Raw genomic sequence first — 72,089 nt, 5'->3', positions numbered from 1 at the left:
ATGTTTCGTTACTATAGATGCCTAGAAGATGAGAAAGTCCCACTAGCAACCCTTTAATTCTCATACTATGAGTTGAGTTGGAGGATTCAACTTGGAATAAGTCATCAATGAAACTACAAGAGAGAAATTACCACATAGGATAAGTTGAAATAAGTCATGCGAAAACGCTTTATTCCTTCTCATTACTATAGGGAGGTCAAAACCAAACTTCAACAACTTGTTCAGGGTAGTAGATTAGTTGATGAGTACTTCAAGGAGATGGAGATGGTCATGCAATAAGAAAATGTGGAAGAGGGTGATGAGACCACTATGGTACATTTTATTGATGGCTTGAACAAACCTATAGCTAACACTTTGCGATTACAGACTTACATAGATCTAGAGGAGGCGGTTCACAAAGCCATTGAGATTGAACAACAATTGAAGGAACAAGGCTCTTGTTCATTCTCTACTTTACAATATTACAAATGTAACAGTTCTAATTTTGACTTTAAGAATTCGAAACGACCTTTTAATGCTAACAAGTTCTCTTCAAGTGGTGATGCTAAGAAATTAGATTAGAAGAGTAGGGCTTCTATGAAAATGCAAATACCTTCTAAACAGCCCAGTTTAGATGGTTCAAACATGAAAAAAAAATCATGAGATAGAATGTTTCAAATGTAAAGACGTGGGCACTATAGTAGAGATTACTACCCTAACATAAGACTTCTCATTATCAAAGAAAATGGTGAATATACTTCTGATTCAGACAATCTAGATATGACGGAATTTATGGAGAATATGATCCAATCCAGTGATATGAAAGAGCCGGTCGTAGAACCACCAAATTAGGAAGAGGATTTTGTTGAATCCCATTGCCTAGTAGTATGTCGCACCCTCAATATCCAAATAAGGAATGATCTTGACAGTCAAAAGACTAATATATTCCATTCTCAGTGTTTCATTAAAGGTAAACTGTGTTCACTTATTATGGATAGTGGGAGTTGTGTTAATGTTGTTAGTAGTTATCTTATGGAGCTTTGAAATTACCTTGCTCAAAACACCCTAAGCCATACCACATTCAATGGCATAATGAATGTTCTGAAGTACAAGCTGTAAAAAAGTCCTTGATTACATTTAAACTTGGCAATTATGAGGATAAGGTATGGTGCAATGTCATCCCCATGCATGTCGCACATTTACTTCTTAGAAGGTAGTGGCAATTTGATTGTGATGTAATACACCGTGAAAAATAAAATTGATATTCCCTTATCTTTAAAGGGAAGAAATTTACTCTAGCCCTTTTGAATCCCAACAACATGTATAAAGATCAAATGAAGATGATGAAATTCTATGAGAGGGTTAAGGGGAAAGGACAAACAAAAAAGACTGAGAGGAAAGAGACTATTAGTGCTAAAAGTCAAAATTCAAATGGCCAAATGGTGAGTGAATCCTCTAGTGGTAAAAACAAAGTGCAATGTATATTTGCAAGAGTAAAAGATATGCAGAGAGCCCTATTAAAAAAGCAACCTTATATCATTGTGAGGTTTAGGCAAAATTATTTATCTTTAACTGACCTTAAGAAATCTTTGCCTAGTGTGTTTAAATCTCTTTTGCAGGATTATGCGAGTGTTTTCAATGAGGCCCTTAAAGGTTTACCAACTTTACGAGGAATTGAGCACCAAATTGATTTAGTACCCAGAGCATCCATTCCAAACCGCCCAACTTACCGAAGCAATCTTGAGGAGACAAAAAAGATGCAAAGGCAAATAGAGGAACTATTAGACAAGGGGTACATTAGAGAAAGTTTTAAGTCCTTGTGTCATCTTTGTCCTATTGGTGCTTAAGAAAGATGGTTCATTCCGAATGTGTGTTGATTTTCGCCCAATCAACAAAATAACAATAAAGTATAGGCACCCAATCCCTAGACTTAATGACATGCTTGATGAGTTACATGGTTCAACGATTTTCACTAAAATTGACTTAAAAATGGTTATCATCAAATTCGTATGAGGGAAGGGGAAGAATGGAAAATGGCCTTTAAAACTAAGTTTGGATTGTATGAATGGCTTCTTATGCCTTTCAGTCTAACTAATGCACCTAGTACTTTCATAAGATTAATGAATCATGTTTTAAGGCCTTGTTTGGGTAAATTTGTGGTAGTATATTTTTATGATATGCTAATTTACTCAAATTCTTTAGATGCTCATGTTTTCCATGTTAAATCTGTTTTGGACATTCTAAGAACTAAAAAATTATTTGCCAACCTTGTTAAATGCACTTTTTTGTGATAAACTAGTTTTTTTAAGGTTTATAATAAGTGCTCAAGGTATTCATGTCGATGACGATAAAGTAAAGGCAATAAATGAGTGGCCTACTCCTAAATCGATTGCTGTCTTTCCATGGTTTAGCAAGTTTTTATAGACGTTTTGTAAAGGATTTCTCCACTATTGCAACCCCATGAACTGAGGTTATAAAAAAAAGTAGTAGGATTCAAGTGGGATGAGGCTCAAGATAAGGCTTTTCAAGACTTAAAATAAGTTATATTCTGTTCTAGTTATTATATTACCTGATTTTTATAATACTTTTAAACTTGAATGTGATGCTTCAGGTATTGGAATTGGTGGCATTTTGATGCAATATAAAAGATCAATAGCATATTTCAGTGAAAAATTAAATGGGGCCCAAAATGATAAAGAGTTATTGGCATTGGTGCAAGCTCTCCAAGTGTGGAAACATTACTTGCTGCCCAATAAGTTCATTATACATATGGATCATGAGTCCCTTAAATGGCTAAAGGGACAAGGTAAGTTGAGCAAAACACATACCCGATGGGTAGAATTTATAAAAACATTCCCATATGTAATTACATACAAAACAGGTAAAGAAAATGTAGTTGCTGACACCTTATCTCGTAAATATTCTTTAATAACTACATTAAATACTAAAGTCTTATGATTTGAGCATATAAAATATTTGTACACAAATGATGCTGATTTTTCACATATCTTTGCTAATTGTGGGAATAGTGCCTTTGAAAAATTTCATCTTATAGATGGGTTTCTTTTTCACCTAAACAGGTTATGTGTACCACATTGCTCCATGAGAGAGTTACTAATTCATGAGGCACACAGTGGAGGCTTAATGTGAGACTTTGGTGTTGCCAAAACACTATATATTCTACAATAACACTTTTATTGACCGAACATGAAGAAGGACGTTGAAAAGGTATGTTCTAAGTGCATTGCTTGTAAATAAGAAAAATCTAAGGTAATGCCTCATGGACTCTATACTCCTTTGTCAATTCCTTCTTCACCATGGATAGATTTATCCATGGATTTCATTATTGGTTTGCCATGAACTAAAAAGGGTCGAGATAGTATATTTTTTTTGTTGTTGATAGGTTTTCAAAAATGGCACATTTTATTCCCTGTCACAAAACAGATGATGCTACACATGTGGCAGACTTATTCTTTAAAGAGGTGGTGCGACTACATGGAATACCTTGTACAATTGTCTCTAACAGAGACGTAAAGTTCCTGAGCCACTTCTGGAAGGTATTATGGGATAAGTTTCATACTCAATTTTTATATTCCACTACATGTCACCACCAAAACGATGGCCAAATTGAGGTAGTAAATCAAGTTTTAGGTGCTTTACTACGAGCTGTTGTAGGTAAGAACCTTAAAAATTTGGAAGAATGTTTACCATTTTTTAAATTTCCATACAACTGATCCATTCACTATACAACTGGCTATTCACCATTTGAACTTGTTTATGGTTATAACCCACTAATTGTACTTGATCTTGTGCCATTACCTATAGAAAGTATTTCTAGTTTAGATGGCAAGAATAAAATTGAGTTGGTGAAATCAATGCACGAAAAGGCAAAACAATGAATTGCAAAAACAAATAACACAAATGCCAACAAAGCTAACAAGGAGTGCAAACAAGTGATCCTTAAACCCGGTGATTGGGTTTGGGTCCATATGTGCAAAGAGCGATTTCAAAGTAAAATGAGGACTAAATTAGAGACCCTAAGGGCGATGGGCCTTTCAAAGTACTCAAATGGATCAATGACAACGCCTATCAAATAAATCTACTTGGTGAGTACAATATAAGTTCTACTTTTAATAATGTTGATTTATTTCCCCTTGATGTTTTAGATTTGAGGATGAACCTTTGTGCGGAAGAGGGGAATGATGCAAGTCTCAAGGCCCAAAATTAGGCTCATGAATGTGATGGGCACAAATTTCCTCAAGGCCCAATAACTAGGTTAAAGGCCAAGCAAATCCAAGCAAGATTGAATGGGACTATCCAAGACTTCGTTACCAAGGCCCTAGATACGCACACAGTTGAAAAGAAAATTAAGATTCATTTTCTTGTTTTCAAGAAAATCAAGAAACCAAATCTTGGTCCAATTTTTTTGTTTCGAACAATTTCAAGAATCAAGATTTCAAATCTTGGAAATCTTGGTCCAAGAAATTGAATCTTGTAGCCAAGACACATTGGATTTCATGTACGAGCTTAAACGAGCCAATTTCAAGAGCAAATGAATCACAAGACCAAGTTCTTGAAAAAATGGCCCATTAAGATGTCTACAAGCCCATCTTAAAGTTTGGAAAGAAATTTAATTGAATATCAGGCCAAATTATCAAAGTCACCCGAATTGTAAAATATTTAAACTATAGGTCCAATTTTATTTTTATAGGTTGATCATCATGTAAGAATTTAGCCCAAGTAGCCCATTTAATTAATTTGGCTGAATTCCCATTAAAAGTCCGCACAGAATTATTTTGTTTTTTAATTATTTGATGAGTGGTCATGTTAGTTATTCCATTATGGTTAGGAAAACTTATTTTGGGGGCTTATAAGTAACATGGACGTTCACCCTTATACACGCACAATTGATTTATGTTTTTTTTAGTTAATAATAATTCTCTTTGAGTTTTTCTTCAAGAATTGCTCTTGAGTTTCTTTTAGAAGTTGTTTTAACAATCATTCAGGTTGTGGGAATCATCTTCAAGTTTTTTCTTGCCAAGATCTTTTTCTTGGTGGGGGAATTAGAGCCATTGAAAGGAGTTGTGGATTTTTAATGTTTCTAAGGCTTCTTAGGACGTCATCTTTTATTTTCTATCCTTAATTTACCGTTCCTCTTTTATTTAAGCTAGTTCTTACTGTTCTGGCTTGTTGATTTTATTGATTTTTTTCTAGATTAAAGTTACTTCAAGAAAGACGTTCTCCTATGTTGTTCCATCAAGAAACAAATCAAAATTAGGAGTTTTAATCTTTTCTTGTTGTTTCAAACATTCTTGCACAAAACATTTTGATTTTTTCTTTAAAATCACTTTTAACAAATCTGTTTGTATTTTGTTTTTCCAAATCCAATTGGGGCATTTTCTTAAGGTCTAAGGATGATTTCTTTCCATCCAATAAACCCTAATACGTTCTCTTTTAGACTCTTTACCAACCAGTTCTGATGCGATCATGACTAAGGCTGCTGCCGAACCAATTTAGTTACCAATGGAGTCGATCACTCGTGTTTGAGCCATGAGATTCAAGGAAGCTATCTCAAGCCTCATTGATCGAATTTAGGGAGAAGCTATTGTGGGCTCATCGATCAATCTTGGACAAGCTCTTCATGCGTTCCATCCAGCTTGCTCCAAACTGAGCTTTAATTTTTAGCTTACTATTTTGCTATTTTCAGTTGCTGAAATAAGGACATTAAGTTGTTTTAGTTATGTTAGTTTTTATAGCTTGAGTCTTTAATTGTGTCATAAATTAAGCATCATTAATTTGAGTTTAAAGATGCAATAATCTAAACATCTTTAATATGTCTTAAGTCTATTAATTATGTCCTACTTAGTATAGCATTAATATATGTTTTTAATTTAGTCTTAGTTCAGACATCATAATTTTGTTTAATGTTTATACATATTAAATTGTGTTTTAATCATGTCTTATTATTGAATTTAAGCCGACTTTAAATGTGTCTTGTAGGTTGTTCACATTGGTTGGTCAGCAAGCATGTTCAATGGACGGCATTTATGGAGAAGACATGCATTTGGATTTGCATTCATGAAGGAGCTGCTGATTACTTTTCTCCAAGAACCTTTTCATGGAGAACAATGGTTTCAAGTGTTTTCACACTTGATTATTTAGCTAGTAGCTAAGTTCACACGAAGGTGGCCATCCAAATCTACATGTTCACATTAGGAGGTTGTTCATGCACCACAACCAGCATTAAAATGTTAGATGCATATTCGGCTTCTCAAGATGGAATCAAACCATGTTCACACCAACTTGACCAATCATATTCAGCTCAACTTTAAGTCCACATGGTTTGACTGATTAGGAATTGTAAATGGCTGGCGTTACCCATACCTGAGAGTTTCCAAAAGACTTATTGGATAATTCAACAGTCATTTTAGCTCAATTAAGCTGATTGCAACATGTCCATTCAACTGGACCTTGTACAGCCTATAAATATTAGGCTTAAAACATGTAGAGGAGACTTTTTGAACCTTTTATGAATTTTATCATATTTGCACAACAGCAAAATAGACTTTTAGCGGCGTTTGTACAAAAAACACCACAACAGTTGTACATTAGTAGCACTTAAAGAAAAACGCCACTAAAGGTTAGAGCTATAGTGGCGCTTGTAAAACAAACGCCGCAAAAGATCACTATTAGCAGCGCTTATGTAAAAAACGCCGCAAAAGATCAAGCATTAGCGGCGTTCCTGAAAAATGCCGCTATAGGTCGACCATTAGTGGCGCATTATGAAAGATGCAGCAAATAAAATAAGCACAATGGAATCGTTTTATCTTGAGCTTTAATGGCATTAGCGGCGCTTTTGGAAAAACGTCGCTATAGATCAAGCATTAGCGGCGCTTTTTGAAAAGCGCCGCAAAAAAGTTTCAGCATGACCCCAACCTTTTTCGTTGAGCATTACTGTCATTAGAGTTTATGGGTTATGGTTTAGGGTTTATAGTTTATAGTTTAGGGCTTGGAGTTTATGGTTTATGATTTATAGTTTGAGATTTATAGTTTGGGGTTTGTGGTTTAAGGTTTGGGATTTGAGATTTGAGATTTGGGGTTAGGGGTTTAAGGGTAAATATGGTGAACTACTTAACTTGTGTAACTTGGATTTTTTTATAATATCAATATAAATAAGATAAATATAAATTATTATTATAAATATATATATATGAAAATGTGTTAAATCCCAAAAGCATACATGAACAATGGTTTAATGTGCAATGGGTTAAATCCCAAAAGCATAAATTATGAACACAATATTTATTTGAACCTTAAATATTTTAAAATATTGAATTAATTGTCATTATAGTTTAGGGATTATGGCTTAGGGTATATGGTTTAGGGTTTAAAGTGTATGAGTTACTATTTTAAGGTTTATGGATTATGGGTTTAGGGTTTATGGTTTATGGTTTAATGGTTTGGAGTTAGAGGTTAGGGGTTAGGGGTTAAGTGTTAGGGTTTTAGGGTTTAGAGATTATGTTTTATGATTTAGGGTTTAAGGGATAGGGTTAGGGGTTTAAGGTTTAGAGTAATTAGTGTTTTGTAATTTATATATTAAATAATTTCTTATATAATTGTAAAAGAGATAATATTAATTTTAATATATTAAAATTATGATTATAGTTTAAATTATGTAAGAGATAATAGATAAATTTTATATATATTAAATGGTTTAGGATTTAAGGTTTACTTGAGATTTCTTAAATAATGAAATTTTATACAATCAATTAATGCTTTTATATTTAAAAATATTTAATATAAACCATTTGATATATTTAAATATTAGATTTAAAAAAAACATTGGATTTAGCGGCCCTAGGGTATAAACGCCGCTAAAGGTTATTCTGTTATACTAGATGACATCGTTTTTTTGGATCTTTAATGGCGTTTTAGGTTAAAACGCCGCAATAGGTTTGATTTAGCGGCGCTAGGTTATAAACGCCACTAATGTTTATTTTGTTTATATCAAAATGGAGTAGTTTTTTTTTTATTTTTAGTGGCGATTTAGGTTAAAAAGCCGCAATAGGTTTGATTTAGCGGCCCTAGGGTATAAACGCCACTAATGGTTATTTTGTTTATATCAAAACGGTGTACTTTTATTGGATTGTTAGTGGCGTTTTAGGGTAAAACGCCGCAATAGTTTCGCCTTTAGCGACGCTTGGAGAAAAAACGCCACTAAATGTTATTCTGTTTATATGAAAACGTCGTCGTTTTTTTTTGGATTTTTAGTGGCGTTTTAGGGTTAAACGCCGCAATAGATTTTCCTTTAGCGACGCTAGGGGAAAAACACCACTAAAGTTTATTCTATTTATATCAAAATGGCATCGTTTTGTTTGATTTTTAGTGGCATTTATGTTAAAACACCGCAATTGGTTTGCCTATAGCAACGCTAGGAGAAAACGCCGCAAATGTTAATTTATTTTGTGCTAAACAGCATCGTTTTGCTCTCTTCTTTTTTACCCACACTGAGTTATTCATTTTCCCCCTTCTCTTTGGTTTATTTTCCCTATTTTCCCTACTCTGAATCCCTAAAATAATCACCCCCTTCTCCCTAGTTTATTTCCCCATTTTCCCTAATTCGAAACCCTAAAATAATTACCCATTTTTCCCCAATTCAAAATCCAAAATCCCCAGTAAATGTTCAGTTAAAGGAAGCGGTAGTAAGAAAGGGGAAGGAGCACATTTGAAGCTAGGAACGGTTTGAAAGAAATTCTGGTAAGTTCTCTTTTGGACTGTTTTTGTTATTTTCATGCTAAAAAATTCATCATACCAGCGTTGATGTTTCGGTTTTGGAGGTACCGAAGGAAAAGTCTTCGTTCAATGGAAGTAAATGTCCTTAAATTCATCATAAAAATACTGTTATAAGTTGTAATACTTGGAAAGTTTTTCGCTTTAAGGTAACAAAGACAGCCAAGAAAACTACCATTTTACGTTTATACTTGTGGTGTTTCATTTTTTGCTTTCTTGATTTAGAGCTTAAAATAGTAAAACAGAAACAAAAATGGGGGGTAAGAGTTACTTTAGTGGACAAAAACGATGGTCCAAGTCGAAACTGAAAAGAAGGTAGCGGCTTTAGAGGGAGGTTGAGTTGAACGAATGGATTATGAATATATATCAGAAAAAATATGTGGGTGTAGAATATACCGATTGCCATCTCGAATATTTGGATCCCCTTTCGTTTATTATAAGGAAACATGCACTTACACATCCCAAAACCAAGTTCTATTTCTTTCTCGATCATCTTCCTCATTTTATCATTGCTATGTTAAAATCTCCTCTTACCTCCTACACCACCAAGAACTCTTCACCGACTTCAGTATGGAAAGTATTTTGGAGTATAGACTCCGTCACCCCATAGTTCAGTTCTTATTTACAAGATCTTTAACACCTATCCATGAACTTAGTTATCCTGCTTCCAGTCAATCTAATATTATAAAGACCTAGTTGATAAAATATGCTTCATGTTAGATTTAAGTTGATATCGGACTAATACAAATTTTTAATTGATAAAATTTTGATACTTTAAAAACTCAATTAAAATGCTTTAGGTTAGTTTAAAGATGTGTTGTAAAATTAACTCAAGTAAATATATATATATTTAATAACAATCATATACTGTAAATTAACTCATTATTTCTATAGTGGCATTGGGATAAATCTTTGAACCATCAAACAAAGTGGAAATCTAATGGAAAATCAAGATAAAGTTACAGTTTGTTGGTTCATGTCAGTGTGGTGGTCGATTGCCCACGTTTCAATGCTTACCCTTTCTTTTCTCATAGAGTTCTATGGCCTTACCCTAGCACCTCAAAATCATGGAATATGTTTTCTTTTCAAAAATTTGAAATAAAGGTCCAATTTCAAGTGCTTGAACCTTAGAAGAAATAACCCTGTTTGAAATTATTTTTGGGGTTAAAATATAGTATTAAAATACTCGTCTGACATGCATGATCTTTAAATAAAAATGAAAATAGTAATATTGGATATTTGCCATATTTGTCATACATTGAGCTCATACAGTAGCTCAATGTTGAGTACCAGCTCGTTGATTTTTGCTCCAAAAATTGGATCACTTTGATTATTTATGGATAGGTTCAAAGTAATATACAGTACCCACATATTACCCTCAATTCCCGTATCTGTCAGCAAATCTTTTAAAAATATATTAACATCACATTAATTTCATTTTTCTTTTACAGTTTAATATGTATAACAAAATTTTCTCCCTTTAATAATAATAAAAATTTCTTTTACATATTAGCCTCTCTCCTATTGTTATCTTAAAGTATTTTAGTGTAGTCCAAGTAAATGAAATTCTGCTGCTGTCCAAGTTAGTGCAGTTTTATTTCTGACTGCATTGGTATGATTTAGACCTCTCTAAAATGCTGTTGTATTACACAATGATGTCGTCCTATTTTTTATGATTTAATGATGTCCATTTGGAGCATGTTAAAACTATCCGAAATTGAGGACAATCCTGCTGTTCAATTGCTAAATTTTAATGCTGTCGAAAGCTAGATCTTCAAGAATTGTTTTTATTTTAATGTGACTTAACGATGTTGTTATTTTGTCTTGTTTATGTCCTGCTATGTTGATGGATTTATGCTGTCCAAAGAAGGTATTATGAGTAAGTGAAAATGGCTTTCCGGAATTTTGGAAGGGTTGATCGGAGTTTAAACCAAAGAGAGTAATAAACATTCTTTAAGTTAACAAATCATGCATTCTCATCTCTAAGGTTGCTAAGTGCCCCAAATGCACATTGATTGAGAAATTGAGATCTCACTTTTTTATTTTATAAAGTTGTGCTAAATTTCATTCCGTGTTATGGGTTATTATTGCTGAATTTTGACTGTTGAATGCCATGTGCTTTGATCTTTAGGTGCATTATTTATTGACAAAAGTTGCAATGAAGCTGATTGTTGAAACACAAGTAGACAGTTCTTGCTGTAATCTTTTTTGTTTAATGTCTATTATAGCTGTTGAGTTATAAAATCTAGTTTTTTCATGTTACAGGATTGAATTTATCTTGGGCTCGAGTCAAATTGATCTCGGACTCTGCTTTGTTACGATCTTCGGCCTTCTCGTGCTCACGTTTTGTCGGATTACATTTTCTGAAGCTTGGATTTTTTCTGACTCCCTTTGTTACAGGTTCGGGTTTTCTCGAACTCTAGTTAGAAGTTTTGACTATTTAGTCCAATTTTTATTATTTATTTTAGTTTTGATTCTTAAATTTTATTTTAATTAATAAAAATAATTATTATTCAAAGATATACAATTAGTTATTTTTATTTATTTAATAACATATTACTAGTTCATGTAATATAAAACAATTAAGGTATTTTATAATATGATATCTGTTTACTTATAAATTTTAATAGTTTCAATTATTAAAAAAAAGTGTAATTAAATATTATCAGATTTAAAATTTTTTATTTTTTATTTTTTTCTTTAATGTATGTCAATATTTATCAATTTTAAAATGATTTACTTATATTTCATTGATCAATATTTTAAATATATTTCAATATTTTAATATTTCAATATTTATCAATTAATATAATTTTATTTATCATGTAAATTTTAAATAAATTTAAAATTTTCTATTATGTTGATCCAAAATTTTAATTTAATTTAAAAATATATTAAATTTGACACGCTTTCAATGCACGGCATTTATTATATTTTGTCTTTTTTGGAGTGCAATAGCAACTTGAATTAAATTAAATTGTATTTAAAGTTTTATTTTAAATATTTTATTTTATTTCACTTTAATTTAATCACGACATATTTATTTTGGATTAATTTATTTAAATTTTAAATTACATATTTTGGATTAATTTATTTTGGATTAATCAGGACACAATTTTTTTAAATTACCACAGAAATTTTGCAATTTAATCATGACACAGTTTTTTAAATTACATATTTTAGATTAATTTATTTAAATTTTATTTAATTAAAATATTTTTTAAAGGGAAATAATATTTATCTTAATGTTTATTATATATCATATAGTAACTTACATAACTTACATAACTTACAAAACTTACATAATACATAAATATATATCGTATCATAACTTACACAACTAACATAATACATAAATATATATAATAAATATATATCATATCATAACTTACACAACTTACATAATACATAAATATATGTCATATCATAACTTACATACCTTACATAAATGTATATCATAACATAACTTACATAACTTACAAAGCTTACTTAACTTATGTAATACATAAATATACACTTGAAAATCCCCCTGCCTGAATTAGTTTACGCCTATTAGATAATTTATACTTGATATATATTATCTATTTTAGTAAACGCAATTTATTGTCAACTTTAGATTTCAAGAACTACGAAATGGATAGGAGTTGGATAAAATTGTCAAGGGTAAACAATGCCTATCGAAATGGAGTACAAACTTTTCTAAATTTTGCATTTCAAAATGTAAGCCAAGAGAATATGATTCTTTGCCCGTGTAAGAAGTGTGGCAACATCAATTGGCATTTTCGTGAAGTTGTCTACGAACATCTAATTGTTGATGGCTTTATTCGGGGGTATAAAAAATGGATTTTCCATGGAGAGCGTACATCTAGTGGAACTTCTTCAACGATTAATCCGACTTATTCTGATACTACTTACCATCAGTATATTAGACAAGATGACATGGAAGATATGTTGCGGGATGCATTTAATATGCATAGTCATGGTGAGCAATTGTTTCCACCTGACTTTATTGCATTTGATGATTGTAATATTGGTGGAAATTTTTTTTGCGAAACCTAAACAAGTGCACCTCATGAGGAGCTAAATGAAGAAGCGGCGAAGTTTTACAATTTACTTAATGAAATGAACGAAGAGCTTTATGAGGGATCAAAATATTCGAAATTGTCCTTCTGCATTCGTCTATTTCACTTACAATGTTTAGGAGGGTGGACCAAAAACTCTTTTACAATGTTGCTAGAGTTTCTGAGAGAGATGTTTCCATTTGCAAAAATCCCCCAGTCTTGTCAAGATATGAAGAGACTAATAAAAGGTTTGGGCCTTGGGTACGATAAAATTCATAGTTGCCCAAATGATTGCATGTTGTACTGGGGTGATCAGAAAAACCAACAGTCCCGTCATGTTTGCAGTAAGTCTCGTTGGATGGATAGGAATACAGAAGATATGAATGTGGATAAAGGTGGAGCACAGTTAAGAAAGAAGCCAGTCAAGGTTTTGCGATATTTTCCCCTAATACCAAGACTTCAAAGGCTTTTCATCTCGTCAAAGACTGTCGATTCTATGAGGTGGCATAATGATGAACGGACCGATGATGGATTATTAAGGCTGTAACACCCCTATAACCCGTATCCGTTGCCAGAGTGGGTTATGAAGAGTTACATACACATATATAAGATCATTGGTAATTATATTTATAGCCAAACACAATCAAAGATAGAAATTCAAACTTATATCGACATTCAAAAGTAGCCATATTCACATGGCTTATATACAAAAACGTCTCAAAATATCATTCACTTAAGTCTATTCCATACATGCCATACTAGCTCCAAAATATAGTAGTACCCAAAACAATAGATAGTGTGACGAGTTACTGACGATACCCTCCTCGACCAGGTAACTGGAGTCAACAATCTATAAAACAGAGAACGTAACAAACGGAGTAAGCTTTCATAAGCTTAGTAAGTTTTAAGCAATGCAAACAATTAAATTCAACTATAAATCGATCAATCAAATTCTCAAGTGACATTTCTCAGGTATATTGTCATTTGGCCGAATATAAATATACAACCCTTTAACGTATATTTAGCTTATTAACTTTACTTGAATCTAAATTCATATAGCATACGTAAATCAAATATTTCACATAACTTCCATTTTGGCCGACTAAATCAGGATCATATACATCATATTACATACTTGAGATTCAATCCCAATCAAGCTCATAAGTACAAGATACATACCTGGCCAATTTAAGGTATTATACGATTTCAATTGTCGTTTTATCACGAAGTCTCACAATCTTAGATGTATATCAAATCACTGGCAATTAGCCTGCTAGGTTTGAAACCTGAATTTTTATCACTGACATGAAGCCTGCTAGACTTTAAGTCTGAATTCATTCACTGGCATTACGCCTGCTAGGCTCGAAGCCCGATATTAACTCACTGGCATTATAGCCTGCTAGGCTTAAAGCCCGATATTAAATCACCGGCATTATAGCTGCTAGGCTCGAAGGCTCGAATAACACTGTGCGATAATCAACTCAACAAGTTCCATATAACATAATCATATCAATTAGGTACTAGCATGATTTGATCATATATAATTATACATCTCAAACACTTTTCGTTCATCTCATTTTCACTCTTAGCATTTGATAGCTTATGCATAACATTTCACTCACATTCTTTTCAAACTTATCATTCGATTATAAAAGCACATTGTATATCTAACAACATGTTATACTTGCCATTAGGCCATATAAGCATGATTCAATACACCATCATTTCATCTTTAACATTCGGTTAAATCCCTACCTTACAAGGAATACCTAATCCACATAGTATATCAGCTTATCGAATATTATTTATGTTTAACTACTTAAAATTATTTATGTTTAACTACTTAAAACTTACCTCGAATATTTTCGAACAGTCTCGGATCAGCTATTCAACTACTTTCTCTTTTCCCTTGTCCAACCTTGGTTCTCTATGCTCTTGAGCTTCAATTTTCTTCCCCCTAGTGACCGAATATTCAAGAACTTCTCTTCTCCTATTTGCTCTCTTAAGTTTCGGCTAAGTGATAGAAGGGAAGGAATAAAACTCACTTTCTTTTCATCACCCCATTTTATGATATAAAATATCATATATTAATTTAAACCATAACTTTAAGTTATAAATTATTAATATTTAGTGCACATGTTGCTTATCATCAACATGATGGCCGCCACTACACATAAAAGTGGGAAGTTTGACATGCAAATCCTCCTATTTTGCACTACAATTTATTTGGCCACTACAAATTAACCTATAGCATTTTCAAAAATTTTCACATAAGTCCTATTTAATAAATTTCACATACAAATGACAAAATCAAAGCATGAAATTTTCACACATGCACTTTCACATATTTTAAGCACAGAATATAACATCTAATTATTTTTGTGACTCGGTTTTGTGGTCCCAAAACTACTTTTCAACTAGGGACAAAATTAGGGCTGTCACAACTCTCCCCCCTAAAGGAATTTTCGTCCCTAAAAATATCACCAGTGAAAAGGTGAGGATAACGTTCTTTCATCGAGTCCTCTAGCTCCCAAGTTGCTTCTTCAACCCCGTGTTTGAGCCACAGTACTTTCACTAATGAGATTTTCTTATTTCGTAGTTCTTTCACTTCACAAGTCAAAATACGAACTGGTTCCTCTTCATAACTCAAATCAGACTGAATTTCAATCTCTGATGGATTAATCACATGAGAAGGATCGGATCTGTACCGACAGAGCATCGAAACATGAAAAACATTGTGAATCTTTTCAAGTTCAGGTGGCAAAAGTAGTCTATAAGCAACCGGCCCAATCCGTTCTAAAATTTTGTATGGACCGATAAATCTCAGGCTCAACTTGCCTTTACGACCAAATCAGAGTACCTTTTTCCACGGTGAAACTTTAAGAAACACTTTGTCTCCAACTTGATACTCTATATCCTTCCGTTCAAGTCTGCATACGATTTTTGATGATCTGATGCTACTTTCAGACTTTCACGGATCACTTTTACTTTCTGTTCGGCCTCTTTAATCAAATCAACTCCGTAAATCTTATTCTCACTGAGTTCGGTCCAAAACAAAGGTGTATGACATCTACGACTGTACAAAGCCTCGTAAGGTGCCATCTTGATGCTCGATTGAAAACTATTATTATATACAAATTCAACCAAAGGCAAGTATCATTCCTACGATGCACTAAACTCAAGGATGCAACATCTCAACATATCCTCGAGTATCTGAATAATTCGCTCAGATTGACCATCGGTCTGAGGATGAAAAGCGGTGCTAAAATGCAACTTAGTACCCAATGCTTCTTGCAATTTATTCCAAAATCGCGATATGCATCTCAGATCTCTATCAACACAATAGAAACAGGTACCCCGTATAACCTTACAATCTGAGAAACATACAATTCGGCTAACTTATCAAGTGAATAATCTGTACGTACGGGAATAAAATGAGCCGACTTTGTCAATCTATCAACCACAACCCAGATTGCATCTTTCTTGCTCGGAGACAATAGCAATCCAGATACAAAATCCATCGTGATTCGATCCCACTTCCATTCAGGTATCATGATCGGCTGAAGTAATCCTGAAGGCACTTGATGTTCCGCTTTCACTTATTGACATATCAAACACTTCGAAACAAAGTCAGAAATGTCTCGTTTCATACCATGCCACCAATACTGACGTTTCAGATCGTTGTACATTTTAGTACTGCCCGGGTGAACTGACATTCGGTTGCTATAAGCCTCATTCAAAATTATTGGAATAAGCTCTGAATTTCTCGAAACACATAATCGATTTTAGAACCTCAAACAATCATTGCTATCAATCAAAAACTCCGAATCCTCTTTCGAAACACATAAGTATCACTTTGCAACTAATTCATCATTGCCTTTTTGAGCTTCACGGATTTGTTGCATCAATAACGGTTTTGCTTTTAATTCTACTACTAACACATCATCAGCGGACACAGACAGATGTACATTCATTGCTTGCAAAGCAACCAGTGATTTACGACTTAAAGCATCAGCAACCACGTTAGCCTTTCCCGGATGGTAATCAATGACAAGCTCGTAATCTTTCAATAATTCTAGCCAATGCCTTTGTCTCAAATTCAAATCTCTCTGAGTCATCAAGTATTTGAGGATTTTGTGATCGGAATACAAATGGCATTTTTCCTCGAACAAGTAGTGGTGCCAAATTTTCAAAGCGAAAATAATAGCAGCTAACTCGGGATCATGAGTCGGATAGTTTTTATCGTGAGGCTTCAACAGTCTCGAAGCGTACGCTACTACTCTACCCTCTTGCATCAATACATAGCCCAAACCATTCACAGACGCATCACTGTAGATCACAAATTCTTTACCGGATTCTGGCTGAACTAACACTGGAGCTTCGGTCAAAAGAGTTTTCAATTGGTCAAAACTTTTCTGGCACTTTTCTGACCACTCAAATTTGATATCTTTCTGAAGCAACTTTGTCATTAGTGTTGCTATCATTGAGAAACCTTTCACAAACCATCTGCAGTACCCAGCAAGTCCCAAAAAGCTTCGAACTTCTGAAACATTTCTCGGAGGCTTCCAATCAAGTATAGCTGAAATTTTACTCGGATCAACTCAGATGCCCGATGCGGATACAATATGGCCCAAGAAGCTGACTTCTCTCAACCAGAATTCACATTTACTGAACTTCGCATATAATTGCTTGTCTCGCAAAATCTTCAACACTAACTTCAAGTGCTCGGCATGATCAGTTTCATCGCGTGAATAGATTAAAATATCATCTATGAACACAACTACAAACTGATCCAAATACTGTCTGAAAATCTGATTCATTAAATCCATGAAAATAGCATGAGCATTAGTGATCCCAAACGCCATCACTAGGAACTCATAATATCCGTACCTCGTTCTAAAAGCAGTTTTAGGCACGTCAGAGTCTCTAACTCGCAACTGATAATAACCCGATCTCAAGTCTATCTTCAAAAATACTGAGGCTCATTTCAGTTGATCAAACAAATCGTCAATTCGCGGCAATGGATATTTATTCTTTATCGTTCCCCTATTAAGCTAACGATAATCAATGCACATTTCATGGTTCCGTCTTTCTTTTTCACAAACAGCACTGGTGCACCCCAGGGAGAAAAACTCGGTCGAGCAAAACCTCTATCTGTCAACTCTTGCAATTGAGATTTCAATTTTTTTAATTTGGTTGGTGCCATACGATACGGAGCTATCAAAATAGGTGTAGTCCCTGATACTAGTTCAATACCAAACTCTACCTCCCGAATAGGTGGTAATCCAGGTAGTTCCTCGGGGAACACATCCGGATATTCACAAACCACATGTACAGTCTCAAGTTTCTTTTCTGATTCTTTACTATCCAGTACGTACGCAAGATATGCTTCACACCCTTTTTTTTACATATTTCTGAGCCAACATCGAAGATATAGCTGCTGGTAATCCATTCAAATCGGTAGACTCAACTAGAATTATCTCATTATTCGCACACCTCAAATCAATTGTCTTTCGTTTGCAATTCACTACTGCATCATGCATAGTTAACCAATCCATACCGAGAATGACATCAAACTCGTCAAACAGTAATAACATTAAATCAGTCAGAAAACAAGAATCTCAGATCATTAAGGGACATTTCTTACATATTTTGTCAACTAGCACATAACGGCCCAAAGGGTTCGACACCTGAATCACAAACTCAATAGACTCAATAGGTAGAGTCTTACCGGATGCCAAAGTTTCACACACATATGAATGAGTAGAACCGCGATCAATCAAAGCAATAACATCAGTATCAAAAAGAGTGAAAGTACCGGTAATAACATCTGGTGAAGAAGCATCCTCGTGCACGCGTATAGCATATGCTCTGGAAGGAGCACGAGCCTCAGAACGTACAGTAGTATCTTTAGTCCCTCTCTGATTTCCACCAGTATTACCCGTATGTCTAGGTGGTCTACCTCGTGTTGTAGTGCTACTAGGTCTCCCAATCGGATCAATATTCTGTTCAGCTAATTTCGGACAGTCTCGAATAAAGTGATCAGCTGATCTACACTTGAAACAAGAGCGGTCATGAAATCTATAGCTTCCTGAATGCCATTTACCACAATGCTTGCACTCAGATCTGTCCTGCCGATCATTGCCGACACTGGCAACAGAGGTGGCTCGCATATTCACAAGGGGTCGATAACGGTCCCGTCTGGAAAAACCCAACGTATTCTTAGATCGGCCTGAGTCATCTCTAAATTTCTTCAATGATTGATGAAAGGATTTTCCCGAAGATCTTTTACGGAACTCTCTAGCTCCATCATCAGCTTTTCTTTTCTCTTTACCGAGCTCTTCGGCTTTACAAGCTCGCTCGACCAGCTCTACAAACTCTTTGATTTCTAAAATACCCACCAACAGTTTGATGTCTTCATTCAACCCGTCCTCGAAGCGTTTACACATGATAGCCTTAGACGAAACACATTCCTGAGCATATCTACTAAGTTTGACAAACTTTCGCTCATAGTTGGTAACTATCATAGAACACTGTTTGAGCTCAAGAAATTTTTTTCGTTTCTGATCGATGAATCTTTGACTGATATATTTCTTACAGAACTCGGTTTGAAAGAATTCTCAAGTAATCCGTTCTCTCGGCACCACTGAAACCAAAGTATTCCACCAATAGTAGGCAGAATCACGTAACAGTGATATAGTACATTTTAAGCACTCATCGGGTGTGCACGATAATTCATCAAACACACAAATGGTATTATCGAGCCAAAACTCAGCCGCTCGGCATCAACACTGTCAGTAGCCTTGAACTTAGTAGCCCTGTGCTTTCAAATTCTATCAACCGGGGGCTTGCTCAACCTCAACGGGCCAACTATAGGAGGTACCACATGTACAGGGGTTGTATTAGTTGGGGGTGGAGGATGTGAAACAGCCGGATTGGTCCGAATATACTAAGTAAACCAATCATTCATCACAGCATAGAAGGCTTGTTTAGCCTCATCATTTTGATTACTAGCATTCGGTTGAGAGTCTAACGGTGTTGTCCCTATTGCGGGAGCAGGCGCTACGCTCTCTACATCATCAGCTACTGCTCGATCGGGATCGAAATCCATTACTATACAAAAAACACGTTTTAATTGTCAAAAATCATCACACTATCATATTAACACTTTATGGCATGTATAGCTAGACTCACACACGCTACGTTAGTCCTAGAATCGACTAAACCGTAGCTCTGATACCAATAAAATTATAACACCCCTATAACCCGTATCCGTCGCCGAAGTGGGTTATGAAGAGTTACATACACATTTATATAAGATCATTGGTAATTATATTTATAGCCAAATATAATCAAAGATAGAAATTCAAACTTATATCGACATTCAAGAGTAGCCATATTCACATGGCTTATATACAAAAACATCTCAAAATATCATTCACTTAAGTCTATTCCATACATGCCATACTAGCTCCAAAATATAGTAATACCCAAAACAATAGATAGTGTGACGAGTTTCTGACGATCCCTTCCTTGACCAGGTAATTGGAGTCAACAATCTATAAAACAGAGAACGTAACAAACGGAGTAAGCTTTCATAAGCTTAGTAAGTTTTAAGCAATGCAAACAATTAAATTCAACTATAAATCGATCAATCAAATTCTCAAGTGACATTTCTTAGGTATAATGTCATTTGGCCGAATATATATATACAACCCTTTAACGTATATTTAGCTTATTAACTTCACTTGAATCTGAATTCATATAGCATACGTAAATCAAATATTTCACATAACTTCACATTTTGGCCGAATAAATCAGGATCATATACATCATATTACATACTTGAGATTCAATCCCAATCAAGCTCATAAGTAGAAGATACATACCTGGCCAATTTAAGGTATTATATGATTTCAATTGTCGTTTTATCACGAAGTCTCACAATCTTAGATGTATATCAAATCACCGGCAATTAGCCTGCTAGGTTTGAAACCTAAATTTTTATCACCGGCACGAAGCCTGCTAGACTTTAAGTCTGAATTCATTCACTGGTATTACGCCTGCTAGGCTCGAAGCCCGATATTAACTCACTGGCATTATAGCATGCTAGGCTTAAAACCCATATTAAATCACCGGCATTATAGCCTGCTAGGCTCGAAGGCTCGAATAGCACTGTACGATAATTAACTCAACAAGTTCCATATAACATAATCATATCAATTAGGTACTAGCATGATTTGATCATATATAATTATACATCTCAAACACTTTTCGTTCATCTCATTTTCACACTTAGCATTTGATAGCTTATGCATAACATTTCACTCACATTCTTTTCAAACTTATCATTCGATTATAAAAGCACATTGCATATCTACCAATATGTTATACTTGCCATTAGGTCATCTAAGCATGATTCAATACACCATCATTTCATATTTAACATTCGGCTAAATCCCTACCTTACAAGGAATACCTAACCCACATAATATATCAGCTTATCGAATATTATTTATATTTAACTACTTAAAACTTACCTCGAATATTTTCAAACAATCTCGGATCGACTATTCAACTACTTTCTCTTTTCCCTTGTCCAACCTTGGTTCTCTATGCTCTTGAGCTTCAATTTTCTTCCCCCTAGTGACCGAATATTCAAAAACTTCTCTTCTCCTATTTGCTCTCTTAAGTTTCGGCTAAGTGATTGAAGAGAAGGAATAAAATTCACTTTGTTTTCATCACCCCGTTTTATGATATAAAATAGCATATATTAATTTGCACCATAACTTTAAGCTATAAATTATTAATATTTAGTGCACATGTTGCTTATCATCAACATGATGGCCGGCCACTACACATAAAAGTGGGAAGTTTGACATGGAAATCCTCTTATTTTGCACTAGAATTTATTTGGCCACTACAAATTAACCTATAGCATTTTCAAAAATTTTCACATAAGTCCTATTTAATAAATTTCACATACAAATGACAAAATCAAAGCATGAAATTTTCACACATGCACTTTCACATATATTAAGCACAGAATATAACATCTAATTATTTTTGTGACTCGATTTTGTGGTCCCGAAACCACTTTTCGACTAGGGCCAAAATTAGGGCTGTCACGAAGGCATCCTGCTGATTCTTTAGCTTGGAAATTGTTTGACAGTAAATTTCCAAGCTTTGCAAGCGATCCTCGAAATGTAAGGCTTAGGCTTGCAGCTGATGGCTTGAATCCTTTTAAAATCATGAGTACTTCCTACAGTACTTGGCCTGTAGTGCTTATTCCTTACAATTTGCCTCCATGGATTTGCATGAAGCAATCTTCTTTTATATTATCTATGATTATCCCTAGAGAGAAAGGTCCCAGAAATGATATTGACATCTATTTGCAGCCACTTATTGAATAGTTAAAACAATTATGGTTGGGTGTTGAGACATATGATGTATTGAGAAAGGAGAACTTTAATTTACGTGCAGCTTTGTTGTGGACAATTAATGATTTCCTAGCTTATGCTAATTTATCGGGTTGGAGTACTAAAGGACCTTATGCTTGTCCTTGTTGTGCTGGGCAAACTTGTTCGAAGTGGTTGTATAATGGGAAAAAGTTCTCTTACATAGGCCATCATCGGTGGTTAGATGGAAATCGTAAATTTAGATTTTAGTGGACTCTATTTGACGGTACTGAAGAGTACAGAGGAGATTCTGAGCATACCATTGGATCTGAAATCTTGTTTATGTTAAAAGATATCAATTTTAGTTATGGGAAGATGAATCAACCACCTAACACGCAAACAAAGAGAAGATTGAGGGATGAATCTGATGAAGAGGATGATCCTAATGAGGCAGACTTGTGGAAAAAAATGAGTATTTTTTTTAGTTGCCTTATTGGGAGCACAACATTTTACGCCACAATCTTGATGTCATGCATATTGAGAAGAATGTCTGCGAGAACATAATTGAGACAATTTTGAATGTCGATGGAAAATCAAAAGACAATCTTCAGAGTCGAATTGATTTAGTTGACATGAGAATTCGGTGTGATCTTCATCCTCAAGTACTTCCGAATGGGAAATATCAGTTACTGCCTTTTATTTTTTCAATGTCAAAAAAAGAGAAAGAAGTGTTCTTTATGGTATTGAAGGATATAAAGTCCCAAATGCATATGTGTCAAATATATCTCGATGTGTGAGTCTTAAAGATCGAAGATTATATTCATTAAAATCACATGATTACCACATCTTGATGCAAGATTTACTCCTAGTTGCTTTACGATGCTGTATGTCAAAAAATGTAACGTCCAGTATAATTGAACTATCCAATATAATGAAAGCTATTTGTGGAAAAGTTTTGGATGTTGAAAAACTTGAGAAAGTACAAGATCGAGTCGCTTTGACTTTATGCAATTTGGAGAAGATCTTTCCACCTTCCTTCTTCACTATTATGGTGCACTTGATAATCCATCTCCCTCACGAAGCAATACTTGGTGGACCGATTTTTTATCAATGGATGTATCCTATAGAAAGGTGCTAATTTATTTATCAAGTATTCATTCATTTACCTGTATACATTTAGTTACAACTTTTGATAAATATTGTATATCGTGTTTAGGTTCCTAAGCAAATTGAAATCTCATTGTCGCAATAAGTGTTATCCAGAAGGATCAATTGCTGAAGGCTAGTTGGCAGAGGAGTGCATGACCTTCTGTTCTAGATATTTAGAAGATGTTGAAACACGATTGAATAGACCAAGTAGAAATGATGGGCTCAATGATCATAACTTGGCCGAAACTTATTTATTCCAAAGTTATGGAGAACCAATCGGCAAAGTTGAAATTGTAGAATTAGATGATATATCGTGGATACAAGCACATCAATATGTACTTTTCACCATGATTCAATTGAACCATTACGCAAGTAAGTTCTAAAATTTCCTCACATATTCGTCGTTTTGATTTGTTTATTTTCTGACCAATTAAACTTGTTTTTAACATAGTGAATACAAACAAATTTTAAGATCTCGTGCACACTTTCGAAGATTACAACATCGAGAGATTAATAAGTTATTCACAGAATCTTTTCATGAATGGTTAAGCCAAACGGTATGTAACTGAAGTTAATAAGTTACATATAATTGCGAAATTTAGATAATCAAATAAGAATGTTTTTACATAATACATTTATAATTTCTCAATTTACTTTTGATTCAATATGTTTGGAGTGGAAGGATGTCAATGACGAAGTTAAATGGATTTCCCAAGGTTCGAATAGAGTAATAAAAAGATATAGTGCCTTCCTCATCAATGGATACAAATTTCATACAAAATATCGCGAGAGAATAAGGAGAACTCAAAACTGTGGAATTGTTGTTAATTCTTCAATTACAAGTTATGCTAATGCTAGGGACAGTAATCCGGTTGAGGGTAATGTGGAATATTACGGACTTCTTACCGACATTATTGAGTTGGATTACTATGGTAGATGGAAAGTTGTCTTATTCCAGTGTGATTGGGCTGATGTTAATATTGCTCGTAGAATTAAAAAAAGATCAATTTGGTTTTACAATGGTTAATTTCTCTCGCTTGATTCACACTGGACAACAATTGATGGATGAGTCATATGTATTTTCTTCTAAAGTGAAACAAGTTTTTTATTCGAAAGATCCAACTAATGAGGGTTGGTATGTTGTACTCCGAAACACCCCTAGAGACTTGTTTGACATGGGTAATGGAAGTAGAGATGACATCATCGAAAGATCAGAAACATTGCCTTTTCCAGAACAAAACTTAGATGAAAATATCCCTAGTACTAGTACACAACATCAATGGGTTCGACATGATGTAGATGAAGATATTTACGAATAATGATGTAGTAAGATTTTACAATTTTTAATTATATGTAATACTATAATTTTAATCTTGGTCATGTTATATAATTTAACTATTTTACATGTACTATTATTGTTGTAATTTGTTACTAAAGTTTCAAACATTTTATGTGTATTGTAGGAAAAATGCGTAGAAGAAGATTACGAGATTTAAGTATTGTCCAGAATACTCCAAATTCGGAAGAAGCAAATAGTGAATAACAGACAGTTGTTGGATCTTCGAATGTGCCGGAGACACTTGACGAGCCTGCATAATTTCAAAGTAATATTAAGTTTATTTTACATGTGTGTTGACTTTTATTATTGATTTATTTTTTAATTTTAATATAATAATATATTGTTTTTCAGCTGAAAGTGGTGGGACGCGCAGAGGTCGAGGACGTACGCTACTCAAAGATTTATACGAATTAAATCCTACCGAGCGTGTCAAAGTAAATAGAAATAGTCATAGTTAGCCTGTTGGATCTGAAGCTCGACTTTTAGCAGGCTATTTGGGCATTATAGCATGAAATGCTAATATGTTACCCCTCAACTACGAATTATGGCATCACATGCCTGATAGCAACAAAAATCAGGCTCTCGATAATATTAAGGTAACAAAACGTTAAAGTAATTTATAATACTTCGGTTTAACTTTCATTTATATTTACATTCTAAACTTGTGTTTTTTAAGGAGAGATTTACTTTAGAGGTCTCCGATGACTATATCAAGAAGGCATTAGGTAAAAAATGGAGAGACCATAAAAGCACTTTGAAAAAACTATATTTTAAGAAAGACATAAGCCTCGAGGAAAAATTGAGAAATGTCTCGCTGGGAATGCTGAGGTACCAATAGGAAGATGAGGTTAGATTCTGGAATTCAAAGAAAGGAGAGGTATTACGTATTTCCAAACTCTTATATATAGTGTTTTTCTATATACGTAATAATAATTTCATCATGTAGGACCGTGAGCGAGTTGGAACAAGCAGCAGGCAAAAACAAAATTCATGCACACGGCAAGGTCAAGAAGTTTTGCTTCTATAGTTGAGGCCGAGGTATTATGAATTTATTAATTCTGTCAAATATTAATGACTTTCTACTATTAAATAATATTTTTACTATTATATTGTAGGAAGCCTCGTCAGGTTAGAAAGTTGGTGCCCTTCAGCTTTTTGAGATTACGCATAGGAAGAAAGATGGATCTCCTATGACATTCGAAGCTGGAGAAATTATGGTATATTTACTTAATAAAATTTGATTTATTATAAATATTTATAATGTTTAATTATAATGGTTTAATTCATCGTTAGTAGTTTTAAATAATGTTAAGTTATGTTGCATTCCTTTTTATTATATATTTTGTTTCTAACTCTTTAATTGATTTATTAGGAGAAACTAAAGGAGAAGAAGGCAGAGTACGAAGCAATTGCTTCGACTAATAGTTCTATTAATTTGAGAACATTGATAAAATAATTATCACTGAAGTTTTGGGTCCTGAAAGGTATGGTCGGGTTTGATTTCAAGGATTTGGTGTTACCCCGACCCAATATTTTGGATCAGGCTCCCAGCAATACATGCCTTCCGGGAGTCAAGCTCAAACTGAAGTTCAGAGGTTAAGAGACCAGATAGCTCAGATGCAAGTGAGCACAGTTGAGCAAATTACCGAGGTTCAAAGAAAATATGAAGAACTTCAGCCACAACTTAGAGCGAAGGTAGCAGAGAGGGAGGCAGCGGCAGCAGCGAGAGAGGCAGAGACAGCAACGATGGTAGTAGAGTAGAGCAGAAAGTACGATGAGCTCCAGCTACAACTGCAGCAAATGATGCAGATGTTTCAGTAGTCGCAAAAGCCGCCATCTTAGACATTAGTTTTCTCCTTGTAAGAACGTTTTTAACATTGTCACATTTAACATTATTGTAAGAATGTTTTGAGTTATACTTAATTTATTAATTTACATCATAGATCTTTCGTTGAATTTGAAGTATCATTTAGATTTAATGTTTTTTATTGTATTTTTTATGCTACATTTGCTGTTTTTGGTTGGATTTCATTCTATATTTGCTGTTTTTGGTTGGATTTAATGCAGGAAGGGTTGGATATTCGTGAAAAATGTACATTCCAAATCTGCCAAAATTAGCGGCGTTTGTGAAAAAAGTGATGTGAGCTTGCCTACGAACCAAATGGAGAACGAACAAGAAGCTATTAAACTGCCCATTGGTCGAGGGTCTCGGTTTTTATCCTATTTCCATTTCTTTCTTTGAAACCTTAAGCCCGAGTCCTTATTTGATAATAAGGGTTCGATCTTGTTTCATCGAATTACCCAGCAAACAACAACCCATCAAACTCCTTTGTTCCTAAAGCCATCCAACTTCAAACACCAAGACTTGAATTTGATTCAATTCTGACACTACCTAATTTCGATCGGGAAAGATTACGACTCGTCTTTACATCCGAAACGAGCTCGTATCAAAAAGCGCCACTAAAAGCCATGACTTTTAGTGGTGCTTCTCCCATAAACACCGCTAAAAGTCTTGATCTTTTGTGGTATTTTTTTCAGATAAACGCCGATAAATTTTGCGGCGTTACCTTTAGCGGCATTTTTTGCGGCTCTTAGGAAAACGCCGCTAATAGTTTTTGCAGTGCTAAAAGCGCCGCTAAAAGTCTGTTTTCTTGTAGTGTTGTGAGTGTTCAAATCTCTTTGTTCTCTCTTGACTCAATTGACTTATCAAGTCTATCTTGTGGCGTCAATTCTGTTTCCTTTTTGAACTTATCACTTCATCGAAGTGTGGCATTCAACCAATACCGTTTTGGTTCCTATCTCAACATAGATAGCGGATCACGATTTTAAACTATCCACACCATTTTCAGCTTAAGTACTACTATAAGATTCGAGTCAATATTACCATATACTTTTGGTTTTTTCTTTAGCCTTAAACCAAACCTATCTTTTCCATTTTCTAAACACTTAAACCCCTTTGTTTTCAAGCCAACTTGTTGGTTTACAAACCTGTCCAAGAACTAAGCCATACTACTTAATTTTACGATCGAAAACATACGAGGCTCGACTCATCAAACGAATATGAGATCACATCATTTGGTATCAGAGCTAGTCAAAATTAAGTAAGTATCGACGTTTTATCACTCCCGGGTTTGTAATTAAAAAAATTACAAAAAAATTCAGCATCAAGTGCAATATTCAAGTCTAGAAGTGTTCTTGCTGCCCGATCCCATTTCATCCCTATCACTATAACCAAATTCGGCCACACTTCAAGTAATTTCATTTTCTTTCTAGCCTACCCTTTTGTCCCAATATTAACTCCCACCCTTACATTACTTATAAAGCCGACCCACAACGATTGCTACTAAGTCTAAGTAGTCATTAAAGAACTTAGAGAAGCGAACTAGAGTAGATAAAGGCAAGAGAGTGTGAGACCATTAAAGTGATAAAAGTTGAAAATTGAGTGAAACACGAGAGAAGTGTATACTTTTCTTTTGAGTGAAATCGTAAGGTTTGCTGTAAAGAAACATCATGTCTCGTAGTCTTGAAAGAAATCATATGGAAGGAGGTGGTGTATACCCCGTAAGAAATATTGCTACTGGTGGTGGTGTACCCGACTTAACTTATCAAGCTCTCATCCGCGAGATAGACTGAATGCTCCAACGATGTCTAGAACCTGTACAAGAGCAACTGGAATAGTTGGAAGAACGAGTCCAATGTGAAAGGACTCCACAAAATCCAAGAAGGGAGCGGGGCCGTCCTAGGCTAAACTGTGATGACTTTTACGAGCCTAGTGATATGGAAAGTGATCAAGCTTCAGATCGTAGCGAGAGGAGCTGAGGTCAAAGGAACAGAGGACCTAGAGAAAGAAATTGAGCGGACGATGATCTCAAAACTATCAAGATGGCGATTCACCCATTCCAAGGGAAAACCAATCTCGAAGCATATTTGGAGTGGGAGAAGAAGATCGAGCTTGTTTTCAAGTGCCACGACTACTCGAAGAGCAAGAAAGTCAAACATGCTGCCATAAAATTCTCTGATTAGGCTATCATTTGGTGGGACCAGCTTACTATGAGCCGGAAGAGGAATGGAGAATGACTTGTGTCTTACATGGGCCGAAATAAAAGCAATAATGAGGAAGTGATTTATTCCTACCTACTATCACCATGAATTGTACCAAAAATTGCAAAATCTCATCAAGGCAACTAGAGTGTAGAAGACTACTATAAAGAGATGGAGCTGGCCATGATTCGAGCGGACGTTAATGTGACAGCCCAAAATTGACCCTAGCCGGGAAGTGGTTTCGGGACCGCTAAACCGAGTCACCGAAAGGTTTGAATGTGATGTTTATTGTCTAGAATATGTAATCATGAATGTGTAAAAATTTCAAGCTTCGATTTAGTCGATTGCATGTGAATTTAGTCAATAGGACTTATATGAGAAATTTTAAAAATGTGATAGGTCAATGCATGAGGACCTATTAGTGCATGTGGAAGAAAAAGGGGACTTGCATGTCAAATTCCCCCTCCCTAATATGTAGTGGTCGGCCATGCTATAGGTGGAAACATGTCTCCAACATGTTATGCTAGTGATGCATGTTAAGAAAAATAAAATAATAAGCATGGTGATTAAAAAAATGAATGGAAGGGTGATGGAAAAAAAAATAACATGGTCTCACCCCCCCTTGTTGCCGTGAATTGAAGAAAGAAAAAAAAAGAGTTCATTCTTGAACATCCTTGGCCGAATAGAGGAAAGAAAGGAGGGGGAAAAAGGCTTGAGAAAATCGACTATGGTGGTTGCTAGACTAAGGTATGTTTGATGTTGTCTTTGAGATGCATGCATGTTTTAAATAGCCCATGTTTAAACCTTGAATCTTGTTGATAACATGAGCAATCGGTCATGAGAAAGGGTTCAAGGAATGGTTGTTGTTCATGTTATTTGGATGAGAAATGGTGAGTTTTGTTGTTTCATGTTAAAGTTAGGTGAATGATGATAGAGGAGTGTTTGAACTATAAAAAAAATAAATCGGCTACCTTGTTATGAGCTAGGGCCGAATGTGGGTTTGGTTGTGTTTGAATATTACATGCTTGGTAGAATGGTGGATGAAGGTGCCGAATGTATGTTGGATTGATAGAGTCTCCAAATTGATTTTATGTGTGTATGCATGACCGAATATACGTGGTCACATGAGTAAGGAAATGAGTTATTTGATATGTGGTAAAAGTTAAGTACTAAATCGAAGGTTGCTAAAATTGCCATTTCTTAGCCGAATATGTGCTTGATCAATGAAGGAATTGTTGAAGAACATAGGTGAACTTGGTGAGGGCAATCGGCCTAGTGTATAAATGATATGAAGATTTTAGGAAATTGTTTTGGTTAGGTGTATGTATGATTAAGTATATTCGGCAATATACTTAAAGTGGGTACATGATATTACATTATAATTATTGAGCTTGAGTATATGGATATGTGTATATGTGGTCATATAATGACATCTTGGTTTGAAAATTTAATGATGTGTGATTGCCGAATGTGATAAATAAATTCATGTTATTGAGTTAAATATTGAATACTCTTATTTGTATTATTTAAGCTCAAGAACCTAAAGAAGAGGCGTCCAACAAGGGGAAATCGAAGGTCATCGAGTAGCCGACTCGGAATTATTTTACCCAACATAAAGTAAGTCATTAAGCATGTAGTGGGTAGTATTTCAAATGGTCATAATGTGTATGTATTGATGCTGATTGGAATGAATAAATATACATATATATATGCATGTACGTATGTGATGATGAAATTGTTGAATGAATGAAAAGAGGTAAGATGTACTGAGTTGTTGATCTCGGCACTAAACGTGCGGGATAACCATTTATGACCATGAGATGGGCGCTAAGTGCGCGGGATTAAATTGTACAGCACTAAGGGTGCGATTTGACTATGTTGCACTCAGTGTGCGAAATGAATATGATGCACTAAGTGTGCGAATTGACCATGCGGCACTAAGTGTGCGAGTCTGACTATGTAGCACTAAGTGTGCGATTTGATTACGTGGCACTAAGTGTGCGAGTTGATTATATAGCACTGAGTGTGCGGGCTCAATATACATTCGTGAATTATTATGGACACTATGTGTGCGACACTATTGAGTCGATCGCGGACAGCGGGTCGGGTAAGTGTCTTGAGTACGTGGCTAATAGGTGCTATGCTTATACTTGGTGTTGAGCTCGGTAAGTTCGAACCTATGTGACTAATATTCTTGAAGTCACATACATAAGTTTTATCGTAGGATGGGTGAAAGGCCGTATAGTCGTTTGATTGTAACGAAAACAAATCGATTTATGAAATTGCTTCAATGTCCTATTGATGAGTATATAGAATGTGAATGCATGAATTGATATGAAATTGAATTGATAAGTTGGAGGAACTATGGTATGGTTCGGTATGGATGGAGTAAATTGTCTCGTTCCATTTTGTTTCCTCTTGTGATAATGTTGTTGATAGATGGTAGTGCATTGCTTATGACTTACTGAGTTATAAACTCACTCGATGTTTCCTTGTCACCCACTATAGGTTGCTTGGACTCATCTATTTTTGGGGGGTCGGGCCGTCATTGAAGTCATCACACCGGATAGCAAGTTTTGGTACTTTCTTCTTAGTGTGTTTAGAAGATCATTTTGGCATGTATAAGCTAGTACGTTGTGTTTGAATTATGGCATGTAAACTTTAAGCCATGCGAAAATGGCACGAATGTTCGATTGAATTGGATCAAGGGTAGGCATGAAATGGACCTAGTTACTTTCGTAACAGATGCTGGCAGCAGCAGTGTCATGAGATTGAAAAATCACTAAAAATAGTGGGAGTGGAATTAATTGATGAATAAATTATGTAATCGAAGCTCGATGAGTCTGCTTTCATGAGGAAGTAACGAAAAGATCATATGGGCAGTATATTAAGAGATAATCAGATTTTAGTGGGACAGGGCCAGAACGGTTTCTGGATTCCCTGCTCCGACTTTGGAAATTCATTATAAATTAACCAGAGATAATTAGGGGTCGTACCATATATGTGCAGATTCCTCTCTGAGTCTAGATTTCATAGAAACAAACGGCAACAGTATTGAAGCCCCGTGTAGGGAGATATCCCAGTCGTAATGGGCAAAGGTCAGTGTAGTCGACCCCTGCAACTTGGGGGACTTTGACTAATAAACTGTACTAATTGGCCCAACCAAAAATTCTAGAAAAAAATACATAGATGGGCACATGAGTCTAGTTTCTGGGAAAAATTACGAAACTGATTTTCGAGTTACGAAACTCAAGATATGATTTTTAAAGCGGCTAGTACACAGATTGAGCAGTGTCTGGAAAATAAATTTTGTAAGGGGTTAAAGCCAGTTAACACCTCGTGTTCGACTCCGGTGTCGGTTTCGGGTTCGGGGTGTTACAGTTAAGGAGGATCAAGAGGCTACCATGGTAAGGTTCCTTGCTGGACTAAACTGAGAACTTGCCAACGTGGTGGAGTTACAACACTATATTAAAATTGTTGACATTTTCCATATGATGATCAAAGTGAAGAAGCAATTAAAGCAAAAGGGAGCCACTTGAATCTTTCCTAGCTCCACTTCAACAATAATGTAGGGACAAGGAGTTAGCAAAAAGGATGCCCCCATTCAAGCCAAGGAATCCGTTGGAACCACAAAGCCTAACAAGCTGAGTGGCGAAACAAGAAAAGGTAAAAATAAAGTTGTGTCTAACCGCTCACGGGATATAAAATGCTTTAAATGCCTTGGGAGGGGCCACATTACTAGTCAATGCCCCAACTAGAGCTTAATGGTGGTTAAGGCTAATGACAAAATTGAATCTAAGGAAGAAAAAGAAGAAGAGCCCGAAGCACCCACTGATGAGGAGGAAGACTTAGAATATGTCGTGGAAGAGGAAATTCTTTTTATCAAGCAGAGTTTAAGTCTCCAAAGTGTTGAAAACAAGTAGCAATGAGAGAAAATTTTCCATACTTGATGCCATGTCCAAGGCAAGGTGTGTAGCATGATAATTGACAGAGGAAGCTGCACGAATGTTGCTAGTAGCATGTTGGTGGACAAACTTGGCCTAGCAATGACCAAGCATCCTTACTCTTACAAGTTACAATGGCTCAACGATGGCGGAGAACTCAAAGTCACCAAGCAAGCCATTGTCACTTTTTTTTATTGGCAAGTATAGTGATGAAGTCGTGTATGATGTGGTGTCGATGCACACTGACCATTTACTGTTGGGGAGACCGTAGCAATTCGACCAATGCGTGATCTATGAAGGTTAATCCAATAGATACACGTTCAAACATTTAGGGAAAAATATAACCCTAGCACCTCTCACCCCAAAACAAGTGTATGAAGACCAGCTCAAATTGAAAAACTCTGGAAAAATCGAGAGCAAAAGATCAAGAGGGAAAAAGTGAGAAGGAAAAAAAAAAGAGAATAAAAAAAAAGAAAGGAAAAATTAAGGTAAAAACGAGAGGGAAAAGTGAAAAGAGTGAGTTAAAAATTCGAGCGGAAAAAGAAAGAAAAGAAAAAAGTGAAACTGGAAAGTTGAGTGTCTATGCAAAAGAAAAAGAAGTTCGAAAATTATTGTTGCTGAAACAACCAGTTCTTGTACTCATGTACAAGGAAGGATTATTTGGAACTAATGAACTTGATGACATTCTACCCTCTTCGATTGTGACTTTGTTGTAGGAATTTAGAGACATGTTTCTGAAGGACGTTCCAAGTGGACTACCACCTATTAGAGGCATAGAACACCAAATCGATTTCATGCCCGGAGCCACGATTCCAAACCGACTAGCTTATCAAAGTAACCCCAAGAAACCAAAGAATTGCAAAGGTAAGTGACTGAATTGATGGAAAAGTGTTACATTCGAGAGAGTTTAAGTCCATGTGCCATACCTGTACTCTTGGTGCCAAAAAAAGATGGTTCCTGGCGTATGTGTGTTTATTGTCAAGCAATCAACAAAATTACCATCAAATATAGACATTCGATTCCGTGCCTATACAACATGTTGGACGAGCTAAGTGGAGCTCAACTCTTCTCCAAAATAGACTTCAAAAGTGGCTATCATCATATCCGAATGAAAGAAGGAGATGAGTGGAAAACAACGTTCAAGACCAAGTATGGTTTGTATGAGTGGTTGGTTATGCCTTTTGGCTTAACTAACTCTTCAAGTACATTTATGCGTTTAATGAATTATGTACTTCGTACTTTTATTGGTAAATTCTGTGTGCTTTACTTTGATGACATACTAACCTATAGTAAGTCTCTAGAAGACCATATTCATCATTTGAGATCGGTATTGGAAGTATTCATCAAGAAACTCTGTTTGCTAAACTTAAAAATTGTTCTTTTTGTACTAATAAGCTTGTTTTCTTAGGATTCGTGGTTTGTGTGGAAGGACTTGAGGTTAACCAAGAGAAGGTCAAGGCAATTCGAGAATGGCTGCGACCTACAAGCATTAGCCAAGTAAGAGGTTTACATGGCCTAGCAAGCTTCTATCGAAGGTTTGTACCTAATTTTAGTACTTTGGCTTAAGAAAAACTCTAATTTTCATTGGAGTGAGGAACAAGAGAATTCCTTCAAGAAAATTAAAGATTGTTTGAGAAACGCGCCTTTACTTTTCTTGATCGATTTTAACAAAACCTTCGAGATCGAGTGTGATGCTTCTAGAATAGGGATTAGAATGGTGTTAACACAAGATGGGCGTGCCATAGCCTATTTCAGGAAAAAGCTTAATGGTGCCACCCTTAACTACCCGACGTATGATAAGGAAATGTACACGTTGATCTGGGTGTTAGAAATATGGCAACATTACTTGTGGCCCAAAGAGTTCATCATCCATACTGATTAGGAGGCCTTAAAGCACTTAAGGGACAAGACAAGTTCAACAAGAGGCACGCCAAGTGGGTGGAGTTTCTTAAGTCATTTCCTTATGTTATCAAGTATAAGAAAGGTATGAGAATATCGTAGTAGATGCGTTGTCAAGAAGGTACGCATTTCTTAATCATTTAAACTCCAAATTGCTTGGTTTTTCATATTTAAAAGATCTTTATGAGAATGATGTTGAATTTGGTGAAGTGTATAAAGCATGTGCGCAATGGGCCTTTGAAAAGTTTTACAGGCATGATGCCTACCTATTTGGAGAAGGTAAGTTGTGCATACCTCAAGGGTCTGTTAGGTAAGTGCTCGTGAACAAGGCACATAGTGGAGGCCTTATGGGCCATTTTGGAGTAGCTAAGACATTGGCTATACTCCACGAACATTTCTATTAGCCGAAGATGAAGTGTGATGTGGCAAGAGTGTATGATCATTGTGTTGCCTTCAAGAAGGCCAAATCACGTATAAAGCCTCATAGACTGTACACACCGTTGCCTATACCCGAAGAACCTTGGGTTGACATATCCATGGACTTTGTTTTAGGACTTCCTAGAACTAAAAGTGGGAAGGACTCTATTTTTGTAGTTGTAGACCGATTTTCTAAGATGACTCATTTTATTGCTTGTCATAAAACTGACGATGCCTTGAATATAGCAAATTTTTTCAGAGAAGTAGTGCGGTTGCATAGAGTCCCAAGGACTATTGTGTCTGATCGAGATGCAAAGTTCCTTAGTCATTTTTGGAGGACTTTGTGGGGCAAGCTTGGCATTAAGCTGTTGCTCTCTACAACGTGCCACCCACAAACGGATGGTCAAACGAAAGTTGTAAATCCAGTCCTATCTACTTTGCTAAGAGCAATCACTAGGAAGAACTTAAAGATATGGGAAGAATGCTTGCCACACACCGAATTTTCCTACAATTGTTCAGTCCATTCAGCCACCAAGCATTCCCCATTTGAGGTTGTTTACGAGTTCAATCCTCTAACTCCTCTAGTTTTAATTCCTTTACCTGCTGATCAACTTCTGAATATAGATGGAAAATGGAAGGTTGAGTACATGAAGCAACTACATCAAAGAGTAAGGGAAAATATAGAGAAGGGGACCGAGCAGTATGAGCATAAAGCAAACAAAGGACGTAAGCTAGTTATCTTCGAACCCGAAGATTGGGCCTGGATACATATGCGAAATGAGAGGTTTCCCGCACAAAGAAGATCTAAGTTGCTGCCACTAGGAAATGGTCCTTTTCAAGTGTTGGAAAGGATCAATGAAAACTCATACAAGCTAGATCTACTAGGTGAGTATAGTGTTATTTCTAGCTTTAACGTGTCTGATTTTCCCCCTTATATAATAGCCTGATTTTGGGCCTAGTCGAAAGAATGGTTTCGAGACCACAAATCTAACATAATAAAATTTATTTTTATTATATTTTTATGGTCTATGATTTCACAAAACGATTTTGTGAAAATTTCGTTTGAAAATTTTTACGTTTGGGCACTCAATTCAGTCAAAAGGACTAAATCGTAAAAAGTGTAAAAGTTGAGTTCTACATGCTAGAGGTGTCCAATTGTTATGAGATTTTAAATTGGAGGTCGTTATATGGTAATTAGACCATTGGTTAATTTTTTGGACAAAAATGGACATGAAATAAGTGAAATAGAATATTTTTAAGATAGGGGCATTTTGGTTATTTAGTAATTAAAATGAATTAAAAATAAAATTAAAAGCCAACTTTTGTCCATCTTCAAGCTATGGCTGAAGCTTGCATGGAGAAACCATGGCTATGGTTTTTCACGCTTCCAAGCTCGATTGTAAGCCTGTTCTAGCCTCGTTTTTAATGATTTTTATGTTTTTGCAATCCCCATAACAAGATTTGTCTATTTCTACCATTTATTTGAGCTAGGGTTGATGTTTAAAAATTTACCCATGTGCTATATGCATGTATTTTTATGTTTAAGGGAGGAATATGAATGTTTTTTGTGTGTTAAACGACTTTTACTAAGTAGTTTTCGGTGAAAACGCTAAAAAAAACTAATTTGTAAAAGTTATAAAATCTATCATAAAAGTGTGATTTAGTGGAAATTGTGGGCTATTATAGTTATGAAAATGATTCGGCTAGGCTTAAAGTGCAAAGAAAGTGAATGAAAATCATTTTATGAGCCTAGGGGCAAAAGTGTGAATATGTAGAACTTTAGGGGAAAATGTAATTTTGCCATAGAATGATTTTTGGATCACATTGACTAATAAATAGACCAAATATGATATTATAGATCAAAGAAAACGAGGTTCGGACCTAGAACGAAGGAAAAATGAGAAATTAACGGCTAGGTCCCTTTTTGCCATTTTGGTGTCGAGGTAAGTTTGTATGTAAATAATATATCATTTTTATTTATGTTGCAATATTTTGTTATTATATGAGATGTGGTTGCATATTGAATGATCACTTGATGTAAATTATGAATTGAAATTGATTATGGATGAATTGGTAAAAGGTTGAAAAGTAAGGAATTTCCCAGTTGGACCTTCGGAATAGAAAAGATACAAAAAATTCATTGTAAGAACACGTGTGTAGTACTAAATGCAGGCTACTACGTGTACAAGATGGTTAGGTCGCATGTGTAGTACTAAGTGCAGGCTACTATGCGTACCCGATAGCTTCGATCACATGTGTGGTACTAAATGCAGGCCACTATGTGTAAGCGATGGTTTTGGTCACAGATGTGGTACTAAGTGTAGGTATATGTGAATGAAAATTTATGAGCAATGTTCTCGATAGTTGATCGAACTTTCGGTAAGATGAAATGGAGTAAGGGAGATTATGTAAGAGTGAAATTTGTAATAAAACAGTTTTGGACAACAGCAGTTGTGTGATTTTGAAAAATCACCAAAAATGGTGGAAATCAAATTAGAGGTTGAATAAGATATGAAATTAAATCTTATTGATTCTATTTTCACATAAAAGAAACGGTGTAAGAAAAATAATTTCATATTATGAGATATTTGAATTTTTGTGACAAGGTCAGAATGAATTTGGAATCCCCTGTTCTGACTTTGAAAAATAATTAAAATTGTAAAAAAAATAATTATGGTAATGAGTCTATTTTCAAGAAAAATAGATGGGAACATTATCCGAATCCTGTACTGTGAGATAATTAATTTTTAGTAAAGAAAGGTTGAAGCTATCAAACAGCAGAATAGGGGTAACTTTGAAGAATAAACTGTACTTATTTGCTAATCCATAAATTCTGAAAATTTTATGGTAGAAAGATATATGAATCTAGTTTCAAATTATTTTAATGGATTTTAATTTAGAATTTTTTATCTCAAGTTATCAATAATTTAGTGACTATGACTCGCGTAGACAGCTTGGCTAGAATATGAATAAATAGTAGAATTAAGTGCAATTATGATTGTTTTACCTTGAGATCATGATGTGAGAATTAGTAGAAGCATGTTAATAAATTTCTTATTATTTTCATACAGACTTACTAAGCTATATAGCTTACCCCCTCCTTTTCATTTCTTTAGTGCTGCCAGGTTAGCTCGGGGTTGGAGATCGTCGGAGGCAGCATCACACTATCAAATTATCAATTTTGGGGTATCAATAAACCTTAAATGTTTTCAAGTGAGTGGCATGTATAAAGACTTATTCCTTTGTGTTATGTGTTTAATAGTTTGGCTTATAATGATTCAAGTGTATATAGCCATGAGATGTGGCTTATATTGGTTATAGGTTCGTAAACCTATTTATCCATGTGCAATGTGCTAACACCTTGAAATGTGATCATGTGCTTATATGTACCGGATCTTGTGTGATGTGGTTATAATTGTTTGCTATAATTAAGTTGAAGTTAATTAGTATGATGATAACCGTGGTATAAAAGTATAAGTGGTATTATAATAGACAAGGTCAAATGAGTATGAGAAACACAAGTATAATGACAAGAAAATGTTATGTTTGTAACTTAATTGAGGATGTTTAATCTTTAATTGGATACCATGTTCTATGCCTTTGATGTTGTATAAGTGTGTGAGGGATTAAGGTTGACCAAGGCTTGGAAAATAGCCTAAGTGTTGGCCACACGGACAGAGACACGGCGTTGTGTCTCAACCGTGTGAAAGACACGGCCTAATACACGGGCGTGTGTCTCAGCCGTGTGACCTTAAAATATTGCTGACGTTATAAACAGTGAGTTACATGGGCTGAAGACACGGGCGTGTCTGAGCCACATCGGCGTGTGTGACCACACAACCTACCCACACGGGCATGTGACTCTCCCAAACTAGAAAATTTTCTAAGTGTTGTAAAAAAATTCATAAGTTCTCAGTTTAGTCTTGAACCACCCTCGATTTATATTTTGGGCCTTGTAAGCCCATATAAGGGACATTATGAATATGAATGAATGTTTTTAATTTGAACAAAATAATGTTTTTAATTTGAACAAAATTTTTTATGGTCCGATTTTACATAGTTGTGTACGTTTAAGTTCGGTAATGCCTCGTACCCTGTCCTAGCCTCGAACTCGAGTAAGGGGTGTTACACCTTATGATGTAGGTGATGATTTTGGGACAATTCACTTCGAAGAGGGAGGGGATGATGCGATCATGACCAAAGCTGCTGCCAAACCAATTGAGTTACCAATGAGACCGATCATTACTGCTCAAGCCAAGAGATCCAAGGAAGCTATCTCAGGCCTCATTGACCGAATTTGGGGAGAAGCTATTGCAGGGCTCATCGATCAATCTTGGACAAGCTCTTCATGTGTTCCAGGCAGCTTGGTCCAAGCCGAGCTTTAATTTTCAACTTATTATTTTGCTATTTTCAGTTGCTGAAATAAGAACATTAAGTTGTTTTAGTTATGTTAGTTTTTATAGTTTGATTCTTTAATTGTGTCATAAATTAAGCATCATTAATTTGAGTTTAAATATGCAATAATCTAAAAATCTTTAATATGTCTTCAGTCTATTAATTATGTCCTATTTAGTACAGCATTAATATATGTTTTTAATTTGGTCTTAGTTCGGACATCATAATTGTGTCTAATGTTTATACATATTAAATGGTGTTTTAATCGTGTCTTATTATTGAATTTAAGCCGACTTTAAATGTGTCTTGTAGGTTGTACACATTGGTTGGTTAGCAAGCATGTTCAATGGACGACATTCATAGAGAAGACAAGCATTTGGATTTGCATTCATGAAGGAGCTGCTGATTGCTTTTCTCCAAACACCTTTTCATGGAGAGCAATGGTTTCAAGTGTTTTCACACTTGACTATTCAACTAGTAACTAAGTTCACACTAAGGTGGCCATCCAAATCTACATGTTCACATTAGGAGGCTGTTCATGCGCCACAATCAGCATTAAAATGTTAGATGCACATTCGGCTTCCCAAGATGGAATCAAACCATGTTCACACCAACTTGACCAATCATATTCAGCTCAACTTTAAGTCCACATGGTTTGACTGATTGGGAATTGTAAATGGCATGGTTGTTGGCGTCACCTATACCTAAGAGCTTCCAAAAGACTTATTGGATAATTCAACAGCCATTTTAGCTCAATTAAGCTGATTGCAACATGTCCATTCGACTAGACCTTGTACAGCCTATAAATATTAGGCTTAAAACATGTAGAGGAGACTTTTTGAACCTTTTATGAATTTTATCATATTTGTGAGTGTTCAATTCTATTTGATCTCTCTTGACTCAATTGACTTATCAAGTCTATCTTGTGGCTTCAATTCTGTTTCCTTTTTGAACTTATCACTTCATTGAAGTGTGGAGTTCAACCAATACCGTTTTGGTTCCTATCTCAACATAGATAGCTGATCTCGGTTTTAAACTATCCACACCATTTTCAGCTTAAGTGCTACAATAAGATTCGGGTCAATATTACCAGTCAACTTGTTCGTTTACAAACTTGTCCAAGAACTAAGCCATACTACTTAATTTTACAATCGGGAACATACGCGGCTCGATTCATAAAACGAATACGAGATCGCATCAAGTTTATCTTTCTTTTTTTAAAAATTTTTTTGACTCTCCTTTGTGACAACTAATCTATTTTCTTTGTTTCTCGTTTCAGTTTACGTTCGTCTAGAGATTTGTGATAAATCCGCGACTTTGACAAACTTTACGATTTGCTTCCGCATTCATCCATCTCATTCTTTACTATATAACATAATTTACAACAGTGGAATTCATAGCCCAAGAAATGGGTAAATGATATTTGCTCCACTAAAATCACATAAAGAATCAAATGAATAGAAATTGATGGACATAATAAAGTTAAAGAAATGGGTCGCATTCAGAAATAAATGTGTTTTTTCACTAAATATAGAAATGACTTGAGAATTAATTGAAGTTTTTCGAATTATTATTTAATCAAATATTTGAAGTTTGAAAATAGAATTAAATTAATTAGTCGTGGTAAAACCGTTCAATATATATATTAAATATATTTTCTCATATATTCTTTTATGGTAAAGTTGTTATGACTTTAGCGAAATTAGAATTAGGTTGAGACAATACTTTAATTGAAAAATTAATTTAATAAATAATATTTATTTTGAGAAATAGAAAAAAAACATGTATTGGGTTGGATTAAATTATAAAGTGTTGGGTTAAAAGTCCGAGAAGCACATATAATTGAACTCAATATAGAAGAGGCCCAAAATCTCCTCATAATACATATGAGGGGTGACAACCCTAGTATATTTAACTAGGGTGTGCTACCCCTTTTCTCTTAGTTAAACTAGGAGACTAGTTTTTCTATTAAATAAAGATTATTTGCATTCTACTAATTTAACCATGATTTTTTTCTCTCTTTATAAATAGATACAGTGTTGTAAATATACATAACTTTGAGACATTGTTATTCTACGCGAAAATAGTGAGAAATTTATTTTCTAGGTATAAATTTTATTTTCTAGGAATAACAATTATACCGGTTTCTATTGAGAGAGAATAACTTTCCTACTAAAAGTAAGAAATTATTTCTGGTTCTGTGTTTGATTCGTGATTGTTCGAGCCCACACTCGAAGCAATTCGTGGTACGAAAATAGCAGAGAAGGTCATTTAGTTAAAAGTCGGGAATGTCTAGGATCTGTCTTGTACAAAGCATAGGTACTTTTTGGGAAAAGTTTATTGCTATAAATATCACAAGTCAGCTTGATTTTTAAATTTTTAATTTTTCACTGTGACAAAAACTGTTTTAAAGTCAGATTTTTTTTCCAACAATCTCTTGGGTTCAATCCTTGCAATGCTCTAAGTGTTACATTGTAACACTTATAATATTACAACTGACTTGTCACACTTGCTGTCAAAGTCGCTTTTAATTCTCTATATTTTGTGCTAAGTCTCTACTCAGTGAACGAACATCGACATACGCAGTCACCTCTAAGTCCTCCTCTTGAGAATTTAGATTGTAAACACAACTTATTTACACTTTAATTGCAATGAAAAAATATGTTCCTCGATGAATAAATAAATGCTCTCAATATTCCATACATAAACCAATACAAACCTCTCAAATAAATAAACATTCGAGACTTGCTTACATTCTAGAGATCAACTTTAATCCCTATTTAATAGCAAGATACAATGTATTAATTAAGTTCAATATAAAATAGAATACTTGGAAATATGTATTTAATGTAGTCCTGGTGCAATCTTCATATTTCAAGGGATTCGATTGCTTGATTTGATTCGATCCAATCTAATTTTCAAAGATTTGTTGCTTCACGAGATGGATTTGTAAATATGGGTCAGCACACAACTACAAAATCATTTAATTCATTGCCCAAATGATTTGGTTGAAAAGATTTCCAACTCCAGATAATACAAGTTATGTTGCCAGTCGAAGTGTTAGGTGAAGTGGCTACTTTCGGCTAGCACTTTGATAGCCACTTCAAAAACACTTGCCTTCTTTATAAAGGTTGATCAGGCCTTCCATATTTAGAGTACAAAACCATCTTCACAAGGTAAGCTTTACTCCATCTTGATTTGTCTAAATCTCATCAAATCAATTGTCATATAATTATAAAAAATATATATCATAAAGTCAGTCCATATATTCTTAGATTGCATATATCAGTGTACAAGGTAGGTAGATCACGTAAGAATTCTTTAAAAATAATCTTACTTGATTCAGTCTTTTCTCAAATGATAAACACAAGATTAGATGCAAAATCCTCAAAAAGAGACAAGCAAATCATCAAAATATTTTGATCAAATATGTCAACAAATAAACAAGTTATATGTCTAGCACAATATTAACCGAAGTCAGCACAATATTAATATGGTTAAATAGTTTAATTTAGTTTGGTTAATGAATAGATTTTATTTTTAATGTAATCATAAAATAAAAAAATAAAAAAAGAATATTAATTGGTCAAAAATAAAAATATTAAAAATTTATTTAAAACATTAAAACTTTGTACCAATTAGTTATTATACATCAATATAAATTCATATTAGTTGAGACAGACCAAAACACCAAAATAATAAAAACATACCAGAATTCAAAACAAAAATAAAGAAACTTATATAATTTGATACCGGTATAGGCCAGAAGCGACATATACATACGGAACGCCAAAGACATGATCTGTACGAGGCCATCCCAGCCGTTAACTTTTACCCATATATTCCCAGGTTTATACGAGTGTAATTATTATATTGTATGCAAGAGGAAAGTGTAGGTGAAAGTGAAGTGTCCTTTTTTTTATTGCAACATTATTGTTATCATATAAAGCCCTCCGTAAAAGTAACTGACAGAGAAGGGGGGAAAGTGTCGGTGGAGAGTGCCCCCTTTTTTTTTCCTTTTTAATACAACATTATATTATTAGATCCAGAATTCATCTTTTTCTTGTTCTAAAATTAAATGATGAAAATCAGAACATTTACCTGTTTTAAAATAATTATGTCTAGTCTGAATCCAATTTGAGGATATGCTTTTATTTTTCATATATTACAAAATATTTTTATTTATATTTATATTTAAGGTTTAGATAAGATTTATAGGGCCGAGCGGTCAGTCCAACCCATAGAGATTTCTATTAGTCACTTTAAGAGCTTCGCTAATATGAACCTTGAGGTTAACAATGGCTTGGACCAAGGGTCTCTTCTGTTAAACAGGATACATAGTTTTAAAAGTATAAAAACTAAGGGTACGATTGTTTTATTTAGAATAATTTTCAAAAAATGATTTTTTAAAAAGTTGTATTTTTTTTGTGTTTGGATGAATTTATATAAAATATTTTCTATTATTTGACAGATTTCTTAAAAATATTTTATAAAATTTGTTTTCAATGAAACGAATATACATTCGAGATTTTTTTATCTTTTAATTATTTAATTGAGTTTATTTTATATCTATAATTTTATATTTTACATTATTTTTGCATGTATTTAAAATATTTTGTTAAATTTAGGTTCATTACAACGTCATTTTTTAGTTGCATGATTACCAAGTGAATTTTTTTATTTAAAAATGTGATATCAACAAATTTGACAAAAAAATTTAACAATATCAACAATTGGACTTGATTTTCAAATTTGAAAAGTAAAGGGACTAAATTCTAATAAAAGGACAGAGACTAAATTGCAAATTTGTGAAGAGTATATAGAGACTTATGATAGATTTTAACCTTTATACTTCAAAACATTTATTATTAATATATTTATAAGTGTAATAAATATTTATTATTATTTTTAGAAAATATTTTAAAATATTAATATTGAATATTTTCAATAAAATGTGATGAATATTATTTAAAATTATTATTTTTAACATTTATTATTAAATAAATTTGAAATATTTGTTAAAATAATAAATTATATTAATGCTTTATTATATGACTAAATATAAATAATTAAATAGGTATGTTTGATAATATTGAAAAATATAATATTTTATATTAATATTTTAAATATTTTTAAAAATAAAAATAAAATTTATTTTTAATATAATAATGTCAAGCTTGATTTAAGCTGATTTTTATATAAAAATAAAATTATCTATATTGGAGCTCTTTACCGGAAAATGACTTACGTTTTTCAAAAGGGAATTCATTTTACAGGAAAAATAACTTATTTTACGTTGATTTGTAAGTCATTTTTTGGAGACCAAATTGTTTTCTGTGAAACAAATACAGGAAAATGCAAAAAACATTTTCCGTAAAACCTTTTACATGTAAATAAACGGGCCCTAAATTCATAATATTCACAAAGTAGAAGGACTAATAGTAGAATTCAACCATTTCGTTCATTTGTTATAAAAATGAGCATTTTGCTTACATGGATAAAAAATGTAAATAGTAACTAGTCTAGACATTAAAGAAAATGAGTAAAAAAAATCATGCAGGTATTGTACTAGGAGTTAAATTACATTCTACTATTTTTTTTACTTAAAAAATGAGTAAAGGACTCTCTATACATTAGGTTAAAGGAAAAATTTGCACTTTCTATTGAAAATTTCATCCATTAATACTATCAAAAACTGGTATGATTGACAAAAAAACCAAACAAATACATATGAAATTTTCATCCACATGTACCTAGTAAGAAAGGATTGTATGAAACAGTGACGCCACGTCATCTGTATCCCTTTCCAATTGTTTATGGCACATCAGTACTCTTATCCTGAATTTCAGGATTTTATCTTGAATTTTAGTATTTTAATTTGGATTTGTTTTTTTTAAGGATAAAATCCTGAAATTCAGGATAAGAGTACTGATGTGGCATAAAACTATTGGAAAGGGATACAGATGACGTGGCGTCACTGTTTCATACAATCCTTTCCCGTACCTAGTTCTGACTTAAAGAGACCAAATGTTAATAGTAGAAATGGATGAAATTTTAACAGAAGGATCAATTTACTTTTTGATCTAATGTATGTGGACTAATTTACTCATTTTTTAAGTAAAGAAGGTAAAATCCAATCTGACTCCTAGTGTAAGGGCCTCTATAATACTTTTACCAAGAAAATGCTAGGTTTTAATGTTTTAAGTTACGTGGAAAATTAATTAGATTTTGACTCAAATAACAAAAGTAAAGTCTTGAGATCATGAGGGCTCAGGTTTAAGTTCCACTTGTGTTAATTATTAACTTCAATTGAGTTAATTATTCAGTTTATTACTTGTAACAATTAATTCTAATGAAAAATGTTGATATTGTTATAAAATGTAACTTCAAAAAAATTTATGAGAAAGAATAAATAATTTAGGATATGTTTGATTCACAATTTTTTCCATAAATGTTTGTTAGTTGATTCATATAATTTATTTTCAAATTTTTTTTAAGTATGAATTTTTATTTTTAAAGTAGAGATTCTCTTATGTTTAAATGATTAAATGGAAAAAAAAGGTTTTCCATTGTTTGGTCATTTTCTAGAATATTTATTTATTTTTCAGATAAAAATATTTAATAAAAATTAAAATATTAATAAATGCAATATTATTTGTCGAAAGCTTAAATGATTATTTTGTCACTCAACTTAGTACTTTTCTCTAGTTTGATACTTGTACTTTTTTTTATAATGTCATAAATTGTAGATGATGTGGCATTCAATGGACAAGGCACATGGTAAAATGTCATGATTTAAGAAAACGAACATTTGTATAAATTTTTTAAAATATATATTTAAAAATTAAAAATCCCATAAATCCTATAAAAATCTAAAAATTCAAAAATAAATATATATAAAAATTCAGAAAATAATTAAAATTTTAGACAACTACAAAAAGATAATGAATTTATTTAAAAATAATAAAGAAAAATATTTTCAGTTTTCATCCAAAAGCAAATCTTCAAATTCTTACGATTCCATGCACAATTTTTTTTCCTTCATCCAAAATCTTAAAAAGCACAAAATTTACTCTTTAGGTTTTGCTTGATACGATGAAAAAAGATGGATGGAAATTAGAGAAAAAAAACTAGAAAAATAAAAAAACATAAATTTTCTTTCCATTAACATGTTTGGTAGTTGGTACGAAATATGGAAATATATTATATTTCCCTCTATTGTTTGGTAAAGTTGAAAAAGCATAATGTCAAACTTAAACTTCAATGTTTGCATAATTTATTAATTTAGCTTTTATTTTTTTTACGCTACATTTGACTCTCAACCTTTTTTAAAAAAAAGTTATATTTGACTATTAACTTTCTAAAAAAAGTTAAATTACTTAATAGAAATACTAATTAAAATATTAATTTTTTAACATGACAACCTGCATATCAATCCACATGTACTTCATGCTATTTTTTTTTAAAATTTTTATGAAGTAACATGTAAGATAAATATATTATGTCAAACCGATCTAGACGTTATAGTCGAATTCAAAAAGCTACATTATCCACCAAAATGGCTGAAGTAAACTTTTGAAAGTTCAAACGTACTTTTTAAACCATTTATATAATTATTCAAATCTATTGAAATCAAAAAATAACCTAAATTAGATTTTCATAATTTTGAACATATTTTAAAACCATTTACTTGTCAATTCAAAACAAATGAAATCCAACATTCATCTTAATTTCACAAAAACCTAATAACTTTAGAAATCAATGTATTTAGTATTCATTTGTAAAAAAAAATTCAATCATTATTTAAAACCCCTTTGGAATTTATTAAAACTCTTTTTTCAATATTGGTAACGGAAAAATGTGATATTGACAAATTTTATTTAAAAATTGAGTTCCAAGCGAAATCATTTAAAATATCCATTTGAGCAGTTTTTAAAACTCTAGTGTCATGCAATCAAGTCATGCAAATCAGAATAATAATTCCCAAAATAATGTCCCATGCCACAGCCAATAAACAAACTTATTACAGTCCCAAAATAATAATTAAAATTTAATTTAAAATAATTAAATATGAAAACATTCGAGAAGCTCCTCTGAAAACCATGCCCAAGTCCTAATATCAGGGGTTGTATCACCCCAAAATAGGGCCTAAGAATTTTAGGAGTATTTTAGGGATTTTAGCTTTACTAAGCTCAGGAATTTCGTTAGCATGGTATTCGGAAATGTTTTTCTATGACATTTTGAAAATTAAACCAATTTTTGAAAATAATACTAAAAAAGATTTTAATTTTGAAATAGAGAATGATTTGTAAAAAGGTCAAAATTCTATGTGTTTATGCTATAGTTTTACCAAATTTTAAAAATACAACCTAAAATCATCCCCACCTATAGATTTCACGTTAACTCTTCTCCTTTGCTTGTTTATGTCATCCCTTGCTCTCCCAACCTCTCACATTCGATTTTCTTTATTAAATTTTCATCCTTTTGATTCCTATCATCATTCAAGACATTAATCCTCATAATATTTCAAGAAAATACCCCAAAAATCTCATTGATTTCTTTAACTTCCTTACATGTGGATTTTCTCAGATTGCGTTAAAAGTTCATTTTTCTTCTATTCAAGGTAATCTTTCTTCTTTCTATTAGTTTTAAATGTTATCAAGTCTTTTAAATTAAATTTTTAGCTATTAAATCGCATGTTTTGATTAAAAGCCAAAAATAGGGTCGCTAATGGTGGATTTCGGATTTTTGAGTAAAAATGTGATTTCAAAATGTTTTTCAATTAGTTTTGATGTGATTAGAAGGTTTCTAAACCTACTTTGAAGTTTCATTAAATATTTATAATGTTTTTATGAATTTTCGTGAAAATTGCCATAAACATGTCGCAAATTTTGATACCATGAATTGAGTAGTTTTACTTAGCTTAAAGGTTGAGAATTAGTTGCAGGTGAATAATTAGATGACTGGAATTAGTTTTAAGTGAAAAGATTAAGTATAGACCGAAATATTTGGAATTCAAGTTTGCTATGTCGAAGTTTTCAGTTCCATGAGAACATAGCTTAGACTTATGTTTTTGACTGCTTGAGTTGACCCCTTAATTGATTTTTTGATTGTGTTATTGTGTTGAAGCTTCGGATTTGCTAGGACCATCTACGAGTTAGGAAAGGCTAGTTTGAGCTTTCAGCATTTCGGCGAAAGCGTATTGGTGAGTGATTGGAATCGTTGCTGGTACACACAATTCATTGTGTTAATTGGGAATTTAATAGTAGCCTAAACCCCTACTCTAAATTTCGAGTGTAAGCTTTTCTGCATACAACACCCCTTACCCGTATTCGGCGCCGGAATAGGGTACGAGGCATTACCGGACTCACATCACAAGCAATCGTACAATTCCGAGCCATAAATTTGCGTCCAAATTAAAACAATTTGTAATCAATCATAAAGTCCTTAATACGATCCTACAAGGCTCAAGACGTGCTTTGGAAGTAGTTTGGGACTAAGTCAAGAACTTTTAGAAATTTTTACAAAACTTAGAAAATTTTCCACCATACAGGGGTCACACACCCGTGTGAATATGGGACACACCCGTGTGGGTAGGCCGTATGATAACATACGCCTATGTCTTGACCCCGTGTAACTCTCTAACTTGTAACTCATGAACAAATTGAGATCACATAGCCAAGTCACACGCCCGTGTCCTAGGCCGTGTGGTTAATTAATTTAATTTGAATTAGGTGTAGGTTTCACACGGCCAAGACACATGCTCGTGTTCTAGGCCGTGTGGCACACACGGCTGAGACACACGCCCGTGTCTCTGCCTGTGTTCCCAATTCTGAGCATTTTATTTCTCAAGATTAAGGTGTAGGGGACACACAGCCTAACCACATGCCCGTGTTACCAGGCTGTGTGTCATACACGATCTAGACACACGCCCTTGTGTCTGCCCGTATAGACAAAATAATGTCATTTTCTAGCTTCATTTCTCACCCAAAATCACCCATAAACTTGCTCATGAAGCACTCAACCAATTCCAACCATTTCAAGCATTCAAATTTGGAAATTTCATCATTTATCAAGGCATACCATTTCATGCATACATGGTTACAAACTCATCTTAGCTTAACTTTGGCATTAACAACATTTGATCACATGAACTTAGCATAACACATATGTATATATATGTCACAATAGCTTACTAAATCATACCCAAAATGAACCATCACTAGCCATTCCAATGGCTAGGTTACAAAATAACATTTCAAGCCACCATTGGCCAAGTTGTCCTATACATGCCATTATAACAAAATGATTCTACTATATATATCCAAGATAGCTAACTGATAGTGTGACGATGCTCCAATGATCTCCTAACCCTCACGAGCTTCCGAGTACTATAAGACAGGGGAAAAATAAAAGGAGTAAGCACTATATGCTTAGTAAGTTCGTATAACGGAAATTAAATTACCAACCTTGATTATTAAATCAAAACATACAATATCATGTTTCCATCCATTTGGATAAATTTGCCTAAGCACATACATTCAATCAAACATGTTAGTCACCAAAATCTTCATGTAAATCAAGTAACATAGATGAGCTCATCAAGCAATATTCTATCTAGTCATTACTATTTCATCTCAAGGTTTTCATACCAAATCAAGAGTTATATGTCCTTTGAATCATTGAATTCCAATGAATGCTCAAGTAGTATACTCGAAGTATACGATTCAACAATTCATCAATTTCTTATTCAAGGGTACCCCTTAGGGCACTTAACCAAGAAACACTCTCTCGAGCCACATATCATATAACAGGATTACTAGTTTAGGCTAACTCTTTTATATAACGTAAACTCAGAGGAGCTTGATTAGGATTACCAGTCCAAGCTAAACCCTAATCATAACGTATACTCGAGAGATATTGTAACACCCATTAACACCATACTGTCACTGGAACAGGGTTACGAGGCATTACCAAACATATCAGATAATTTATGATTAAATTCACAAATAAATAACATACATATTGTAATTTAATTATTTAGTCCCTTTCATGGACCTTCGAGGCCCAGAATACGTATTAGAAGTGGAATGGGACTTGTTCGAGTACTCTAAAAATTTTTCATAAATATTTTAAAAAAAACTCAATATAATCCCTTTTATTCAATCTAGTCCTTATACCTAATTAATCTTAATTCAAGCTAATTTACCTAACCAAAACCTAATTAACCACATAACTTGCCTTGTAAATATTTTTTTAATAAATATTTACGAGACTATTTTACGAAAACGGAGGCCCGAAAATACACTTTTCGGATTACAGGCCCGAAAATACACTATTAACCACCTAATTACGGGTCGTTACAGATATTATATCGAGATTACCCGTCCGGGCTAAATCCTTTCTATAACAAGGTCATTAGGATTACTCCTCTGAGCTAAATCCCGTCTGCAACAAATTATTTGTTTCGGGAAAGCGCATATAATCATTGGTATTCAACATTCAATTGTGACTTAACCCTTTATCACCATTTCATGCACACATAAATTATCCATCATACCATACATATAAGACACATTATATAAATCACATTACATACAATGTAGCATTCAATTAATATAATTGCATACCCGATTAAGTTACACGAACTTACCTCGACAATTGTTCGCGTAAAAGTCTACTAATCCGAAATATTTTCTTTTCCTCGATCTAGACTCGAGTTTGTGTTTTCTGGATCTATATAAATGATTTTTATCATCAGTTTCATACATTTCATACTTAAATGGACTCAATTTACGTCTTAGGCAAGATTACCATTTTGCCCTTAACTTTTTTAAAAATTCCATTATCATCCCTAGGCTCGGAAAATGAAACTTCTGCAAATTACTCCCTATTTCAAGCCTACTCCAAAGCCCCATTACAAATTTTCCAGCACATGTATTCATAAAAAATTTCAGAATTTTTCATCAAATTTTACAACTTTTCATTTTAGTCCCTAGATCATGTTTTCATCAAAAATCACTTTGTAAAAGTTGTTTATCTATCAATAATCTTTTATTTTCTACCATAAATTTCTAATTTCTAGTATAATACATCCATGTCCCATTTTCATACCTTTATAACTTTTCAAATTAATCCCTCAAATAGAGAGATTAAGCTATCCCAGTTTCAAAAATACCAAAATTACTAAAAATGGGATAAGAGAACTTACCCAATTAATTAGGCCTTGAAAGTTTCTTTTCTCTCCCCTAGGGTTTCCATGTGTTTTAGGTTGAATATGATGAAAATAAGATGATTTATTTCTTTTCATCTTTTAATTAATTAAGTATTTTGATATTTCCAAGTTAGTTCTTACCCTTTTTCCATGATTCTATGGATGAGTCATCAAGAAAAATCTACATAATTCCATAGATGAGTCATCAAGAAAAATCTACATACTTTCTTAATGGTCTAATTACCATATAGGGACCTTAATTTTTGAATTTCATAGCTATTTGATCCTTATAGCTACTAGAATTTAACTTTCGCATTTTATGCGATTTAGTCATTCTCGTAATTAAGCACTTAATCGATAAAAATTTCGTATAAAAATTTTCACACAACATATCTACCATATTACGGACCATATAATGAAATAAAAATAAACCTTATTTTTGGGTCGGATTTGTAGTCCCAAAGCCACTATTCTGATTTCACTGAAATGGGCTGTTACAACTCACCCTCTTAAGGATTTTCATCCTCGAAAATCTTACCAGTAAAAAGATTCGGGTATTGCTTCCTCATAGTATCCTTCGGTTCCCAAGTAGCTTCCTCTATATCATGTCGTTGCCAAAGAACTTTTACCAAAGCTACCTTTTTATTTCGTAACTCTTTTGTTTCCTTAGCTAAGATTTTAATTGGTTTTTCACCATATGTTATATTAGTCTGGATCTCTATCTCTGTCAAACAGATAAAATGTGAAGGATCAGATCATACCGTCGTAACATAGACACATGAAAAACATTATGAATCCGATCAAGCTATGGTAGTAAAGCTAACCGATATGCAACTGGTCCAATTCTTTCAATAATCTCATAGGGTCCAATAAACCATGGACTCAATTTCCCTTTATGACCAACCATAGCACTTTCTTCCAAGGCGACACTTTCAAGAATACCTTGTCACCAACTTGAAATTCTAGTTCTTTTCTCTTCAAATCACCATAAGACTTTTGTCGATCAGAGGCTACTTTCAAGCTGTCTTAAATTACCTTCATTTTTTCCTCGGCCTCACGGACCAAGTCAACTTCGTGTAACTTTTTCTCATTGAGTTCTGTCCATTATAAAGGAGTTCTACATTTGCGACCATACAAGGCTTCATACAGTGCCATTTTAATACTAGATTGATAACTGTTATTATAATCAAATTCAACTAGAGGCAAATACCTTTCCCAGTTACTTTCAAACTCAAGTACACAACACCGAAGCATATCTTCCAAGATCTATATTACCCATTTAGATTGACCATCTGTTTAGGGATGAAATGCAGTACTAAAGTGTAACTGGGTACCCAGAGCTTCTTGCAATTTGCTCTAAAATAGAGAAGTAAACCGAGGATCTCTATCTAAAATGATAGAGACAGGCACTTCATGTAGTCTGACTATCTCCGAGACATATAACTCAGCCAATCTATCTAAGGAAAAATCCATACATACCAAGATAAAGTGTGCAGAATTTGTCAACCGATCAACAATTACCCAAATGACATCTTTCTTCTTTAGAGATAGGGGCAATCCCGTTACAAAGTCCATAATAATTCTTTCTCATTTCCATTCCGAAATCATAACTTGCTGCAATAGTTCAGAAGGCAATTGATGTTCAGATTTTACTTGCTGACATATCAAGCATTTAGATACAAATTCAGAAATATCTCATTTCATCCTAGGCCATTAGTACATCTTTTTTAGACCATTATACATTTTATTACTACCAGGATGAATAGACATGTTACCATTATGAGCTTCATTCAAGATCTTCTGTACTATTTTAGAACCTTTTGGTACACATACTCTACCTCTGAATAACAAGCAACCATTAGTCCCGATTTGAAATTTTGAACCATGAGTCGATTCACTTTGTACTCGTCTTGCTTGCAACTTGCTATCATTTTTCTGAGCTTCAGAAATTTGCTGTAAAAACATTATTTTAGCTTTTAACTCAACTATGATTGAACCATCATTAGACAACGACAATCGAGTGTTCATTGCTCGCAGAGTATATAGAGGTTTTTTGCTCAAAGCATCTGCCACTACATTGGCTTTCCCCGGATGGTAGTCAATAACAAGATCATAATCTTTCAGCAATTCAAGCCATCTACGCTATCTCAAATTCAAATCTTTCTGTGACATCAAATATTTTAGACTTTTATGATCAGTGAATATGTGAATTTTTCACCAAACAAGTAATGCCGCCAGATTTTCAATGCAAACACTATGGCTGCCAATTCAAGATCATGTGCCGGGTAGTTCTTTTCATGTAGCTTTAGCTGTCGTGAAGCATAGGCTACTACCTTACCATATTTCATAAAAAAATAGCCTAAACCATTCAATGATGCATCACTATAAACTATAAATTCCTTACCCGATTCTGGCTGAACTAACACTAGAGCTTCTATTAATAAAGCTTTTAATATGTAAAAACTCTGCTGGCATTTATCAGTCCACTCAAATTTCACATCTTTCTGTAACAATCGGGTCATCAGAGAAGCTATCATCGAAATTTTTTTTACAAATCTCCAATAATAACCAACTAGTCCCAGAAAACTTCAGACTTCAGACACATTCTTCGGTGGCTTCCAATTACCAATGGCTGAAATTTTATTCGAGTCTACTCTGACACCTTCAGCAGATACTACATGCCTAAGGAAGCTAACTTCCCTTGGCCAAAATTCACATTTACTGAATTTAGCATACAATTGTTTCTCTCAAAGAGTTTGCAACACTGTTCTTAAGTGCTCGGCATGTTCATTTTCATCTCGAGAATAAACCAAAATATCATCTATAAATACCACCACAAACTTGTCTAAATAGGGCTAAAAATTCTGTTCATCAAATCCATAAACACTGCAAGTGCATTTGTCAAGCCAATTGGCATCACAAGAAACCCATAGTGTCCATACCTGGTTCTAAAAGTTGTCTTTGGCACATCCGATTCTTTTACCCGTAGTCGGTAGCAACTAGAATGGAGATCAATCTTTGAAAATATGGTGACACACTTTAACTGGTCAAACAAGTCATCAATACGAGGCAATGGATTCTTGTTCTTTATTGTAACTTTGTTGAGCTGCCTGTAATCAATACATAGCCTCAACGATCCATCTTTCTTCTTTACAAATAGAACTGGTTCACCCCAATGTAAGTAACTAGGTCGGGCAAAACCTCTGTCAATCAATTCTTGCAACTGTACCTTCAGCTCTTTCAACTCAGTAGGAGCCATTCTGTAAGGTGCTATAGATATCAGTGTCATTCTCGGAACAAGATTTATAAAAAATTCCACTTCTCTATCCGGAGGTAAACTAAGTAATTCTTCTGGGAATACATCAAGAAATTCACATACTACTGGCACTGATTGAATCTTTGACTTAGTTACCTTTGTATCCATCACATACACAAGATAAGCATCATACCCCTTTCTGACATATTTCTGTATTGATATTGCTAAAATCACGTTAGGTAATCCATCCATTTTATCAGATTCAACATGAAGTAATTCACCATTTTGACATTTCAATACAATATATTTTTGCTTACAATTCACCACTATGTCATACTCGGTTAACCAATCCATTCCCAAGATCACATCAAACTCATCAAATGGAAATAACATCAAGTCAGCCGAAAAACAATAATCTTTTACCACCAACGGACAGTTCTTACAAACTTTGTCTACCATTACACACTGGCCCAGGGGGTTTGAAACTTTAACCACAAATTCAGTGAATTCAACAGGTAAATTTTTAACAGACACTAGGTTCGTACATATATATGAATGTGTGGAACCAGGATCAGTCAATACAGTAATGTCAATGTCAAGTAGAGAAAATGCACCAGCAATGACGTCTAGCTCAGAAGCATCTTCTCTAGCACGAATAGCATATGTCCTCGCAAGTGCTCGTGCCTCAGATCTAACTGTTGTATCCTTGGTAGTACCTCGACTATCACTAACATTACTAGGGTGACGAGGTGGTCTGCCTCTCGCAACAGGATTGCTCAGCCTTGGAACGAGTTCTATTTCCTTTTCAACTCTTTCGGGACAATCCCTAAGAAAATGGTTAGGTGAGCCGCATCCGAAACGTGCTCCACTTTTAGACTAACATTCCCCATGATGAAACTTGTTACAATGTTTACATTTCAGTTTGGGATTTCTGACACTACCCACATTGGTCACAGATAGAGTTGAAGACCTTGGGTTAGATCGTTGACAGCCCCGCTCTCTTCCAAAGTATCCCATAGAAGTGATCACACGATCATAATACTTCTGTAATTTCATAGAAGCAAATGATTGTGACTTACTCATAGATCTTTTTTCCAGAAACTCGAGCCTCCCTTTCGGCTTGTTTCTTTTCTTTACTCAGTTCCTCAGCTTTGTGTGCTCGGCCGGCTAATGCTGTAAATTCCCTTATCTCGATAATCCCAATAAATTCTTGATATCTTTATTTAGGCCTATTCAAAACATTTACATATTTTGGCCTCGGTTAAAACCCATTCTCTGGCATAGTTACTCAGCCAAACAAATTTTCATTCATATTTGGATACAGTTATGCTTTCCTGCTTGAGTTCCAAAATTTCTTTCTTTTTCTGATCCATGAGCCTCTGACTAACATATTTTTTATAAATTCAGTCTGAAAGAATTCCCATGTAATATTCTCTTTTGGTGCAACTGAAGTTATGGTATTCCACTGATGATTAGCCGTATCATTCAGTAGAGATACTGCACATTTCAGGCACTCGGCAGGTGTGTAGGATAATTTATCAAAAACCCAGATAATATTTCCAAGCCAGAACTCAACCCTATCCAGATCATCATCTGTGGTAGCTCTAAATTCTTCCACCCCATGCTTACGGATTTTATCTATTGGAGGCTTACCAATTCTAACATGTTCAGCACCCTGTGTTACCTTAGGAATCGGTTGGGGAGCAGGTAGGGGATATCGTTGTACAACAAGGTTTGTTCGAAAGTACTAAGTAAACCATTCATTCATTATTTGAAAGAATGCTTGTTTTGCCTCCTCATTTTGGCCCTCAGACACGGGCCTTTCACTACTAGACGTAGAGGCAACTCTTTACGCTAAAGCTAAAGCATTGTCTGAGCTTCCTCAGATTCAGCTCTAGCTCAGTTGGATGACATTACTATATGAAAAACAAATTTAAAATTGATTAGGAGTCATCACACTATCACAATTTATATAATGTCATGTATAGCTAGACTCGTTCTCACTACGTAAAATTCGAGAAATGGCTAAACTATAGCTCTGATACCACTAAATATAACACCCCTTATCCGTATTCGATGCTGAAACATGGTACGAGGCATTACCGAACTCACATCACAAGCAATCGTATAATTTCGAGTGATAAATTTGAGTCCAAATTAAAACCATTTGTAATCAATCATAAAGTCCCTAATTTAGAAGTAGTTCGGGACTAAACCGAGAAATTTTAGAAATTTTTACAAAACTTAGCAAATTTTCCACCATACAGGGGTCACACACCCATGTGAATATGGGACACACCCATGCGAATAGGCCGTGTGATCACACACGTCCATGTCTTGACCCCGTGTAACTTTCTGACTTATAACTCATGAACAAATTGAGATCACACAGCCAAGACACACGGCCGTATGCTAGGCCGTGTTGTTAATTAATTTAATTTGAATTAGGTGTAGGTTTCACACGGCCAAGACACATGCCCGTGTTCTAGGCTGTGTGGCACACACGGCTGAGACATACGCTTGTGTCTCTGCCCGTGTGCCATATTCTAAGCATTCTGTTTCTCAAAATTAAGGTACAGGGGACACACGGCCTAATCACACGCCCATGTTACTAGGCCGTGTGTCATACACAGTCTAGACACACGCCCGTATGCCTGCCCGTGTGGAAAAAATAAAGCCATTTCCTAGCTTCATTTCTCACCCAAAATCACCCATAAACTTGGTCATGAAACACTCAACCAATTCCAACCATTTTAAGCATTCAAATTTGGAAATTTCATCATTCATCAAGGCATATCATTTCATGCATACATGGTTACAAACTCACCTTAGCTTAACTTAGGCATTAACAACATTGGATCACATGAATTTAGCACAACATATATGTATATAAATATCACAATAGCTTACTAAATCATACCCAAAATGAACCATCACTAGCCATTCCAATGGCTAGGTTACAAAATAACATTTCAAGCCACCATTGGCCAAGTTATCCTATACATGCTATTATACCAAAATGATTCTACTATATTTACCCAAGATAGCTAGCTGATAGTGTGACGATGCTCCAATGATCTCCCAACCCTCATGAGCTTCCGAGCACTATAAGATAGGGAAAAATAAAAGGAGTAAGCATTACATGCTTAGTAAGTTCGTATAACGAAAATTAAATTACCAATCTTGATTATTAAATATAAACATACAATATCATGTTTCCATCCATTTGGATAAATTTTCCTAAGCACATACATTCAATCAAACATGTTGTCACCGAATTCTTCATGTAAATCAAGTAACATAGATGAGCTCATCAAGCAATCTTCTATCTAGTCATTACTATTTCATCTCAAGGTTTTCATGCCAAGTCAAGAGTTATATGTCCTTTGAATCATTGAATTCCAATGAATGCTCAAGTAGTACACTAGAAGTGTACGATTCAAAAATTTGTCAATTTCTTATTCAAGGGTACCCCTTAGGGCACTTAACCAAGAAACACTCTCTCGAGCCACATATCATATAACAGGATTACCAGTCCAAGCTAAATCCTTTATATAACGTAAGCTTAGAGGAGCTCGATTAGGATTACTAGTCCAGGCTAAACCCTAATCATAACGTATACTCGAGAGATATTATATCAGGATTACCTATCCGGGCTAAATCCTTTCTATAAAAAGGTCATTGGGATTACTCGTCTGAGCTAAATCTCGTCCCCAACAAATGCAGGACCCTATTTATTTCGGGAAGGCGCATATAATCATCAGTATTAAGCATTCAAACGAGACTTAACCCTTTATCACCATTTCATGTACACATAAATTATCCATCATACCATACATATAAGGCACATTTTATAAATCAAGTTACATACAATGTAGCATTCAATTAACATTATTGCATACCCGATTAAGTTACACGAACTTACCTCAACACTTGTTCACGTAAATGTCTACTAATCCGAAATCTTTTTTCCTCGATCTAACCTCTAGTTTGTGTTTTTTGGATCTATATAAATGAATTTTATCATCAATTTCATACATTTCATACTTAAATGGACTCAATTTACGTCCTAGTCAAAATTACCATTTTGCCCCCAACTTTTCCAAAAATTCTATTTTCATCCCTAGGCTCGGAAAATGAAACTTGTGCAAAATACTCCCTATTCCAAGCCTAGCCAAAGACCCATTACAAATTTTCCAGCACATGTATTCATAAAATTTTAGAATTTTTTATCAAATTTTACAACTTTTCATTTTAGTCCCTAAATCATGTTTTCATCAAAAAACACTTTGTAAAAGTTATTTAGCTATAAATCTTTCATTTTCTATCATAAATTTATAATTTTGAGCATAATTCATCCATGAACCATTTTCATACCTTGATAACTTTTGAAATTAATCCCTCAAATAGAGAGATTAAATTATCCTGGTATCAAAAATACCAAAATTACTAAAAACGGGACAAGAGTACTTACCCAATTAGGCCTTGAAAGTTTTGTTTCTCTCTCATAGGGTTTCCATGTGTTTTAGAATTAAGATGATGAAAATAAGATGATTTATTTCTTTTCATCTTTTAATTAATTAAGTATTTTAGTATTTCTAATTTAGTCCTTGCCCTTTTTCCATGATTCCATGGATGAGTCATCAAGAAAAATATACATTCTTTCTTAATGGTCTAATTACCATATAGGGACCTTAAGTTTTGAATTCCATAGCTATTTTATCCTTATAGCTACTAGAATTCAACTTTCGTATTTTATGCGATTTAGTCCTTCTCGTAATTAAGCACTTAATCGATAAAATTTTCGTATAAAAAATTTTCACACAACATATCTACCATATTACGGACCATATAATGAAATAAAAATAAACCTTATTTTTAGGTCGGATTTGTGGTCCCAAAACCACTGTTTCGATTTCACTGAAAAATGGGCTGTTACACTGTACTCTTGATTTTTTATGTGTCTGTTTACTATAAAAATGTGAACTGAGATGACATGCTATATTATGTGTTATGTGTTCATGATTACCATTATGGATGTGTAAATGTAAGCATGGAATACATGCTAGATGACAGTGATAATGTTATGTTATAATGTGATAATTGTAGTGTATAAATGCAGTGAACAGTAAGTAATATGTGTGTTTAATAACGAATAATTTGGCCTTGTGAACTTTGAGATCGTTGGATATAGTTGGCATGCTATAGGATTGTGAGTAGTCACCTGTATGTGTTATATGATTTTGGGCATTGAGGCCCTGAGACATGTTTGGAGAGACAAGGGAATGTGAGCTAAGCTCCATTCAACGAGACATGTTTGGTGTGATGGAGAGTGTTAGCTATGTGCTTCACTTTTTGGGATATGTTCGACTCTATTAGTCATTTGGTGTGTTGGAGATCCGTGTATCTGATGTGTGATGATAGAGCCCACTTTCATGTTTCATAACTCAAGTGCCAAATTATCTTTAAATATGATTGTATGTATTGTGATGTGTGTATGAAAGTGTATGTGATGACTATGTAAATGGACCATTAGACATGCATGATTAAGTAAAATATGACACTAATGTTGGAACTATTGAAATTATGTTATATGGTTGATTCGATAATACTTGATGAAATGTTTGCATGGTAGTTGTTCTACGCATTCACTGAGCTTGTTAAGCTCACTCACTCCCTTTTTAACCATTGTAGATTAGTTAAGTGCGGATGTGAGTGGTGTGGTTCCATGGGGTGATCCAGGCAAGTCCAGTTTCACTTTTTTGTATATGTTTATTATTTTTTTAAGTTTTGGGAATAAGTAATGTGGTGACTCTTTACTGGTATTTCCATAATATTTTTGGATGTCTCCATAGCTTATTTGTTATTAGGATTTAAAGAATTGAATCGAGATATGTTGATTTTTGCTTGGACTTATTTTCGATGTTTAAAACTATTACTATGGTCGTTTTGACGCTTATTTGATATGGTAAAATATGCATTTTGAATAAACTTGAGTTGGAATGGTTTGTACGCTTGCACTGCTATATTTTTAAGGCCAGGAGCAGAGATATCGATATTAATGTTTTAAAAACGATACCTCTGTAATTTTTAAATGTGCAGGGAGTCAAAATTTTAATTTAATATCGATACTATATCACGAGTATCGATACTCGTGGTAAAATTATCAATACTTTTCGAAAGGCACTGATAATTTCTAGTGTGTTATTTTTGGGCGAAAAACAAAATGTTGTTTTGGTATCGATTTTTCAATCGTTATCAATACCGTGTAAGGAAAATATTGATACCCATGTTCCAGTATCAATTCCTATGTAGTTAGTTTGGAAATTTTGCTAAGCGGTCCTTATGTATGTACGAATGTTATTATATGATGAATTAAAATGTGTGTAGCAAGTCTTAATGAAAATTAGGAGTATATTTGACTTAAAACTCAAGTAAATGCTAAAATGGAAGACGTTTCTTTAGTATTGAGTTCATTTGTACTTCATGTGATGTGAGACGATGGTGTGGCATCATGATATTTGGGCTCGATAACCGGTGTAACGCCCTAAATTTGTGCCTAGAAGTATTGGGCCTTAGTATGGGTCAGTAAGAAGGTTGTATATAAGTATTTAATTATGCAAGGAAATGACACAATTAAATGTCTGCTCAAGTGGTTAAGGGTCCTGAGACGAGTTCAAAAAGTCCTGGGTTCAAACCTAGGCTTTAGCAAAAATTTTGGTTCTAAATGAATAAAACCCTGGGTGCTTGGATGGAGGCCTTTTAAATTATTATGTTAAATAAATGTCACAAGGAAGCATGTGGTCTAGTGGTTGTGGCGTCATTAAGGTTACAAGGGAGCCTGGGTTCAAGTCTTGGCTCCTGCAATTTATTTTAGTTTTTCTTTTAAAGAAACCTAGACTTTGGCCTATAGACCTTATAATTAATTGAGGGTAAAATGGTGACACAAAGAGCCTTGTGGTGTAGTGGCAAGGTGGTGTGTTGAGTAACTGTGAGGTCTAAGGTTCAAGTTTTGGGATACGCAATGGAGTATTTATTTTGCTTTTGAGCTGTGTAGGAGGTGGAGTTGGACTGGAACTCTATGGTTGAAGTGGTCATAAAATGAGTTGGTGATCACTGGTTTTAGGAGGGATTATTTCATACTTGCTTAACCAAGGTTGGTGATCGTGGACTTTGACGTGTTCTCATAAACAGGTGTGTATTCACGCCCTTCTTTGTTGGAAGTCGACAAAAGTTGAAAAGCCAAAACTTCAGCATTTGAGGCCTCACGAGCATGCGATCGCTCGTGGGGTAAACTGAGCCCACAAACGTGGGCATACGTCGAGGAAGGCCACCATGAGCGATCTCATGGGCCGTATGGGCCTATGGGCTCGCGTGGATAAACTTCACTGTTAAGTGGGACGTAGATAGACTAGTCATGTCGTGCACATGAGTTAGGTAGTTCTGGGCCACGTTGGGCCTAGATAGGCCGTGTGGGCCCAATGGGCTTGTGTGTCCCACACGGATTAAATCTGCAAGTTGTGATAATTATTGGACTGGGCTATGTAGGTCACATAGCCGTATCTAAATTTGGGCTAAATGGACCACACGAAGGTGTGGGCCCACTTGGGCAAAGTAATGGGCCTTAGGCCCATTTGAACCATTATGTCTGTTTAGGTTACTTAAGTCGCTCGAGGCAATAGTGGACCTTCTGTTGGGTCGTTAAGACTCCAGTTTGTAAAATCATCGAAATACCCTTGTAGTGTAAAATGACCATAATACCCCTGTATGGTAGAATGACGATTATGCCCTTATGTTTCGTTTGATTGATGTGTTTGTGATTTACATATATGATTGTACTGAGTATGACTTTGCATGCACGTAATATTTATGACATACATATTGCATGAGGTTGAGTTATTATGGACGGAGGAAGTGTACGGCCTATAGCCGTTCTGTACAAGGCTTTCAGCCTTTCTATGATACTTATGGTTTATAGTCGTTCTATTAACTGGCAGCGTTACTGTAATATTTACGGCCTTTAGCCGTTTTGTCTACGCTGTTGAGCCATTCTGTTGACTTAGTGCCGCAACCGATGCTAATCTTGGTGTGTTCGCTGGGTGGGTCGATTTTATCCCTACATGGTGTGTTGGTTGGTACGGGTGGTGCGTAGGTTGGACTGGGCTGGGAATCTGTCTGCATATCTACATCTGATACTGATTCTGTATTGGGTGGGCCTTAGCCCAGTAACAGAATCAATTGGGCTTAAGCTCACTTGATTCTGTTACTGGGCTAAGGCCCACCTGATACTGTTTCTGTGATGGGCTCAGGCCCAGTCTGTTTCTGTATACCGTATATCTGACTGTTTGTTTTTTAAGGGACTACACATTGAGTTTTCACGAACTCACCCTTTCTTCCTAACTATGTAGACAATACCCAAACTTAGACGATTTGGAGCCGCGAGGGACTCGGAGGTGGCCATACGATTGCAGTGGATCTGCAACTTGACTTTATTTATTTTAAATTTCACATTGGGTTTTGGATTATGTAATAAGGCCATAGTGGGTTTAAGTTTTAAGTGGGCTTTTGATTTCTTATATTAAACTGCTAGTCTAGGAAAACTCGAGTTTTCAAAATATTCACGGTTTTCAAAATGCTTTTGCTATTTAAGTTGAATTAATATTCCAGATACAAATATTTTGGCAAACGTTTGTGATGAGATGATTTGCTAACCCCGTACAAAAAGTTTTACTTTTAGAAATAAACTTTTAACGGAAACTCAATTCTTGAACGACACTTTGATGCAACATGCCAGATTCGGCCCTAACGTTTAGGCCGAGTTTGGGGTATTACAACTAGGGCCGGGTATAGGGTGTTATAAGGGTTATTTTTAAAAGCATTAAACTAAGGGGATGAGCTAAAGAGCTTAGTCTAGGTTTTAACTTATAACAAACTGTTACTTAAAACTTATATTTCTGAATATAGTAGAAAATATATAAGTAGTGCAAATTCACAAAATCTTGATATGCATGATGATGTCAATGCAAAGTTTTTAGAAATTGGTGTAGAGTTTTTAGAAAATGTTCCTAACCAACTCTATTACACACCATAAAAGAGTTTCTCAAAACTTATCCATCCAATAACACACCAAAATGTGGACAAGCCACCAAATAGTGCAGATAAGCTGCCAAAATAGGCAAGTATGTGGATGAGCCACTAGAATTACAGATATATTGCTAGAACAGATATGTGGGTATACCACTATGCAGGTCATTAAACTTTTAGAATATTCCTCCCTTCAATATCATTCCAACCCCATGTTATGTGACATGTCATACAAAAACAGAATCATAACAATGGGCATGCTTAACATGCAATCAAATATGGTGATTTCATAAATTTATCTCGTATTAAGATATCAGATTAACATAAACAAAATCGTGTCAAAACATAACATATTTCATTATCATACAACAAATTAAACATCACAGAATTCAAATCAAAGCATTTACCTTAGATTCAGAATCAGTAAGCATTTTAGTACTTCCCAATCATCACTTAATCATGTTTTGGAACATATATTATTCACATATTAAACATAATTGATTAATGTGAAAAAAATAATTAATGCATAGATTTTATTTGTTAAAACTCACACTTTAGTTCACAACTCGTAACACTACACCGTAAAAATATACACTTTCACACATTAAACATTAAACTATTGTTGATCCAAAAACAACATTAAAACATTAATTTAACACCTAAAACCAAACTTCAAAAAACTCCAAGAGTTCAGCCAAAACAACATTACAATTATGAATTTTTAGATTTTCTAAAACAAGCAAACTTACATTGTTGCAATGCTTAATGAGTGTGCGAATAGAACCCAATTTCACTGCTAGTTCTGGGGTGCTACGACCAGTACCTACGAGCGATTTTATACTAAAAATAAATAATTAAAAAATGTAAAAAAAACCTTATGAAAACTCAGCAAAAACAACAATTATAAGCAAAAACAATTTGTCACTAGCTTTCACCAATTTCGGCATTTACTTTACACGTTTACTACTTTTAGATTGACAAACATAGGGAAAATGAACACACCTAAAAAAATCATTTAAAGCTGATTAGAAGAGTTAAATAACAATATTTAAAAGTTGGGAAAGGGTTGTAAACGCAATATGAACAACAACCCTTAAATGGTGCTAGATGGGGTGGTGCACCACTAAGGATGGCTCAAAGAGGGGTTGTTTTGTATCGACATAATGAAAGGTGTTTAGAGGATGATTAGGAATTATTTAGGGCTTGAAAAATAGGATAAAAAAATTATGAATAGTGTAACACCCTATACCCGGTCTAGATGTTGACTCGAGCTATAAGATGATACAACAATAAAACCTTAACATTATTCATAACTTCAATCAAACATAACTAAAATAATTCATATGCAATCATTTTCATTCTAATCAATCGAATTAGGACCTAAATTGAATATTTAGAACATTTAAAACAAGCTGGGAATAGATCTGGATTTAATTGAAACATTCACAAAATTTTGAAGAAAAAGTGAAAACAGGGTCACGGCTGTGTGACAGAGCTTAGCCCGTATGGCTTCAAAACATGGCCGTGTGGCCAACTGTGTGATAGACCGTGTAGATTTTAAAGTAAATTTTACAAGGCCATGTTGCAATCGTGTGCTTGTAACACCCCTCACCCGTATTCAACGCCGGAATAGGGTTACGGAGCATTGCCAGACTTACAAAACAATTAAACATCCATTTAGCATACATTTTCTCAATTCAAGCATTCATCATTCAATCTCAATAAATTTGTCCCTTATATGAGCCTACTAGGCCCTAAACATGCTTTGGGAGTGGTTCGGGACTAAACCGATAACTCAAGTAACTTTCACAGAACTTTGAAAATTCTTCTCCAAAACAGGAGACACACGCCCGTGTGTCTAGGCCGTGTGTCTCACACAGCCACTAGACACGTTTATGTCACAAGCTGTGTGGACAATCAAAATGGAAGCACATGGCTGTGTCCCAGCTCGTGTCCTACCTCGTGTAACTCTCTGACTTGGGTCACACGGCCAACACACACGCCCTTGTGGCTAGCCCGTGTGCCCTAAAAATGTCCATGCACGCCCGTGTGCCAGACTTGTGCTAGGCTGTGCCAATCTTGTAGGGTATACTAACTTATGCCACACGGCCAAGTCACACGCCCTTGTGTGAGGTTGTGTGGAGCATACTGACTTGACTTCAATTTCAACACCATGGGACACACAGCCGTGAAATATGACCATGTGTCACGCATTGTGACAGCCCGAATTAGGGCCTAAACGGAATAGTGGTTTCAAAACCAAAATTATGAAGTAGAAAAATTTATTTCGATTAATTTTTATAATCTATCGAGTGACTAGAATTGTTAGAATATCAATAGAAAATTTCATTAATTGCATGTCTAATTTGCCTATTAGGACTTAATTGCAAAAGTTGATAAATATGAGTTCTAGATGTTAAAGGATTTAATTGAAGAACATAATTGAAGTAGAGGTCCTTAAATGGTAATTATACCATTAGGTTTTCATGGACAAAAATGGACATACATAGGTAGAAATAACCAAAGTTTTTAATGAAGGGTATTTTAGTCATTTGGTAATTAAAAGATTAAAAAAAGGAAAAAGATGGCAAAATATGTCCATCTTCTTCATTAGGACGAAATTTCAAGGGTTCTCCATAGCTAGGGTTTTTTTTCAAGCTTCCAAGCTCCATAGTAAGTGATTCCAAGCCCCGTTTTTAATGTTCTTTACGTTTTTGGAGTCCCGGTAACTTGATTTAGCTTATTCTAGCAATAATTTAACCTAGAGTTTATATTTGGAAAAATACCCATAGGTGAAATGTGTTTATTTTGATGTTTTATGGTAGAATATGAAGCTTTAAATTGTGTTAAACAACTTTTGCTAAGCGATTTTACGTGAAAACTAGTAAAACGAGATAATCGATAAAAATACCTAATATTCATAACTACATGTTAAAGTGAGAATTTGATGTTGCCATAGAAGGGAAAAATGATCAGCATGTCATAAAACATAAGAATTTGGGAAAAATTTTAATTTCTGAGCTTTGGGGATATAGTGTAAATATGCAAAAGTTTGGGGCAAAATTGTAATTTTTCCAAAGTTAGAGTTAAGGACTATTTTGATAAATGTGAGTATTAAATCAGCTAAATGTGTTATTTTAGATCAAGAAAGACATGGAATCAACCTTGATCGAGGAAAGGAAAAGATTGTGGACTAAATTGCAAAATTTCTTTATTTTGCACTGAGGTAAGTTTATATGTAAATAATGTATTGTTTTATTATGTTATATTATTTTATATTGTGACATGTGAAATATGTTTTAGTATTGTTCAATTAATGGACACAAATGGTGATTTGTGGTTGATGAATTGAGATTAAATAAGGAAATGTCGGTTGAACCTTCGGAATGGAAAAACGTGGTGCTAAGTGGATATGCCACGGTTATACGTGTAACATGGTGCTAAGTGGATATACCACGATTACACATATTGATAAGTGGATATGCCACGGTTACATATATTGATTCATTAACGTGGTGCTAAGTGGATATGCCACGGTTATACATGTTAATTTGAAAAGTGCCGCTAAGTGCGTATACCACAATTACATGTTAGCCCAATAGTGTGGTGCTATGTGCATATACCACTAAGTTGGGCATTAATTACAAAAGGTGGAGCTATGTGCTAAAACCACCGAATATTGTTACTTTTCGAAGTGTTCACCAGGAGAAATTATGTGGGATAATACTGGAATACGAATATATGAGTTTTCAATTATGAGTTAGATATGTGAATTAATTTTTGATAAGATGAATATGGATAAGTATTTTCTTGAAAGTTGATAATAAGAAATTTTAGTGAAGGAATGAAATTTGGGATAAACAGTCTAAAACAGCAGCAGGGGAGTGACTTTGAAAAATATCATCAAAAATGGTAGAAGTTGAACTAGAAGTGGAATGAGATATGGAATTAAAACTTATTAAATCTATTTTCATATAAAAGAAATAGAGCAAACAAAGGAATTCTTTAATTTGAGATATTTGTATTTTTGTAGGACTGGTTCAGACTGATTTTATGATCCCCCGTTTTGAATTGTAAAAATCATTAAAAATTGTACAAAAAATAGTTAAAGAACATGATTTATATGGTTGGATTCCTTGTTGAATTTGTTTTCAGAAAAATATAATTAAATTTTAGTGAAGAGTGGTCAGAGCTGCTGAACCGCAAAACAGGGGAGACTTTAATGAATAAACTGTATTAATTGACCTAACCAAAAATTTTGAAATTTTTATGGTAAGAATACATATGGGTCTAGTTTCTGGGAAAAATTATGGATCTTAATTTGGGGTTCCGTAGCTCCAGATAAAAGTAATTTAGTGACTGGGACTCGAATGAATAGCTTGTACTGAATTGAAATAAATGATAAATGCATATGAGAAAAAGGTTGTGTAATTATGGATACATATTTTGGGATCTATAAATGCCATTATTGGTTCGTTATCTTTATTATTTACATATTACTTACTAAGCTTTTAGCTTACTTTGCTTCCTCTTCCTTTCTTAATTTATTTTATAGTGAAATCAAGTTTGCTCGTGATTATGGGAAAAGTTGTCAGAAGCTCACCAACGCTATCCATCCTTCCTTTTGGTATTTTGTAAACACATTTTGTGTAACAGCCCGATTTTGGGCCTAGCCGAAACAGTGGTTTTAAAATCACTATTCTGAGGCTGAATAAAATTATTTTGATGTTATCTTATGTGTTATTGTAACACCCCCACCCCCACGCCCGAGACCGTCGCCGGAGTCGAGCACGAGGCATTACTAAACTTATTTGAGCACTTAAACAAATTCGGACAAGTTGTCCAACTGTGTCACAGTTACTTAAAAATTAATATCTCGAGTTGCAAAACTCGAAATCCAATTCTGTAAATTTTTCCTTAAACTAGACTCATATATATATCTACTAGTTTTTTTATAGAATTTTTGGTTGGGTGAATTAGTACAGTTTATTAGTTAAAATCTCCCCTGTTTCAGGGTTAGACTGCTCTGACCTCTGTGTATTACAAATCATATTTCTCCCTGTACAAAGTTTAAATAACTATGCCGTTTGTTTCTCCTGAAACTAGACTCAATAAGGATTCTAATAATATAAAATACACCACCTAATTATTTTGTTACAATTTATGGTGAATTTCTAAAGTCAGAACAGGGGATCCAGAAATCACTCTGGCCCTGTTTCACAAAAATTAAAATATCTCATAAAATATAATTCATATACCTGTTTTGTTCAATCCATATGAAAATAGATTCATTAAGATTAAATTTCATAACTTACTCATCATTTAATTCCATTTCTACCATTTTTAGTGATTTTTCAAATTTACATCACTGCTGCTGTCAGATTCTGTTTTATGGCAGATTTCACTTTACTAAGGATTTTCATGGACTAAATAGCATTTTAAACATACATAACACCAAATATGACTTAGATTGGCCATTCCAATGGCTAATCATTTACAAACCCTTTTCTTTCCAAACCATAGCCATATCATAAGATCATTTACACAAAGTGAGTATTTTGCCATACATGCCACATTCAAAACACACAAGCCATTTTACCAATTTAGGCCTTCGGATAGTGTGAACTAGTCTTCGACCTATCCCAATTCTCAAGCCGGCTTGTTAAAACTACAATGAACGAAAATGAGGGAGTAAGTATAAATGCTTAGTAAGTTCATATGCAAATAACAAGTAACATAACCATACAATTATACCAAACAACTTTAGCATGGTATCACCAAAACATATATCACATTTTTAAACATCATTCATCATCTTACCTCCTTATCGTTGTTGTTTCTATTTTCAACCCGAGGGTTAAGTACATACCTGTCCAAAGTGTCAATTTCACAACACTTACCAAAACGTCACTTGCATCTTAAGTATTCTTCCATTTCACTAGAAATTTTACCCGTTGAACACATCGGAATATAACTTGGATACATGGATAATTTGCACATAAGTGCCACATTTGTAGCCAAGCTACCATGTAACCCGCCCATAAGTGAACTCGGACTCAACTCAATGAGCTCGGGCGTTCGCATCCATAAGTGAACTCGGACTCAACTCAACGAGTTCGGATGCCTAGTTACATCTCACGAACTCGGACTCAACTCAACGAGTTCGGACATTTCACATCCATAAGTGAACTCGGACTCAACTCAACGAGTTCGGATGTTCAACCATCCTAGTGACATGTCACTTGTATCCTAATCTATTCCTAAGGTTCAAACGGGATTTTCCTCGAACACATCTCCTTGTCATCTTCCGTAAAATACCGAAACCAATACTCGGTAGCACTTTATATTTAACAAATAATACACTTAATTTGCATTTTATTCGAAAATAACATAAAGCATATATTTCATGATAAAAATCAGCATATCATATATTTAACATCAATAACTTAAAAATAACAATTATGCTACCTTATTTACACATGAACTTACCTCGGTACAAAATTTTTAACAATCGAGCCTATTCCTCGTAAACTTTGTTTTTCCCTAGATCACGACTTGAATCTCGTTTCTCTTGATCTATAATACCAAATTAATCTTATTTAATACATACATTCATTAAAACAGTCCTTAATACGAACTTTGGAAAAATTACCATTTTGCCCCCAAACTTTTGCATAATTACACTTTTGCCTCTAGGCTCGGGAATTAAACTTCATCCCTTATTATTATGTTTTATGACATGCTGATCATTTTTCCCTTCTATGGCAACATCAAATTCTCACTCTAACATGTATTTATGACTACTAAATATTTTTTACCGATTAAGCCTTTTTACTCGTTTTCACTCAAAACCGAGTAGCACAAGTTGTCTAACAAAATTTAAAACCTCATATTCTGTCATAAAACACCAAAATACACAAATTTCACCTATGGGTATTTTTCCAAATATGAACCATAGGTTGAATTATTGTTAACATAAGCTAAATCGAGCTACCGGGATTTCAAAAACATTAAAATTATTAAAAACGGGGCTTGAAATCACTTACTATGAAGTTTGAAAGTTGAAGAAACCCCAGTTATGGAGGAGAGCAAAAATCGGCAGAACAATATGGAGAAGATGATCATTTTGGGTTATTTTTCCTATTTTTATTTCATTTAATATCCAAATGACCAAAATGCCCTTACTACTAAACTTTCCAAAAATTCCTTCCATGTCCTAATTTTGTCCATGAACTTAAAATTGGTCAAATTACCATTTAAGACCTCCTAATTAATATTTCAAAGCAATTTCATACTAAAAACTTCTAGAATGCAAGTTTTGCAACTTATTCGATTTAGTCCGTAATCTCAACTTAAGCACTTTATGCATAGAATTTCATCACGAAATTTTCACACAATCATGCAATCATATCATAAACCTCAAAATAATTTTAAAATAATTATTTTTTTATCTTGGATTTGTGGTCACGAAACCACTATTCTGATTAGGCCTTAATTCGGGATATTATAGTTATAATATAATTTTATAAGTGCATGTAAATTTTGGTAAGTTAGTTTTAGCGATTTCTAGTCCAATTTCGAAAAAGGACTAAATCGCGTGAAAGGTAAAAGTTGTGTTTTGATGCCTAAGGTGTTAAATTTCTTTGTGTCTTAAATTGGGGGACTTTAAAGTGAAATTAGACTCCTAAATAAAGCATGACCGGTCATGGGGGACAAAAATTGTTGAAAAGTCAAAATTAGGTGAAATTGGTCACCAATTTTGACTAGTTTTATTATTAACAAATCAAAAAGAAAAAGCTATCATTTTTCTCTTCTCCTCCACCGAAATATGCAGCAAAGAAAGGGTTTCGGGAGCTTGAAACTTTCAGCCACTTAGTTTCTCTTCTAGCAAGTGATTTTAATGCTTTTTCTTTGAAGATTTTTACATTTTTGTAACCCCTAAAGCATGAGCTTTCATAAGAGGGGACTATTTTGCAAAATGATAAAGAGTCTAGAGTTTTACCATGAATGTATATGTGTTGTTTGATGATTTTTTATGGAACAATATGAATTGTAGTTGTTTAATAAACAACTTTTGTGAAGGAAATTTGCATGAAAATACCTTAAAAAGGTTATTATGCAAA

This window comes from Gossypium hirsutum, chromosome A09 (genome assembly GCF_007990345.1).
Source record: "Gossypium hirsutum isolate 1008001.06 chromosome A09, Gossypium_hirsutum_v2.1, whole genome shotgun sequence".
NCBI classification, from domain to species: Eukaryota; Viridiplantae; Streptophyta; class Magnoliopsida; order Malvales; family Malvaceae; genus Gossypium; species Gossypium hirsutum.
This window is presented reverse-complemented; position numbering follows the sequence as displayed.